This window comes from Helianthus annuus, chromosome 14 (assembly GCF_002127325.2).
Source record: "Helianthus annuus cultivar XRQ/B chromosome 14, HanXRQr2.0-SUNRISE, whole genome shotgun sequence".
NCBI classification, from domain to species: Eukaryota; Viridiplantae; Streptophyta; class Magnoliopsida; order Asterales; family Asteraceae; genus Helianthus; species Helianthus annuus.
This window is the reverse complement of record NC_035446.2, coordinates 31,405,834-31,477,922: the sequence shown is the minus strand read 5'-3', so window position 1 is coordinate 31,477,922 and position 72,089 is coordinate 31,405,834. Positions and strand designations below refer to the sequence as shown.

General features: G+C 37.0%; 3 protein-coding genes and 2 long non-coding RNA genes across 12 annotated transcripts; 2 read left to right on the top strand and 3 right to left on the bottom strand.

Moving 5' to 3' along the window:
* Positions 1-17,947: 17,947 nt before the first annotated feature.
* On the top strand, positions 17,948-23,933 carry LOC110943456. Of its 7 annotated transcripts, XR_002594914.2 has the most exons (11): positions 17,949-18,254; positions 18,340-18,469; positions 18,783-18,869; positions 19,257-19,355; positions 19,466-19,705; positions 20,524-20,596; positions 20,664-20,748; positions 21,336-21,569; positions 22,564-22,668; positions 23,005-23,065; positions 23,657-23,933. It is a non-coding gene; the product is annotated as an uncharacterized LOC110943456 (long non-coding RNA). The 7 variants fall into 7 exon arrangements; XR_002594913.2 differs by having other exon boundaries at positions 17,948-18,254; positions 20,524-20,748; XR_002594917.2 differs by lacking the exon at positions 23,657-23,933 and adding an exon at positions 23,148-23,614 and having other exon boundaries at positions 17,948-18,254; positions 20,524-20,748.
* An 8,021-nt stretch (positions 23,934-31,954) lies between these two features.
* On the bottom strand, positions 31,955-46,771 carry LOC110943476 (nuclear exosome regulator NRDE2). Its single transcript, XM_022185226.2, has 10 exons — positions 46,179-46,771; positions 44,402-45,158; positions 43,144-43,741; positions 42,148-42,316; positions 40,997-41,357; positions 40,582-40,692; positions 40,154-40,496; positions 33,170-33,395; positions 32,872-33,093; positions 31,955-32,280 (listed from the first exon to the last, which is right to left on the bottom strand). The coding sequence occupies exons 1-10, from the start codon at positions 46,691-46,693 to the stop codon at positions 32,121-32,123; spliced, it is 3,462 nt and encodes a 1,153-aa protein (XP_022040918.1). The 5' UTR covers positions 46,694-46,771; the 3' UTR covers positions 31,955-32,120.
* A 769-nt stretch (positions 46,772-47,540) lies between these two features.
* Positions 47,541-50,486, bottom strand: LOC110922575. Its single transcript, XM_022167076.2, has 4 exons — positions 50,362-50,486; positions 48,698-49,803; positions 48,130-48,596; positions 47,541-48,060 (listed from the first exon to the last, which is right to left on the bottom strand). Exons 1-4 carry the CDS (start codon positions 50,423-50,425, stop codon positions 47,541-47,543), a joined length of 2,157 nt encoding a protein of 718 aa, XP_022022768.1. The 5' UTR covers positions 50,426-50,486.
* An 8,873-nt stretch (positions 50,487-59,359) lies between these two features.
* LOC118486439 lies at positions 59,360-60,590 on the bottom strand. The gene is made up of 3 exons (XR_004879116.1): positions 60,029-60,590; positions 59,786-59,845; positions 59,360-59,441 (listed from the first exon to the last, which is right to left on the bottom strand). It is a non-coding gene; the product is annotated as an uncharacterized LOC118486439 (long non-coding RNA).
* A 546-nt stretch (positions 60,591-61,136) lies between these two features.
* On the top strand, positions 61,137-71,581 carry LOC110943484 (glutamate decarboxylase). 2 transcript variants are annotated; one of them, XM_022185233.2, is made up of 6 exons: positions 61,137-61,402; positions 68,731-68,935; positions 69,084-69,284; positions 69,473-69,941; positions 70,173-70,225; positions 70,950-71,581. In XM_022185233.2, the coding sequence occupies exons 1-6, from the start codon at positions 61,317-61,319 to the stop codon at positions 71,436-71,438; spliced, it is 1,503 nt and encodes a 500-aa protein (XP_022040925.1). In that variant the 5' UTR covers positions 61,137-61,316; the 3' UTR covers positions 71,439-71,581. The 2 variants fall into 2 exon arrangements, with proteins under 2 accessions (XP_022040925.1, XP_022040929.1); XM_022185237.2 differs by lacking the exon at positions 61,137-61,402 and adding an exon at positions 68,391-68,649.
* The last annotated feature ends 508 nt before the right edge of the window (positions 71,582-72,089 follow it).

Here is a 72,089-nt window from a genome sequence, read left to right as displayed (position 1 = left end):
ACTTGAATTTTTGCTTGTCCTCAAGCAAAACTCTTTAATACGTGGCTTACACTCCCAAATGGAATGGGTAGAAGAGAAGGTTTTGGCTTGTCATAGAGTGTCGGGAATCCAAGATCTTTTTGGTTTTAGTTTTATTTATTTACAATCCTATTCATTATGATTTATTTAGAACGTTTCATAGGATAAATTAAATATTTTTAGGCATAGCATGCCTTTTTAAAATTCCATTTATATACAAGTTCACATACCTCACGGGAGAAATCACTCACACTCGGCCGAAGGTGTATTTTTAGTGAATCACTCGAGAGCGGCGTGGAACTTAGCCCTACCATAAGCTTGCCAAGCAATCAATCCTCCTCCTTTTTAACTTGTTACCTTTGTAAATATCAAGAGGACTTTTTGGGTAAAGGCTTGGGCTAAAGGTGGGTAGTTGGGTTAGTGGTTAGTAGAAAAGGGCGAAAAGCGTAAAAAGCGTCGGTTTTCGTAAAACATTTTGTTTTTGTGACTTTTTATTCTTTAATGAAGTATTTCTTCAAACAAGCTTTTGTTTTAAGAGCTTTGTTTGTTTATTTCTAACTTCATCATATATATATATATTTTTTCAGTCACACGAAAACCGAGCTTGTTACTAAAATATAGGGTAAAAATAAAAAGGGTTTTGGTGGGTAAAAGGGTTTTAGGGTAAAGAAATGAAAGGTTTAGGCTCAAAAGGGGTTAACTAGGGGGAGTTTTTGGGTAGGTGAAAAGAAAAATAAAAATAATGGTTTTGAAAGAAAAAGGGTTAGTCCTAATGCCTCCATCATTTACTTACTTGGGTTTAAGTTGGTAAGGACCGGGAATGAATCGTCGTGGCAAGTTCTAGAGTCGTAAGAACCAAGCGGCTATTCACACAAGAAACAAAAAATGAGCATTTAGTCTAAAGATGTGTATTTGTATGCTCAATAAAGGCTCAAAACTCACTTTTTGTGGGAATGGGTTTTTCTATGTGATCAAGTATATATAATCGAATTTTAACTAAGCTTGTCATGCCGTTTCATAATTTTCTTATGTTAGTTCTTTTTATCACGACGCTATCGGTTGTAAACTTGCAAAAATATAACCTTATTAATCTTAGAATTCCCAACTTAAACTTTAGACAAGTAAAAAAAAAATTTTTGAAAAAAAATTGGGGTGATTAGCGGTTCCAATAGAGTTTTGTGTAAGGCTTGTTATTAGGACTTGCAAAATTTCAAGGTTTTAGCATCCCCCCCACACTTAAATTACACATTGTCCTCAATGTGTCCCAAAAATAAATTTTTAGGTTGATTGAATGTGTAACATGGTGTTTAAAAGCAAAAATTTATGTTACTGGCAGTCTGGACACGGCCCCGTGTCCGTTGGACACGACCCCGTGGTGAACTGCCAGTAATGAAAACTTACAGAAGATGGACACGGGGGCGTGGTGTGGCTAGGCACGGCCCCGTGTCTGGCAAAAATCTGCAGGACAGTAACCAAACAGCAGGTCTGGGAGGTGAGCACGGGGGCGTGTCGGCTGGACACGTCCCCGTGTGGACAGTTTGTAAGCCTGAAAAATAGGTTCCTTCCTCCGGTTTTTTCCATCCTGGCTTTATGAGTGCTAAGGCTTAGCACTCTAAGCCTCGGTTGTACCTGTTTCATCACTAAATTCCACACCAAGCAACACAAACATCCTACATTACCATAGTTAATTGTTCCAAGCATAAAGTAAAAGAAAAATAAAGCGGAAAATAAAAGTAGTCAAGGAAAGTAAATTGTTCAACACTTGGCACGCAGGCCATAAACTGTTCGATAGATAAAGGGACTTTAACCTGTGGGCTCGCCATCAACTCGCTCCTGCTCCGTCAACCCCCTAGTCCATGTCCTCGTCGTTGTCATCACCTCCATCCCCCTGACCCGCCATATACTCCCGGATGCTACCGATATCGTCTTGTATATCGTTGATGTTTCGTTCGATAGCTCCGACCTGGTAGTATGTATTGTTGGCGAGGTTGTAGGCGTTCCTGGTACACATGAGGTTTTCCTGCAAAAGATCATGTAAGCTTTGAAAGTTAGGAAAACTGCCTCCTTGTGAGGAGGATTGACCCGGATCACCATGGGGTTGATACTGGTAGTGAGGAGGTGGTGCGTGAAGAACTAGGGCCTCCTGTGGGTTCCATGCATAGCCTTCCGTCCTTTGGAAGCTCACTGACCCGTCTTCCGCCTCATAAAGCAAGTTCATGGCTCGGCAAATGTGATAGTCAACTCGTCCCGACCATGGGCTTCTCTCGAAGGATCTAGGGATTCGCGTGAAGTGCTTGAAGAGGCGGTACACCCATCCTCCAAAGAAGATAGGTGTTGGAGCACGAGCAAGGCGGTTGAGATGCATGTTTCGTAACAGGAGATATGGAACATCGAGAGGCTTCCGGTTGTGGATACAGTGAAGGACAACCAAATCTTTCAACCCTACAACGCCACTACTGTCGTGACGTTGGTTAAGAGAGTAGGCGAGGAGCCTGTGAATGTAGCGGTACAGTGGGTCCCTCAGCTTGGTACTCTTGGTGCTGCTAGGGTTGTAGATTCCTTCACCGATTTGGGCCCATGCGGCTTGACGTTCATTTTCATCCAAATCTCGTAATCCCCTGGTATTTTCCTCATTTCCCGGTTCCTCTTCTCCGTATAGTCCCACTATAGCTCCAAACTGTGCCATAGAGATCGAGTACCTTGTCCCGCCACACCGAAATGCAACCCTTTCATTGTCGAACGGGTCACACCTTGAAGTGAAGGTAAAAGTACTATAGAACTCCATGGTGCATTGATGCACGACCGAATCCGAGTGTTTAATGCAACTGCTAGTGGTCCCGTAACGATGTTGTTGAATCGGTCCAGCTGGTTTACCAAGGTTAACAGGTCTGTGCATGCTCGTCTGTGGTACTCCTCGGGCCTTGTTTGAAGTAACTCGTATCTTGCCCTAGCATCGAGCTCACTTGCATTGAACCTTGTGAACTTTGCCATCTGAAAGAATACACCAAAAGTTAGCACGAAACAATGAGATTCTGAAAGAAACTGCAAACAGTGGGCTGGACACGGCCCCGTGTTCAGCGGGCACGACCCCGTGTCCAGACGTCTGTAACCCAAAAACCTCATTTTTCGTCCCGGTCCCGGAAATCTGAAAATTTTTGGCTAAGTAGGTGCGGTTTCCCCCGAAAATGAAACCCTAAGTGTCGTTTTTCCCAAAACAACCTGTTTACCCTTCCAATTTTATCTTTTTCGGTTCAAAAACAAGGGTTTGAGGTTTTAGTGAGAAATCGGGCAAATCTATCAACAATACAAGTGTATTTACTTCCCATTACATTAATCTAAACTAATACTAACATATTACATCAAAAATTTTGAAGTTCGATCCGGATGAACTTGAAGAACCCTAGATTTTTCCCCAAATTTTTGATGTTTAACTACATGCAAGTAACTAATCTAACTACTAATGATGATAGAATCATACCTTGATATTGTTAAACGTGGAAGTAACGTCGGAAATCTGCGGAAAATCGCCTTGAACCAGAGCGTTTTCGGGAAAACGGGGCGTGTGGAATGAGGTAACTGTTATGAAATGAGGGTTTTATCCCGACAGTTGCGTCGACACGGCCCCGTGTCCAGCGGACACGGCCTCGTGCCGAGCAAAAATATTATTTTTTATTTTTTTTATTTTTTTTATTTTTTTTTGTGTGTGCTCGTGTGCATGCCCATTTTTCCGAAAACATGGTTAGAAGACTTACCGGTTTCGATGTATACTCGCTTGTTTGTAACATATCGGGTATGATGTTTTTCATTCGTTGACCGTTTGAAGCGAGATCTCATCTTCTTCATCCTCAATGGATCTTCGGTAGAGTTTTAGCCGTTGGCCATTGACTTTAAATGGAATACCATTTCGAGCTTTAATTTCGACTGCACCGTGAGGAAAAACATGGGTGACGGAAAAAGGTCTTGACCACCTAGATTTTAGTTTACCAGGAAATAATCGAAGTCGTGAATTAAACAACAGAACTTGGTCTCCTACTCGAAATTCATTAGGCTTAATATATTTATCGTGTAAATTTTTCATTCTTTCCTTATAAATTTCGGAGTTAGAGTATGCATAATTCCTTAATTCATCTAATTCATTCATTTGACAGAATCGATTTTTACCTGTACTTTCTAAGTCTAAGTTTACGCTTTTTATTGCCCAGTAGGCCCTGTGAGCTATTTCTACTGGCAAATGACAACTTTTTCCATAGACAAGCTTATATGGGGTTGTGCCTATAGTGGTTTTATAAGTTGTTCGAAAAGCCCATAAAGCATCATCTAATTTATCAGCCCATTCCTTTTTATTTAACCCTACGGTTTTTTCAAGTATTCGTTTTAAACCTCGGTTAGTCACTTTGGCTTGTCCATTTGTTTGAGGGTGATATGCTGTTGAGACCCGGTGATAGTCCCCATACCTTGTTAAGATTCTTTTGAGTTGATGATTGCAAAAATGGGTACCCCTATCACTTATCAAAGCTTTTGGTGTTCCAAAACGAGAGAATAATTTTTTCAGAAATTTTACCACTACTCTTCCATCGTTTGTTGGAAGAGCTTCGGCCTCTGCCCATTTAGACAAGTAATCGACTACCACAAGTATATATTTGTTTCCTTTTGATGGTGGGAAGGGTCCCATGAAATCGAGTCCCCACACATCAAAAATTTCACAAACGAGAATGCCATTTTGAGGCATTTCGTCTTTGGAAGAAATATTACCTGATCTTTGGCAAGCATCACATGTCTTTACAAGATCCTGTGCATCTTTGTAAATGGTTGGCCAATAAAATCCTGAATCAAATACCTTTCGTGCGGTACTAGCGGCACCATGATGCCCTCCGTATGGACCTTCATGACAATGACGGAGAATTCTTCGTGCTTTATTACCATGGACACACCTTCGGATGAGTTGGTCGGCACACATTTTGAAAAGATAAGGGTCTTCCCAAAAGTAGTGCTTTACATCAGCAAAGAATTTCTTTCTTTGATGATGCGGCCATCCTTTGGTGACTATACCGCTAGCTAAATAATTAGCATAGTCGGCATACCATGGTTCTTGTCTGCTTTCCATCATTTCCAAGGATTCTGTGGGAAATTTTTCGTTGATCTGCTCGTCCCTGGTTGCCTCCAAAGCTGGGTCTTCTAGGCGTGAAAGATGATCTGCAGCAGTGTTTTCTGCTCCTCTTTTGTCTTTGATTTCAATGTCGAACTCTTGGAGGAGTAGAATCCATCTGATCAAACGGGGTTTTGCGTCTTGTTTCTTGAAGAGGTATCGGATAGCTGCATGATCCGTATAGACTACAGTTTTAGAAAGAACAAGATAAGAACGGAATTTATCAAAAGCAAATACCACAGCTAGTAACTCTTTTTCTGTAGTTGTGTAATTTTCTTGTGCATCGTTAAGCGTTTTACTAGCGTAATAAATTGGGTGGAAATGCTTCTCTTTTCGTTGTCCCAAGACTGCTCCAACAGTAAAGTCACTTGCATCACACATGATTTCGAAAGGAAATTTCCAATCAGGCGCTATCATGATAGGTGCATTGACTAGCATTTCCTTGAGGGTTAGAAATGCTTGATTGCATTCCTTGTCAAAGATGAAAGGTGCATCTTTTTCAAGTAATTTTGTTAGAGGTCTTGAAATTTTTGAAAAGTCCTTGATAAACATTCTATAAAATCCGGCATGCCCTAGGAAACTTCTGATTGCTCTAACGGAGGATGGTGGAGGTAATCGAGAAATAGTTTCTATTTTTGCTCGATCAACTTCCATACCTTTGCTGGAGATTTTGTGACCGAGTACTATTCCCTCTGTTACCATGAAATGGCATTTTTCCCAGTTAAGGGCGAGGTTAGTTTCCTCACATCGGGATAGCATTCGTTCAAGGTTATCGAGGCATTGGTCATATGAGTCTCCAAAGATAGAAAAGTCGTCCATGAAGACTTCCATTGTCTTTTCTATCATGTCATGGAAAATGGCTACCATACAATGTTGGAATGTTGCAGGTGCATTACATAGACCGAATGGCATGCGTCGATAGGTGAAAGTTCCGTAGGGGCATGTGAAAGTTGTCTTTTCTTGGTCTTCAGGTGCTATTGGGATTTGAAAGTAACCTGAAAAGCCATCCAAGAAACAGTAAAATTTATGACCGAATAGTCGTTCTAACATTTGATCAATGAAGGGCAAAGGAAAGTGGTCTTTCCTTGTCGCTTCATTTAATCGTCTATAGTCTATACAAACTCTCCATCTTGTGACGGTTCTTGTCGGTATTAATTCATTTTTTTCATTAGTTATTACCGTCATACCCCCTTTCTTTGGGACTACTTGGACGGGACTTACCCATGGACTATCGGAGATAGGATAGATTAGTCTGGCGTCAAGTAGCTTGATGACTTCATTTTTAACCACTTCTTGCACATTGGGATTTACTCTTCGTTGTGGTTGAATTACTGTTTTGTTGTCATCATTCATTAGACTTTTGTGCGTGCACATGGAAGGACTTATTCCTTTTATATCTACAAGCTTCCAAGCAATCGCATTTTTGTGTTTCTTAAGAAGATTAACTAATTTTTCTTTTTCTACGCTCTTTAATTTAGATGAAATAATTACAGGTAAATTACCATCTTTGTCTAGAAAAGCATATTCCAAACCTTTAGGAAGTTCTTTGAGCTCAATGGGTGGGTCTTTAGGAGACACCTTATTTTGTGACTCATCTAGATCAAGAACCTTAAAAGTTTGTTCTATGGCGACCTCTTCTTCAACAAAGTGGTCATCTTCTTCAGTTGTATCGGGTGGCTCATCTTCATCTTCAATTAGGGGGTCATTATTGCCAAAAGGATATTTCATTAAACGCTCAATATCTATGCTCCTTTTAAATACCCCTAATTGAAGATGTAAATTGTTAAATTTCCGGTTTTTCAAAGCTTCATGAGTTCTCACAAAAGGTTTTCCTAAGACTAGAGGAGCGTCATCGAGGATGACAAAGTCGGTTGGAATAACCATTTGATTTGTTTGAACCAAGACATCCTCAACTACACCGATTGATTTTATTACCTTCCGATCGGATAGAAAAATGGGTATTTGAAGTGGAGAAAAATCACTAATACTTAATTTTCCGAAAATGTAGTTAGGCATTATGTTAACACAAAGATCTTTATCAATGGTGATATTACTAATAAAGGAATTTTGAAAGAAACATGGAACCGGTGTAATGTTAATTTCAAAAGGATCTTCTTTTATTAGCGAGGTTTGATCATTAGTTAACTTAACACTTATCATTTCTTCAATTTTAGTATTAGTGTTTAGCTCTTTTAAAAACTTAGCATGAGGGGTTACTAAACAATGATTTTCAAAAGAAGGTGACAAGAGATTAATTTCTTCAAAATTAGACTCTTCTTGTAATTTAACGTTATCGACCTCACCCCTTTCGTTGTTTAACTCATGTGTCAGTTTTTCACTTATTTGTTCTTCCATTTTTACATTTTCAACTATCTCTACGTTATTATTACAATTTAATTCTTCTCTTGCGCGGGACTCCTCTTCCCTTGCGCGAGATTCTTTTATGCAACGTTCGATAGTTTTAATGTGTTCTAATATCCTATTGGTCACTTCGGTGATAGAGAAAGGATTGGGATCCTTAAAGCTTGAATCCAGTTGTTCGATCCTTGGTTCCTCATAGTACTCATATGAAGTAGATGGTTCACACCATTGTTCTTCATTGTAAGCATGTGATGGATAAGGGTCGTAATTTTGTTCTTCATAGTACTCATACGAGGTGGGTTGTTCACGCCATGGTTCCTCATAATAAGTGTATGAAGGTGGTGGCTCATATCTTGACTCTTCAAAGTATGAGTATGAAGGCTCATACCTTGGTTCATCAAAATATGAGTATGAGGGAGGAGGTTCATACCTTTGGTCTTCATAGGAAGTGTATGAAGTTGATGGCTCGTACCTGGGCTCCTCATAATGGTTGTATGAAGTGGATGGTTGAAACAAGTTACAATATTGTACCGAGTGCGGGTTTCCACAATTAGTGCAATAGTCTCTCATATAATCATCCCCCTCATAGGTGTAGTTGTAACCTTCTGAGTATTGATCCATAAGAATCACTCAGCAGACCACAACTGAGTCTCGGGACCAGAAAACAAAAATAAAGACGGAAACAGAAGCTGGACACGGCCCCGTGTTGGGTGAACACGGTCCCGTGTTCAAAATCTGTATCTGGGCGTTTTAATTAAAGTTACTGGTCACGTTGGACACGGGGGCGTGTTCAGTGAGCACGGTCCCGTGTTCAGACTCTGTATCTGGGTATCTAACTAAAAAATATGCAGCACGGGAGCGTGTTCAGTTAGCACGGCCCCGTGTTCAGGCTACTGTAAATGCAAACTAAACTAAAATGCAGAAAAATGTGCGCGCGTTTTAAAAAGGTTTTGAAAAACTGATTAGGCCATCGATTTTAAGCTTTCTTAAAATCCTTGTGTCCCCGGCAACGGCGCCAAAAACTTGATGCGTGTGTAGTGTAATATATTTTTGATGTATATTTAAGCCCTTTTTACACTTTTAGCCAAGTTTTAAATTTATAAAACACGATATTTACTAACACTAAACACACATATGGGCAAGTGCACCCATCGTGGACGTAGTATAGTGTTGGTAAGATACCGAGGTCGTCCAAGGACACAAGAGCTTTTAGTACCGGTTTATCCTCAACGTCTAACCAAATCAAAGTGTTAGAAAAGATTTTTAAACTAAGAAAAATAAAAACTAACTAAATGCTGAAAATAAAATAAAAATAAAAACAGATAGACAAGATGAATCACTTGGATCCGATTCGTGTATTAGTATAACCTTTGATTATTTTCGCACTTTTGCACTTGTTTAAGAGATTATCTTAGTTATTGTAGTAGGCCCCTCTTTTGAAGGCGACGTTACCCTCAACCCAGTAGTTTGAGTCAGCAAGGATACAATCCTAAAGGGTCGGATTATTGAAATATAATGAATTAAGTTATTAATGCAAATTATGGTAGGCCCCTCTTTTGGAGGTGACGTTACCCTCGACTAAGTAGTCTGAGTCAGCAGGGATACAGTCCTAAATAGCCGGGTTATAGTATTAATAGTAGTTAACTTATGAGGGGGTCAAAGAGTTTGGATCCCCGCCATCCAATACCTATGGGCATTGAAGGAGATCCTACTAAATTTGACCCAGGTTCCTTGCAGGACCTCTAAACGCTGAACAAGGGCAAGACCCTTACCAAACCGTTCCCTTAACCCCCGACCAGGTAGCCAACATACCTCCATATAGACCGTGGAGATATGAATGGTGAAAATCTTTTATTTTATATAGACAGTAAAATACTGCCAAGACACCACGGACAAACGATAAGGAAAGATCACCTTCAACATAAGCAACTAGTTATTAAAGTCATTAATACAAAACCAAATAAAAAGTGCAAAAGATTGAAAATAAAAAGTATTATACTAAACACTTGTCTTCACCAAGTGATGTAAGAGACTTAGGCAAACATGGCCTTGATTGTCAAGAACTCTTACGATCAATCTTGGATCCCGAGACGACTCACACACTCTATGATGGACAATGGATGATGGTGGTGGATGATGGTGTTGTGATGGTGGTGGGTGGTGGATGAAGTGTGAGAGAGGTGGTGTGCCAAGGGATGAGTTGCAATGAAACCAAGCACTCCTATTTATAGGCTGAACAGAAGGCTGGGCACGGCCCCGTGTCCGCTGGACACGGCCCCGTGCCTGTCTGACACTCTCTCTCTTCATTAATTGTAATTCGCAATTACAATGAATGCGCCTGCTGTACTTTCGCCACTCCCCCGTGTTAACTGGGCACGGCCTCGTGGTGGGCAATAGAAGCTTCAATAGGTTTGTCTTTTCTGCTGCTTCTTGGGCACGGCCCCGTGCTGGTTGAGCACGGGGCGTGTCCAGTCTTCCGCCTTCTCTATTTTGCTTGAGAAGATGCTGTTGAGGAGTCGGGCAATCCACTTATGTTCCTTTTCTTGTATTTATGTTAGATTTAACTGTCTTTTTGCTTCTTTTGTGAATTTGAGCTCATTTAATCCTGAAAATACAAAAGGAAGAGAAAAACACTCTTTTTCCAACATTAGTACTTAAAAAGGGTTAGTTTTATGTCTCATTTGATGTAATTTATATGTTGCATTTTACACACATCAATCAGACAGGTGCTTGGATCGGACAGGTTGTCCGATCGGCCAGGGTCAAAAAGTCAACCTTTTTAATGAATTGTAATGAATCGGTTAGCCTAGCGGATCGGTCGGCTTGGCCGATCGATTGGCATTCAACAACTTGACAACAACAGTAACCATATTCATATACTTTTCGAACCAAAAATCTTCAATTTCTCCCAAACGGTTAAGAATTAAGATCTGAAAATTTGTAGGCTTGTAGATCAAGTATTTTCGCACATCATATCCAAAAATCACCAATTTTTAACCGTGAAAAGTCGTTTAATTTTGTGATTTTAAGATAAAAACGTGAAGAAGATGAAGAATGAAGAAATTTTGACAAATCTGAGTGAAATCGACTCTGAATCTGATGAATTTCTGTGTGAATTTGTGCGTTTGATCCGTGCAATCGAGCTCCTGCTCTGATACCACTTGTTAGGGCCGGTTTGACTCCGAAACGATTGCGTATGACACGTTCGACGTGCGGAATCCGTGAACGTGAGTGACCGAACACACGAGACGTACTCAATCTGTGATTCTGTAGATATATCTGAAAACGTACAAGTAACGTGAATCACCTTTTGCCTTTCTCTCTCTACTTTCTCTCTCTAGCTTCTCTCTCTAACCTCTAAGCTCCAAATCTCCAAAATGGCAAAAGTTCTCAACTCTAATCCTAAGGCTTCTATTTATAGGCCAAGGAGCTTAATGAGATTTCTAATTAATTACATAAATGCCACCTTGCCATTCTAACCAATATTACAAAGTAAAGCCTAGAATTCTTTGGTTTTTGCTACGAACGAACTTGACGGAGGCGATAGACATAAATGCACTAACAAAAGGTGACAATACTGGCTACACCGCAAGGTTTAAACAACTTAGTCTAATCTGCCCAAGTCAAGTCAACACTTCAGAAAAAGCCATCACGAAGTACATTCGCAGCTTGCCTGAATGTGTGGGCTATTTTGTCGAAGCTGCAAGACCTGCTACCGTCGAAGAAACCTACCACTTGGCCGCAGAAATCAACGACAAACAAGTCTTGGACGGATTCTTCTCCAAGAATCCTGTCAAACAAGCGCATCAAGCAATCGTCATCGATTCATCCGACGATTCTTCCAACAATTCTACCGACGATTCTTCTGAAGATTTCCCCGATGATATCTCCAGCGAATCATCAGACGAATCCGCCGACGATACTGCATCATTTCAATAAGTGGTGAGCACGTGGTACCATGAACTTTTTATGATGGACATACTTACATCCGATGTAGTAAGGACAAGGTAAATGGGACAAACTAAAAGTACCCAAATGAATCAAATGAGCAAAATATTTGATAATAATGTAAACGCACATCTGAGTGACGGAAGCGTATTACATTAGGATAATGAGCCCGAGTGAAGGACAAAGATTAATGTAAAATGACTAAGATATGCATTGGGAGGGGGTGTACTTACACTCGAACCCGGAAAATGCAAATATGTAAAACGATTAAGATATGCATTGGGAGGGGTGTGCTTACGCTCGAACCCGGAGAATACAAACATATAAAATGACAAAGATATGCATTTGGGAGGGGTGTGCTTACGCTCGAACCCGGAGAATGCAAATATGAATCTTGACGAGCCGTTTTTTTTTTTGTAAAACGCCAAACTCAAGGACAAAGTCGGAATATAAAAGCGAAACGAAGTCTTAATGCATACCGGATGGGTTGCAATAATAACGACTTCGGTAAAACACCCGGTTGATGGGTAAGGAGTTAAACACATGAGTAGACCAAGAAACGGAACTCGGATGGAAAGTTAAAAGACTCGGGTTTTGAGTCATGACTAAAAGACGACAAGATGATGTAAATAGAAATTTTGATAAATTATGTTCAACTATTTTAAAGTTGAACGGGTCGAACAAAGAGTGAAGTTTGACATCCATAATTGATGAAATTTCACATGAATAAGTCAAACGGGTTTGAATATAATATAATGTCGGATGGCATGAGTAAGCGCAAGGGGGATAACGGTAACATTAAAAGCAAAAGAATAATGAGCCCGGTAATGGGACATAATCAAATACGAATATATGTAAACTGGATAATAGTGAGCATAAGATGAACCGACACATAAATGACGTGAGAAGTCATAAAGTCGGAAAATTTGTTCGAAAGAAAACAAATATAGCTTTAGACTACGGTCAAGGTCAAAGGAAATACAAAAGCGAAAATAAATAACTTTGAACATAAAAAGGGTGCCTTAACGCCATATACATATATAAATGTATATACCTTTGAATAAAGACTTGAATAAAAGATGATCTACGGGATTATCATAATCTATGAGATTATAAAATGATGCTAAGGTCTACGGGACCAAAAAGACCTTCGGGTCTCAAATAGAAAGAAACGAATTGTTGGGGTCTCACCTTAATAAGGTCAAAAAGGTGAAAATCTAAAGTAATAGCCTACGAGGCTAAGTGAAAGAACCTACGGGTCAATTGTATAAAACAAGGAAAATGATTGTAACTTCCCGCGTAAAACAATATCGGGAGATAAAGTTTGTATAAAAGCGATGGGTTTCGCCAAGTTAATTAAATGGGTTAAAAGCGAAAAGATTGTAAAAGGTCTAGTTGACAAAAGTGAAGAATTTCACTAAAACATTTAAACGGGCAAAAATGACAAAAGAATTCACAATTACTTAAATTGTGTTACGTCACAAAAGTGGATGAAGTCATTACCGAAGTGACAATGGAAGGGGATGAATCCTTGGACGTAATTCCTTGAAATTGACATGAGTTCAAGAGAAAAGCATTAAACTAAAATTCAGTATTAGTGAGAAACAACGCTTTAACAAATACGAATATTATGAAACGAATTCGGAAAATGATTAATATCAAGGAATATGGATCTTAACACCGGTAGGTGCAAGGCGATACAATCGAAGGAAAGATTTTCGATAATAAAAGTCGACATAAACCTAAACAAAACGTGATGTATTCATGGTCACAAAAAGTGATATAGAATACAATCAAGTCGTAACGCGAGTTACGAGATATGAAAATCAGAAAAACATGCAAAAGGTCGGGTTGGCAATAAGATATACCCGCATGACGGGGCATAATGTGACGACGACTAATCAGTCTAGCCGGTAAAACCTTTCAAAGCCAGATTAGTGTTACGACTTATACAAAGCACTTGTTGATATAAGATTAGCTTGAAGTAACCATGTTGAAAATAAATATAACCGAGTGATCAGATGACAACTCGGTCAAATAAGTGACCAGAATAAGAAATACAAGCTGAAAGTAACTGCCTTACACGTGAAAGGCGCATACGCCTTAAAACCAAGAACACATTACCATACTTTTCTGGTAAGATTGTTAATTACGAGCAATGCTCAAGTAGTGGCCGAAACTAAGTCTGTAGAGTTAAACCTAAAGAACTACGTAAGAAAGGTTTCAGAGACGAAACCTCTTTAAGGGGGGGTAGACTTGTAACACCCCGAAAACGGGTTTGGAAATCAAACCCCATTAATACTAAAAGACGGGTAAAGTACCGTTAGTGGTAAGAGTAACCTGATAAATATTAGGATTTAAACAAATAATCCTAATATTAAATACAACGTGAATAAAAGCTTGTAAGGAAATAAGTTTATAAGAGGCCCGAATTAACGGGACTTAAAATAAACTAAATCATAACTTTCCCGGATTCACCAAGTAGCTAGGAATATTAACCTAGTTAAAAAGGTGTCTTAAAACAATGAAGAAAACATGGGTAATAACCCTTTTTATGAAAGATAAAACACAAGGGACTAATGTTCTCAAGTGGGCAAACTAGTTTTAATAGAAATAAAAAAATAAAACACAACACACACACACACACTTAGTGTGTGTGTGTACGTGGATCGACCAGAGGAAAGGGAAAAGGGGAGTAAACCCTAGTTCAAGTTTAAACCCCAACTTGAAGCTCAGATCAAACCCAAATCGTCTGCATGATTACAAATTCGTGATCACCTAGTTGTGGGGATCACAAGGTATGTCAAATTTCATCTTCTAGTTACATCTTGAAATTTTGATGAACATATGAGATTCGAAATTTGTGTTGCATGAATGTTGTTTGGATGAAATTAGAATGAAACAGTGTCTAGGGATAAACCCTAGTCATTAGATTGTTGAAATTATGCTCAATGCTTGAGAATTCCATAATCACCATTGAAGGTGTTAAGTGGGTGATGTAGAAGTATGAAAACACTAGGATTATGATTGTTGTACTAGTGTAATTTGAATTCTATAAAGCAATTTCAGGTTTGTTGTATTTTAAAATTGATGTGAAATTGCCAAATTGATGTTAATCTTGGTAAAAATAACTAGTTAGTAAATATGTAAAATTATATACACTAGGTGTTTGTTAAAATGCCTAAATGAAAACTAAAGTGCTGAAATTTAGAGTGAAAACACGTATTTGAATGATACGGCAATTATGCGTAACATGAAGTGATAAGGGTTCTAAATATCATGTTGATTTAGACTCAATTGTGTAAACCATGCGATTGAACATAGTTAACTTTGATAAACCAAGTTAACTAATCATGAAATCGAATAGTAGCTTCGGCATAGAAAATAAGTGAGGTGGAATAGTCGTGATTTTTTATGACTAATTTAACCGCCCTGTAAATGATTGACAATAGTTTGACGCCTAACGAGCTAGGTGGAGGCTTGGGAAAGAAGCGGTCAAACGAATCAAGCACGAGAAGAAAAGCGTATTCGGAATGCGAGGTAAGTAAAGCTTACACCTTTTTATGTAATACCTAATGGTTTTATAGGTCATCAAAAATATAAAGTCTTGTTTGAATTATGATGTTCCGACACGACAAGTGCGGTTCAGAACAAAAGAAAATGTTTATAAACCATGTTTAATGGTTAAAAAGGAGCTAATGCGGTTATTTAGTCATGAAATGACTAAAAGATAATGAGTTTTTAATGATTACCTTATAATGTAAACCAATGCAAATAATAAGGGTAAAACGGTATTTTGGTCACTTGTTGACAATAACCGTTAGTTTGTGAAAGACACTTTATAGCGTAATTTATAATGGGTCAAAAGAATCAATAAACGATCTATAAATAAACGACTATACGGTGTAAACCGGAGCGAGTCAAATAGATAAGATGGTAATAAATATCATCTCATAAAGATTCATGGTCATTTAGACCAAACGGGTCAAAAGGTGAAATTATCACCCTTTGATAATATTGACTAATGGTTTGTCGAGTTGTATGATTTTAGGAATAAATAGCGCATGGATGTTTACATTGCTATTACTTAGCGGCCACTAAGGCAAGGTATCGAAACGGGTCAATATATTGATCCGAGCCAGGTTTGTATAATGATTTAATTCATCATATAGAACTTGAGATTCTATAAGAGTTAGACAAGGATAAAATATAGATATTCGGTTATCTTTGAGCGTAAACGGGTTTATAATGTAAGAAATCCGTGATTTGAGATTAATATGATAGGACATATTGAAATTATGAATTTCATGAGTTTAAAGATCAAATAAACATGTTTGTTTGATAAAATCACAAACGGGTCAAAATTTGGTAAAAAGGGTAATAAGCCGAAGACTTAAAAGTCTGAAATTTTGTTAATTCGGATGTTGGATTTTAACTCCATAAGATGGAGAATTAAATTACGGACGCGTAGGAAAAAGAATCGCGTAAAACGGATGTGTAGATTGAAAGTTATGCACATTTTCGTAAAAAGAATCGGAGCTGGGAAATTGCAGCATCAGCTGCAAAACCTTCTGCCCATTGAGCTACCGTAAGTTATGGTGGCTACCGTAACTTACGGTAGCAACTGAAGTTGTTACGTTGGAATTGTACAGCCTTACGGCAGCCCCTGTATGCCCAGTGGCTACCGTAGCTTACGGCAGCTACCGTAAGCTACGGTAGTGCCCAGTATTTTTGTTGAAGTTTTGCATGTTTTAGTTAATCGGATTCGTTTAAAAGCATAGTCCCGATTATGCTAATTCCTAAGGATCTTAATACACCTTTTATTATTGGGTGGTTTTGTTGATATTTGGCGTAGCGAAATTGTTTATGTGTGTCATATAACTATCATAAATAATGTTTATGGTGGTCGATTATTGAAGACAATGAAGATGTCTATTACGCCCAGTGAGGGGCTTATTATCTGGCAAAATAAAACTGTTTATCTTGTTTCGTTCATGTGTTCAAACTTGATTAAACACTTATAGACTGCGTGTGACTAACTCATTTCATGTCTATTGAAATGTAGGTATACCTTAGGGCGTCGGATGATGATCAAGCTCAACGAAGAACCAAACACACGAGATCAAAGCTTCCGCGAATAGTTTTTGTCGTCACGTTTTAAACGGCGAATTAAATTACAAAATGTTGGAATGTTTTATTTAGTAAAATGTTTTAACAAACTCGCATTTTTTGTAAGTGTATGTTTAATCTTAATACACTATTAGAATCGAAATTTATTGGTTAATTGATTAAATTTTTTGAAGACGAAGGAAAGGCGATATGCCAGAATTATGTGCCAGACGTCGTTCAAGAGGAGCATCAACAGGCGCCAATGGAAGAAAGAGTGAATAATGCGCGAGAGTTGCGTTACGAACCGTACCATTCCGCGTTAACGGTTGATTTGGTACAACACGCATGGTCGGTTCGGTATGTACCACCTGAGGGTGAAAAAGAAACGGAGGACGAGGAAGTCGAAGTTGGTGAGGGTGAAGAAAGCGAAGACGAAAACTAATGTATCTTTTTTTTAATTTAGTCGGATTTTTTTTATTTCTAGTATTGTATTTTTTTTTAATTTAATGAAGTATTTTAAGTTTTTAATTAAAAAAATTGTTTAATGATTGGAAGGGGCGTTATTGGGCATTATTCCCACTACGCCACTTTTGCAATAACGCCCAATAATGCCCACATGCTGACTGGACTGCCACGTGGCGCCAAACGCCCAAGGGTGGGCGCATTATTGCTCAAACCACTACGCATTGTCTTAGCAAAATTGAATGGAAATCAAGTGTAAACCAATAATGATAATCTGCACGGGATAGTCTTGACAACAAAAATGAAAGTTAAAAGTAGCAGTTAAATTGCCAAGATGAATTAATGGCCAACATGTTATAGTTTGAATTATTAAAATCCACAATGCAATATAAACGTAAACTAATTGTTTAAGGGTGGTGGGAATGGTCTCGGAGATAAACCCTTTTAGAAAAGAAATTTTGAAGTTCCCACATTGAAAGAGCGGTGTTCCCGACCCACTTCCCGCACTCTTATAGTGGCATAGTGCATTGGTTCTCCCGAGTAGTACCTCGTGCATTCCTTCCCTTCTTCCTATGCTTCTTCACTTTAGTCTAACGTAAACCTCTTACCCAATTGAGATTTCAAAGTGGACTCTGTCCAGAATAATGTCTTAATAATCTTTCTTTCTCGTGTTATGAATTTAGTCTAACTCTTTTACAAAAATTGCCCTTATTATCTATACTATATTATAATGCATGAGGGAGAGGCATTTTAAGATACCCAAAAAATAAGAACTTTTTCCCTCTTAATCTATTATATATAATAAATGTGTTAAATTTTGCTGATGTGTCAACATGATATTGCTCCTCAATTTGGTTTTGGCGCACTTTGCTTCGGGTCATTATTTTCATTACTGGATATCCTGACCCGATCCAATTAACCCTTCTCTCATACGCTACCCTGAAACCCTAGATTCACATCTACATCTTCCTCTTCACCTTCACGCTTCTTTTTCCTCCAATCCCGTGCTTCTCTCTACACAAACCTTAATCAAAAAATTCCATCCTCTCTTACAATCAAAGCTTCGAAGTTTAAGATCTTCCACCATGTGAAGTTCATTGCTTCTCAATTTTTAGTCTTCTACTTTTTGTTCCACGCTCATTCCCTTCTTCATACTCTGAAACCCTAGACCCTTCTCCCTCACGTTTCCTTAACGACTCCGAATTGTTAGGTAAAACCATTGGTTTTTGAATCTCTAGTGGTTACGATTTATCATTTGGACTCGGATTTTGTTTTCGATCACATGTCTGTTTCAGGTGGATTCTGGCCAGGTGGGTATGAAGGGAAGTGGCAAATGTCCAGTGACTGTTGGCGGTGGTGATGGCTGCCGGCACTGCCGGATGGTGGTGGCAGATGGTAGTAACAACAACAACCTGGACAAATGTAGTGAGTGTTCAGACATATTTTTGTTTCTTAACTATGATATGATTTATGACAGTTTTTTGGTTTATACTTCATGATGAATCCGTCGGAATTTTGTTTAATAGGATGATTATTCTGTGAAAATTTGAGAATTAGGGTTTCAAAACTTATCAAAATAATTTTTAGGCTTATTTATTGCTTAGTGAGGACAATTCCGATGAAGCCCAGGTGCAGAGGACAGTAGTATCTATTCTGGTTCTCTCTGATCTTATGTATACAACAATTTTTATGGTTATCTTATTCACAGAGATAATTGATTTACTTATGTATTGCTTAGTGAGGACAATTTTGATGAAGCCCAGGTGCAGAGGACCTTAAAAAGAGGCATTAATGAAGGAAACGACTCAGTGGAAGAGTTGAACAAGTATTACTTTTTCTACCTTTTAGACTTATGTTTAAATGGACGTGGAAAAATAGCAGCTCGGGTTGGTTGGGTATTATGTCAAAAAAAAAGGTCGACTCAAGTTAGTTTAGACCTGAAATATATTTTGTCCAACGTTTTTGAACTTTTTATATTAAATTAGTGTCGGTTATGAACTATGATTCTAAATTTTTTTGTTTCAGAAATAATATCTATTTTTTAATAAAATGATTTAGGATGTTTTATACAATATTTTTTTTAGATGTTTTACATAACCAAAACAGACCCATTCATGATTTATGAGTATACGGGTTGGTTATGCCACATTTACTTTTAGATATTGGTTTTGTTCTTTGCATACTTGATTATGCTATTTTATTTTTCCTGCAGTGAACATCCTGTTCAGAAAAATCATGAGAGGGCACGTAAAAGATTGAAGCCATTAGTTCTCGATGATGCCGAACAGAAACTGAAGGACCTTTATGAGAAGTAAGTATTTATAGCGTCCAACCTTTTTTTTGATGAACTAAACATAAATAAATCTTAACATTTGTGCATTTGCTGAACTGTTGTTCTGCTACATGAAATGGCTGTTATAGATATAAGGAGTTTCCAGATTGCAGTCAACGCATAGTAGGAGAACTTAATATGGAAGTTTCACCCGCTCAGGTTTCCAGTAAGCTTAAAAAGATGGGGTTCAAATGACCGTCAAAGAGAAGAGTGGGTGACACAAATGTCTCAAGTGTTAATGGTGAAGCAGTGGAGGCATCAGCACAATGAAAAAGAGGACGTCTATTTAGTGAAGAGCAAGAGATCAAGATTAAAACCTTATTTGAGCAGTGAGTTCCTGACCTTTTTTTTAGACAAGTACACACTGGTTAATTTAGTAAGGATAAGATATAGATTTTACTAATGGCATGTATACATCTGAAATTGTTTATTTTGGAAAAGGTTCAAAGATAAGAAAAAGTGTTGTCAAATGATTGCGTGTGCACTAGACGGTGATGTTACATTCACAGCAGCACAAGTATCATTTAAGCATGTGTATCTTATTAATTGTATTGGGATTAAGGTTGCTCTTAAATGGCTCAATCTCCTTTTTACCACTTAAATCATATAGGATTAAACTAATAATGTGAGGTTCATTGGGGAACATTAAAAAAGTGGGGAACTGGAGAACAGTGCATTTAACATATTATAACACTTGATTCTTGTATATTTTTTGTAGAGATTTAATTATAATATATATGTTCATAGTTTTATTTTAAATATGGGCGTATACAACGTATTAAAGAGCAACATTTTCTGGCATGTTGAAATAGTTTGGGTGTAGGGACATGGGTGGCAAATTGGGCAACTGGGTAACCTGTTAAAATCGGCAAAATGTTGAAATAGTTCAGGTTCATCAAAACATATTTTTTATTCAAACTTTTAAACAAATAATCTTTTTCTTTATAATTCAAAGGAAAAAAATATTCGTGGTTATAGATTCATCCACTCATTTATCAATGATCATATCCTTCTTATTATCAAGGCAGATATTAACATGTTATATTTCAGTATAAAAGCATATCATTATTTGGACTCAACCATATTAAAGCGAGGTAGTAATATTATTGCACATTGGTATAATATGAACAAATGAATTTTGTTTTAGGTTTAAGCGCTTAACAAAGATGTGGCAACTGGGGTACTTTATGGTGTACTGAAGGCATTTGGAATCGTCACAGGTTCTATTACTAACTCGAAACCTACCAAAAAGTCAAAAACTTGATATATCTTGATGAAATTTTACAGACGAAGTTTGTGATGTGAGTGAAGTGGTTGGGAGAAACGTGATATCCACAACCTGAACTATCACAACGGACTTTGTTTCACACAAGTAAACCTTTCTCATTTTATTAGAAGATTTATTATGTTTACGTGGTTTTTATATATAAAAGAAGAACCAAGCAAAAGTAATATACTTTATATATAACAAACATGAAAGATATGGGCTGACGTGTCAGCTTGTGGTGCAATCTCACAACTTTTTGGGTGGGAAAACGAATGGGTAATGTTATTTATATATGGATACCGCGTGTTGATCCATACCCGTTTTTTGACCCGCCAATATAAACCTTCTAAAACCTAAATCACTCATTCGATAATCCTGGATTCAATTCTAAACCCTAGCCTCCCACCCCTTCATTGCAAACCCTCTGGTTCATCATCCTCGTGGTCTCTATTTCTTTTTTTCTTTATCAAAGATTGAAGATAATCAAATCACAGGTTAGGGTTCCATAATCAATATGCATTCTTTAGTATATTTTTTGTTTAATGGTTCAAGTGAAAACCATTCTTTTCCCTTTTGTTTGCGGTGTTACAATTTTGGAAAATGGATCAATCGCTATTTCAAAGTGATTTATGTTTTATATTTTCATTTTTTTGCTATGAACAAAGAAATTCCTTTCTTTTCCATATTTTCAGGTTAAAGAATACAAGTTTTTGTCTTCGCTAAATCATCTACAATCCAGAGGATGTTCTTTATCTTCAAGTTATTTAACCTTGAATCATCTACGTTCCAACCATGTTCTCTGTCTCGATTTCAAGGGCGTCACTGATTTGTGTTTTGTTTGTTCTTCGATACACGAATCGCTTAATTTTGGGATTAGGGTCCAGTGACGACGATTTTTTTTCTGGCTTTCTCTGCGTTGGATCTAGGTGAAATCTCCTTTCTATCTTAGTTTTTTTTCTAGATCTATGAATAAGTAATTTTGAGATCTTGCTTTATAGTTTAACTTAATTAGTATATATTTACGGTGACATTACAGTCTGGTTTAGAAGTTTTACATTAGTGTTTCTTATATGATCTGGCATGAATGCAATTACTAACCCGATCCTGTTGATGGACCGGGTCATATCCGTTTAATTGTTTCATCCTTAATTAATTTCTTTCCAGTTATTGTGTAAAATTTAATTTAGTAGTTTGGATTTGAAATTTGAATTGGACCTTATTTTTGAAGTCAAAGATCGTGATTGACTTAGAATTGATGAGATTGTTTTTAATTAGAGTTTGTTTTTTTTTTATTGAAGTGATTCGGGTAGATAATTTAACCTGTATGGATTAACCATTAGGATTAATCGTCATAACCCAGGTCCCATGTATGGAGGTACAGATAATATGTCAGATCGTTCAGCCGGAAAAAAATTGCTCATTCTTTCGGGAAAATCACACCTCCGCTTCCATTTATATATTTCATCTGTGTGTTTGATGTTGAATCTAAAATATGGTTTTAGGGTTTGGATTTAATTTGAATTGTATGATAAATAATGTTAGAACAACTTACTAATGTTGAGAGTCCATGTCTACTAATCAGCTTTAGCATTGAGTTCTCCAGTAATGTTACATAAACTGCATTTTTTAAGTGTGAGTTATAAATTCTGAACTTATACTTCACATGTCATTTTAGCTCATGTTGTGGTTACCCCACAGCAACAACTCAAACAATTGCACGACCAAGTGACTTTGCTTTTAATAAATATATTCATAATAAGTTAACTCCATGAATCTTTACTCAGACTTGATAATGTTGGGTTTTTTTTTTTTTGTAGCATGATGGTTATTAAAGTTGATTGTTGATCATAGTTTCAATAGTTAAGTTTTTAACTCTTAACCTCTTAACCACCTCAATTTGGTTTTCTATAATCTAACTAGGTGAGGTGATTATGGCTGAAGGTGGATTTCAACACATGAAGGCCAATAGTGTTACATCGGAAACCTCTGGCGTTTCAGATGATATTTGATCTTCTACTAGATGAGGTAAACATATGTAACTTTTAACCTTTGTAGTTTTTTCTATTTATTCACTTGCAATAGACTGGATGCTAATGTAAGATCTAGAGGTGGAAAAAATGTTCCTTTCATGTGGCGGGTCAAAACTGGTAATTAAGATAAGATTACTCAAAAAATGAGTTTGTATATTAGTATTTTCATATGAATTGGGGATTTGTAGATAATAACTTTTATAATTGTTTTGACCTTTCAGTTTGAATTTGTCTTGGAAACTTTATAGTCTGTGTAAAGTTTTAGTTTCAAGTGTAGAATTTAGTTTTAATTGCTAATATTTTGCTTTTTGTCCAATCTTGATTTGTCCAGGTTGATGAGACGTTCAAACCGTCGTGGCTCTCATGCTAATTCCTTTGATAAGCTTGATAAGGTAAAATTAAACCTCATAATCTCATTAGTTATTCATGTATATAGGAACAAAGTTTTTAAAATTTTTATTGTTGGGTTAGCAGATTAGGCAAGGGACGCATAGCAAATAATGATAAGGAACTGCTTAATTTGTCTCATTTTATGTATAATGTGTCTACAAATTAATGTTGTTTAATTGTTTTTCCATTTGTACATGCTATTAGAGATTTAAAGAAAAAAGTACCAGAGATGGGACCCTGGTTAACTACTTGAGTCTGCTTTTTATTGGATATGGAAAATTGGGTGGATGACCTATTTTGGTAAAGCGGGTTCAAGTCAAAATGAGTATTTATATTGAAAGTCCAAATAGAACCATGTTTGGTTGCCACCCAGTGTAGTCCGTATCCCTCTTTTCTTATTTTCAGACATGCCTAGCTAGGTTGATTGAAATTAACATATTGCCCAATCCATCCCATAGCCTTTTATTAAAAGTCCAAATATACCCATTTAAGTGTATGCATAAAAATTGGCATGTATAATTTTTTTTATAAAAATTAATAACTTTTACAACTTTAACTCATAATTTCCCTTCTGTTTTCACTAATACATGCAGAACGCTGCTAATGAAGCTATCAAACATTTTGTTCCAACTTACTTCACAAAAATGGATGATAAAGGAACTTTTGATATTAGTCTCAAGTACTTAGAGCAGTTGAATAATGGGATGAACCGGCGATGTTCGAGAAATATATGGTAATTTGAATATTGTTTTTTCATGAGCACAACGCATATTATATTGTTCATTACATTGACTTTTCATACTATATTGAGTGAGTGAGATTAACTGATAATTTTCAAGTTTAAATTGAATAAATGAAATTTGAACTTCTTAATGATTGGGTTTTGTACTTTCTTTTTATTATACTTACAAATCTTATGGTATGGAATTTGATAATGTATTCGAATATATACATATTATACTAGGTTAGAATCTCGTGTATTACACGAGTTGAATAAATGTAATTTTATATATTAAATAATAAAAAAAGTTATATCTTTTAGAACCCCGTGTATTATACAGGTTGAGTAAATTTAATTTTATATATTAAATAATGAAAAAAGTTACATTTTAAAAACCTCGTGTGTTATACGGGTTGACCACATGTAATTTTATACACCAAACAATAAAAAGTTATATCTTTATAAACCCTATGTATTATATGGATTGAATAAATTTAATTTATATACTAATAAAAAGTTATATTTATTAAAAACCCCGTGTAGTAATATCTTAAAAAAACTAATGGATATACACAATATACGATGGATGAGGTGATTGCGGTGATAGTTCTTATAAATGTCACGTAAATATAGTGATTACCGTATTTAAGTTGAGAATTGAACACGGAAATAAAAGTATAGAACCAATAAACATTGACTAATATTTTTGTTTACCCCTTATAAACATTTTTGAAATAGGTTCTATCCTTAACTACATTAGTTTAATAAAATAAATAAATCATTTAAATTATATTAATTTATATCAAAAGGATTAGTTCAAGCTTTATATGATGTGTTAACCATATGAAAACGCACGTTTTGACGTATCCAATTGAACTCAATATATCCTATAGTTGCATTGCGATTGGATCAAAACGTAACATAAATCGAATTTATATCGTACAATCATAACTTATTATACGCGACCCGACTAACTCGAATTTATATCGTCAAGGCAAAACTCTTGAGGGGGTCAAAGTGGCATTTACAAAGTTTATAAAAAGTTAAGTGGTTAAAAATTGCATTTCCTGAACTTAAGGGCTAAAAAAGGGTAAAGATAAAATTTGATAAAGTTTAGGGGTAAGAAGGAAACTATAACAAAGTTATAAATATGTTATCTAGAAAGTGGGTAGTAAAACGTAAAGTAGGTAATTGAATGGGTATGGTTGGTTGCGTAATGGATTAAATGGGTAACTTTTAGTACGGATACAAATGGGTCGAGTTGGGTGACCTGTCGAGAATATGTGTTAGTTTTTATTGTTTTATAAATAAAGTATATTGATTGCTAAAATTGTTATTTGCTAGCTCTTAGTGTTCTAGATACCACATTACATGGGTAAGATATTCTTTTGGTACTTTTATATTTCATTTTTATTCATAATGTGTTGTTGTATTTGATTCTTATTCATTAACTTAGCGAAAACAGAGTTTTAAGTTGCCTCATTTCAATCTACTATGTAATTTGAATAATTATAGTTTGGTTTTCAAGATCTCAACTTACGTATTTAAAATATTAAAATCATGTTTATAAATTCTAGAAGTCATATTTACATGAGATTCTATTATGTATAGGACGAGGATTTTCAAGGCTATAAGTTACTAAAGAATTATAGACGCATAAATTTTGATTAATTTGTATAATATGTTTTAACTTCGAAAGTTTGAATGTCATTCTAAAAACTAAAATTTTAATTCAACTTATTTTTTTAAGTTTGCAAATTTGAAGGTTGTTTCTATAACTTTTAAAAGATTCAAGACTTTTACGGTCAATATAATTAATGAGTTTCAATTATCCAATCAATAAATACATACATATTCAATTGTTTTGTAAAATGTTTCAATCTACTTAAATAAGAAAACAATAATGATAGTAATTTTGATTAGTTTTCAATTTTCCCTTTTTAAAAATACACGTTAATGAACTATAATTTTCATATTAAGTTTAGAAATTTCGGTACTTTTTGTAATTATAGTTATTTTTTATAAACTATTACCAAAAAATAAATTAAGAAATATAATTTACTTTCCATAACATGGTAACAATATTAGGTAATGATTTTGAGACCCTTTGTCACTCCATGAGGAACTCTAGAGTTGTGTTTTCCTGCCAAAACTACCATTCTTACTTTTGATAAGGTACCGTATTTATGATATTGTGCATTTGGAAATTGAAAATTGAAATTGCATTTTGGTTAGTGTTTTATTGAATATTGCTGCATGTCTAACAATTTTTGAAGGTTTGTTGCAAAAAAAAATTTTCATAACTTGCATGAAGAAGTGATGACGACTGCTGGCTGCTCATGGCCATGGTCTATTAATAGGCGTTCAACAACTTAAGTCAGAAATCCCTTTAATTGAAATTTGAAAGGGCATTTCTATCCAAAACATCCCATTCAGCCTTAAATGAGTTGATCAATGTCATTTCTTAGTTAGTGGAGCTTTTCTTAAGATAAACTATATCATTAATTTAATATACTTTTATGTACGATTAACATTGAATTATTGAATATATATCCTTACAAATTTTATAAAAAAAGTTGTTTTAATAAAATTAATAAAATATTAATATCCTTAAAAATAGAGCGACCCGTGGGTACCACGGGTTATAACCTAGTTTATAAATATACCCCTAAAATGAGGGTAAATTGGTCTTTTAAATAATAATTATATTTTAGCCCCCCATCTTATTCCAATTAAATTCTTAAGTTTTACACATTTACGGGTAATTAGTTACACTTTTCTCCCTTCACATCAAACTTATAATTCTTTTCGTATTCTTGTCATATCTTATAAACTATAATATTTTAAAAGAAATAAAAAAAAATTATCGTGACAACCTACTCATTTTTTACTACGTTTCGATAGTTGTCTTGGTCAGTATTGATGTGTGGATTAAAAGATACAAGTAGATGATGCCTTAGTGTACAAGTGATTAAAGCCCAACGTACTTAGTCATTATCCCAGAATGTATTTTTTTTAAATTACACCATATACACGTGTATTTAATTCTCTTTAATTTGAGTAAGGTATTCCTATAGTTATTTTTTAATTAAAAAATGATATGTTACGTGATTAGCAGTGTCTAAGGGTGAGTAATAACTTACTGGTTAACCGAAACCGAACCGAAATCAACCAAAAATTGAGTTACTGAAAACTGATTAACCAAAACCTAATTAACCAAAAACGATTATCAATTTTTTGTACCCTCATTTAACCAAAAATAATTGAATTGAGTCATTCATATTTTCATATATTTATAGCTTTTATATCTCCAGTTGATGTATTTCATATTTATACCGTCATTTTACTTATTTATACCTCCATTTCATGTATTATACCTAAATTTCATTTATTTATGATCAAAAGTTTTAGCCCTAGTTTGGTTTTAGCTATTAACCAAAATTAGATGAATCAAACAAAAAATCGTCAATATATCTGAATAAACCAAACCAATTATCTGAAAACGGATTGGTTAATAACATAGACTAATCGATGACCTTGATTTCGGTTGAGAATAATAATCTAACCATCCAAACAATGCACACTGTGGCAATGTTTGTGTTTCCGCCGCACCGCGTGCATCTATCGATTATTAACCAAACCGGTTATCGGTGACCAATAACTAAGTCGTTAACCTAAACCAAACCGAAAATAGACGAAACCGAACCGAAATCAACCATAGACCGAATTAACTAAAAACTGAAAACTGAATTAACCAAAAACCGGTTATCAATTTTTTGTACTATTTAACCAAAATTAGCTGAACCGAACCGAATCAATTATATGTTCATATATTTCTTACTTTTGTATACATCTAGTTCATATATTTCGTATTTTATATCTCCATTCCATATATTTATACTTTCATTTAATATATTTATATCTCAATTTCATATATTTTTAAGCAAAAGTTTTAGCCAAAGTTTGATTTTTGCAATTAATTAAAATTCAATGAACCAAACTGAAAAATGTCAATCTAACCGAATAAACCAAAGTGATTAACCGAAAACCGATTGGTTAATAAAATAGATTAACCGATGACTTTGGTTTCAGCTTCGATTGAGAATAATAACTGAACCGACCGAACCATGCACAACACAATGAAATGGATTGCCCGGTTACTTTGCTTTTGATGTATATCTACCACAATAATACTACAATATCGCAATGTGATATGTCGCTCCTGCCGCATCGTGCGAACATCCTCCTAGTTTTTAATAATACCCGAGTTTCAATTATTTTTTATTAAACTAATAATTAAAGCCTTTTACTAATTTTACATCACCGTTACACACTACATCTTAGTGTTTTTGTTGCTTAAACATCTTAGTTGTTATTTAAAAAAAACTTATTCCCTTGTATAAATAAGTGTAATATTCATATATATATATATAGAGAGAGAGAGAGAAAGTGTACTGTACAATTGGCCTTAACGTACGAGCGTATGTGATGAGTATTCCGCATGTTATAAAACCTCAAAATCATAAATCCGCATGTTGGAATTTGTCCGAGTTTGTGAACCGCATGTTGGAAGTGTCCGAGTTTGTGAAACCGCATGTTGGAAGCTTTCCGAGTTTGTGAACCGCATGTTGGAATCTTCCGAGGTTGTGGAGTCCACATGTTGGAATCGTCCGGTTTTGTGAAGTCCGCATGGTGAATCTTCCTGGTTTGTGAGTCTTCCGAGTTTGTACGTTAATATCCTCATGTAATAACCTCAAATCCGCATGTTATATGTTTATCGCGTACGCATCGTACGTTAAGGCCAATTGTACGCTAACTTCGGCTACAAAGTCCATTTATCCTACAAAGTGATAAAAAAAACACAATTTCAACCATAAAACACACTGAAAACCCACAAATAACAGAGTGAAATCACTAAAACACAATATCCAAACCCTAACAGTCCATAAAAATATCAAACACATCATCGTAGAACTATGAATATAAACACAACATGATAATTCAAGATGTATTATCCCGAATCACACATGCACATGTGTCAGAGGGACCATACCACTCCAAGCTGTCAACCTTGCCACACGAAAGCATCCAGAAGATTCTAGAAGATTATGGAAGGAAACACCTGGCGACAAGAAGATGCTCCTAGCAGACAAAAAGGACGACATGTGGCACCAATGATAGCGCGCCAACACGGATTGTAAGATTTCATGGGCAGGCCGGCAACCAGTACAAAAGGACGTTGAGCTGAAGCGAATAACGCCGCGTCACATCACCTCCAGGCCTGGTAATGACATAGGGGACAGAAGGGATATTTCTCATGGTCAGACAATTGTCAAACAATGGCTAGCTGGCAATCTCATCCCTTCACAATTCTCCGGCTATAAATAAAAGGCTTAACCTCCAGGATTAGGGATTGGATTTCTTGCTCTCTTACTTTATACACACACTTGTCCTCAAAGCGATTACTTATTCTCACGTCGGATGGTGGTTACAAGGAGAACCCCATCTTCTCCTCCTTGTAGCGAGTCACCGGTGTTGTTCGTTTTGCAGGATATCTTTGTAGAATCAGTTATTTGGCGAGTGAAGAACTGAGGTTGAACCTTACTACACGAGACGACCTGCTGTGATAGTCCAGTATTACCCAGTGTTTCATCAATAATCAACATAAAACACACTAATGTTAGTCATTCGATAATCAAAGCCTTATCATCCAAAACACAATATATCCACTTTTATTGTAGACTATATATAATAACATCATTTGATTGTGACATTAAACAACTGACAGTGGAAAGTCTTTTATTAGTCCTAAGTTTTCTTTGGTTGCAACTTATGTTCATTAGAACACTCAGCCCAAAGAATCGATAATCAGTGGGAACATCAATAAACTTAACTAGCCTTTGTAACTTTCATCAGTCGCAAGTTACATTAGTTTTAACCCAACATATTAACTTTTATATACATGATAAGTCACATTTGCGGCATCACCATCATTTGGAACTTCATCATATCAGTGGCAATTACCAAACAGATATAGAAGTAAGAATCTGCTCCTCAAGTGATGATACCAAAAACTTATGTAGCTTCCTTATCGTTAGATATCTTCTTGTAGTTTTTATAAAATCTTTTTTTCTCTGTCATTTGTTGGGTCGACTGATAGGGGAACTTTTACCAATTCTCTTATGTCTTCGATTCGCAGTCTTCTAACTTCATGAAACTTATATTAAGTCATCACTCGTGTTTCTATTCGTTTAGTCAAATGATCACCCGTAGTTGCGTCTAATAATTGGTAAAATGGGAGTTGCTAACAAGTGTACTATTGTCCCAGAAGTCAGAAGTTTGTGCAGGTGATGCTGTGGTAGTACTCAAGTTTCATTTTACCTTGTTTCTAACATGTGCACGAATCAACCCCATGCATAAGTCATGATACGTCTTGTTTGCACTGAGATGAATAGAATATCTCAACTTATGAGCTTCATCGAGAAGTAACCCCCTTACCATCACATGTGATTGGATCCCATATTCAACCAAAACGAGTCTTTTACTCGAGTATCATTTTTTTCTTTTACTCGAGTCAAAAAAAAAAAAAAAAACCCTCGAGTATCATTTTCATCAAAGTACTTTACCCCAACCCACGCTTCTCTTCCGTTTTAAGTTCTCTTCTTTGTGCAACTGTTCCTTTTGGAACAAATCAGTTGTTAGCATTATCTTAAAAATATTCAATTGAAATGGGGATGCTCGCTTTTTCGACTGAGAGTGTCCGCAACAAATTTGCTTTTAAGAGATGTTATAGGATTTCACAGTTATAACTCCAACAAATTTGATCGATGATGTGACTTTAATGATCGATATAGATAGTACATTTCACACCATATAAGTAATGTATTCAGATCGTTAAAGCAAATAGGGCAGCCGCTGCATGTGTTGAATAAACAGATTTGTGGGGTTTCAAATGTTGAGAAGCGTAGACAATAACCTTGCACCTATGCATAAGCACACACCCAAACCTAAATATGAGGGATCATAATAGACCACTAAATAGGGCTGTAAACGAACCGAACGAACACGAACAAGGCTATGTTCGTGTTCGTTCGTTAAGGAAATTTGGATGTTCGTGAACTGTTCGCGAACACATGACGAACAGAAGTTTGTGTTCGTGTTCGTTCGTTAAGGAATTTTGGTTGTTCGCGAACAGTTCGTGAACACTAACCACGAATGCAAACAAACACAAACGGACACAAATGAACATTCATTTTGAAAATTAAAAAAAAGGCACCGTTAAGGCCACATGGGTTATTAGTTTTTACTAATTTTTTAATAAAATTTGTGTACTGAAGTGTAGGAATTAGGCGGGAAAGTAAAAAAAGGTGGGAAAGGTAAACAAAAAGAGAGGGAAATAATACTTATGGTGGAAAGTAAAAATTTAATAAAACATTAAAAACTTTTAGAAAAATAAACATAAAAAACCGAACACGAACGAACACGAATGGACATAAACGAACGAACATATTACCGAACGTTCACGAACGCAGTCGAACGAACTAGACCTTTGTTCGTGTTCGTTCGTTAAGCTTATCAAACGAAATTTTTTGTTCGTGTTCGTTCGCTAAGCTTATCGAACGAACATAAACGAACTTCCCGCCGAACAATTCACGAATTGTTCGCTGAACGTTCGGTTCGTTTACAGCCCTACCACTAAATCTTCTGAATAAAATGCCAATAATACAAACTAAACCCTAGAAACTTTGAACTTCCATAGCCAAATTGCCAATTATAGAAAATTTTTAACTCTATGATGTTAAATACAAGTTAAATGCTATTTCAAGACACCTATATGTTTATAAAAATATGCCTCCCATTTGTGGAAACTAAGATGAAATGCAACAATAGCAAGAGCATGGATTGCCTAACGGCTTGACCATGGATTGTCGTATGCAAAAGAGGCCTCATAGTCAAGTTGTCGATCGATTGTATGTGATCTTGGCGTCTTTTTAAAGACTCATTTTGGTGGCTACAGGCAAGATTGCTGTAACACCATTCACTAGTACCTATATGTTTATTATTATTTTTTTATTTTTAGCACATCTTAACCAGAACCCATCCACCCTAACCCATCCTAACCTTTTTATTCTAATATACCCATCTTGAGTCTTGACCCAACAACCAACCCAATCCAACCTACCCATTTTGTCACCTCTATTCAAAAGCATTGTACACTATGTAATGGATGACGCATGATCTGTACAAGTAACAATGACGTACAATAATTGGAGTCGAGATAGTAGAAAACTACAGAAGGCGGATCCCATGAGCACGTAATTCTGTTTTGCTTCAAGTTACGAGGATAAATCCATCTCGTCTTGCAAAAGGATCTCATACACATCAGTCCTCACATTGATTTCTTTGTCTCGCATAACTTCCAACAGATCCGAAAGCTCTTTTGTGGTTAACACAGAGTTTAGTTTGGTGAACCCATCCAGCCATAGTTTTTTTGACCTAGAAAATGTAATCAGATCAAACTTATGGTTAGTTTAACAACATAAATATTAAAGAAACAAGTATATTCAAGGTCTATCCATCTATATCAATATATACACACACATACATACATACATACATATACAACCTGCTTATAAATTAGCAATTTGTTTGTGGCCCAACTAACTCGTTTACAACTTTATAAAACCTATTTACAACCAACCAACCCGTTATGACTTGCCAACCCATTTGACTTGGTTAGCTAAACGGGTCATGTTCAGGTTACATGGTTTTAAGTTTGTAGGTCAGGGTTGACGCCGTTAATACGAATTAATATATGGGTCATGTCTAGGTTTATCAATTTCAACCGTCAGCCGAACACAATTGTCACCCCTAAATATAATAGAGGTGCGACAAGTTTGACCCATTTATTTATGATTGGGTTTATTCAAGTTATTATTCTCTCTCATGGGTTATACAGGTATAAAAACCGCATATAAATGAACGGGTCAAATGGGCCGAACATGTATTTTCAGTAACGGGAAGAACATTATACATCCAATAAAACTGAATCAAAATTACTGAAAATATAAATTATGAGAATCTCACCATGGACATGTGTGGATGGCACGGAAGTAAACTCGTCTAGCCGCAGACAAGTCACACGCCACATGAATATCATAATCGATGTACAGTCGCCACAACAGTACAGAATCCCGCAACACGTTGTCAGCCAACGCCTTTTCAAAGATTCTATGTATTCTATGACATGAACTTCCCTTACTAATCTCATATGATAAAGCAAAGAGACAAAGCGTCACTGATGGTTTCCTGCAAGCGGTTAACAAGTGTAAGAACACGTCACAAATATACCGTTAAACGAAGAAACAGCGTATGTTTAACTTACTTATGTAAGAAGTCATCAATGATCCACCTTAGTTTATTAGGTGAAGTATGAAGATGTCCGATTTGAACAACTGCATTGTAGAGTTTAGGGCTGAATGGATATATCTGCAACCCTTGTAAAACGAACTTCCAAACGTTTGCTAATTCTGATTGCGAGTGATGTTTCCAAAGTAGGTTCATGTGGAAATTGAATAATAATTCAAGTTGATGACTTTGGCTTCTTCTTTCTGCAATTACGGATATAAGGTTTACACAAGTGATTTATTTGTCAAGAAGTAAAAGCGACAACTTCGAGTTAAACATTAGAGGTGACAATTTCGACCCATTTTTTTAAAACCAAGAACAGGTCATGCAAGTCTTTTTATGAATACAAATATCGCTTCATTCAAAAAAACTAGATTAGTATTGAAATAATATATTTTTTGTAACCATCAAATGTTATTAGACAAATATATATTTAGTTTATATTAGAGGGTTTATTATGTAAATGTTTACTCTATTTATATCTCTTGTATTCTCCTTGATTACACACAATATTCAATACAATACAATTACGTATTTACCAAGTTTAACTTGGTATCAGAGCCTTGACTCTGGAACCCTAATTCTGCCGCCACCATAATTACTCTATTTTCCGATCAGCCTATCAGTCGATCAGCCTTCATCTCCGATGGCACTCCTTCAATCCTTTTCTGATGCCGCCAAAACCACTCACAATTCCCACAAGTTTGCATTCAAACTGTCTCCCACGAATTATGGCTACTGGAAAGCCATTCTACACCCCTTTTTGGTTACAAACAACCTTTATGGATATGTGGATGGATCAATCCCCTGTCCAGCAGCCACCATCCCAGCAGCCTCCCCTTCCACCGAACAGCCTGCCCCCAAACCTCAAGATAATCCGAACCATGCAACTTGGCTGTCCAATGATGCGCATATTCGCATGCTTCTCTTGTCAACAATATCTGAATCTGCTTTTGGTCATGTTCAACACACCACAACATCACGTGACCTGTGGTTAGCCCTTGAACGAGCGTATGCCCCAAACACTATCTCACGTGAGTTTACACTCAAACAGCAACTATTGAAGATTGCCATGCAAAGTGACGAGTCACCATCGTCCTATCTTGAACGAGCACAAGAATATGCTGATGCACTTGCCAATATTGGTGAACCTGTCAAAGACAAAGATTTGGTTATGCTTGCTGTTGCTGGACTACGGGAAGAATATCGTGGTCTCAAAGGTAATATAGTTGCTCGACAATCTCCTCCAGCGTTCAGTGACTTATATGCACTCTTATCTGACCATGATTTTCTGGTTAGAAAACCTGAATCCATCCCCCCTACCCAAGCCTTCACAGCCGTGACCAACAGCCGTGACCAACAGCCCGCCTCTGACCCTCAACCTAATCCAACTCTTCAGGCCTTGCAACAACTTTTGACCCACCTTAACTTACCACCCACACCTACACAGCCACCATCTCAAGCCTTTTACACCAACAGGTCTGGTTACAACCGGGGTCGGGGCCAAAACAATCACAATAATCGTCGTGGTAGAGGCTCCTACAACAATTCCAACAACAACAGCCGTAACCCACCAAACAATGGTAATAACCGTAACCCGTTTCCATGGGCTTCTACCCAAACCACCGTGTATGGTACCTGTAACCGATGTGGCATCGGCCACATCCCGTCTCAATGTCCCAACAGGGACCCAACTACTATTCGGGGACGGTCACCATCTGCAAACTACTCGGATGTTCACTCTCAATCTTCCACACCTTGGCGTCCGGACACAGGTGCCACTAATCATGTTGCTCCTGATCTTTCTACTTTTGACTATTCCGAGCCATATTTCGGTGGGGACAATCTTCGTGTTGGTGATGGTAAGCCTCTCCCTATCCTTCATATTGGTTCTACTCGTTACTACTCACCCAACAAAACCTTTTCACTTAAAAATATTCTTCATGTTCCCCAAATCAAACAAAACCTACTTTCTGTTCAACAATTCTGTCATGATAATAATGTGTTTTTTGAGTTTCACTCTACTTTCTTTTCTGTGAAGGACAAGTCTACACGCACTACCCTCCTCACGGGTCCCAGCAATGATGGTCTATATACATTTTGTCTTCCTCGGATTCAAGATGTTCCCAAAGTTGCTTTCTCTACTGCTCGTGCCTCCTCCAAGACTTGGCATCAAAGACTTGGACATCCCCATCATCAACTTTTGAAGTCTATGTTTTCCAAATTTTGTTTACCTGTTTCTGACAAACATTCTAGTTTTGCTTGTGACTCTTGTTGCGTGGGAAAATCTTCCAAACTATCTTTACCTTTATCTGATTATCATAGTTCACATGTTTTGGATTTGGTTATTTGTGATGTATGGGGACCTGCATCTGTTACCTCATTTGATGGTCACAATTACTTTCTTTTGTGTGTGGATCATTACTCTAAATTTATGTGGTTCTTCCCATTAAAACTTAAGTCAGATGTCTTCGAAACATTTAAACAATTCATCACCATGGCTGAACGTCAATTTCAAACAAAATTAAAATCGGTTCAAACAGACTGGGGGGGCGAGTTCCGCAGGTTATCACCTCTCTTTTTGGAACGTGGCATCATCCATCGACTCTCTTGTCCACATACAAGCGAGCAAAATGGTGTTGTCGAGAGACGTCACCGCCATGTTGTCGAAACCGGGCTTACTTTACTGGCCCAATCACATGTTCCACAGCGGTTTTGGGATTTTGCTTTTGGCACCGCTGTTTATCTCATTAATCGAATGCCCTCTCGCTCGAACTCACGAGTCTCCCCATTCGAGCAACTTTTTCGATATCAACCCGATTTCTCCTTTCTCCGGGTATTTGGGTGTCAATGTTACCCACATCTTCGTGCATACAACTCCCACAAATTAGATTTTCGGTCTATCCCGTGTGTGTTTCTCGGGTACAGTACCCTCCATCACGGGTATCGGTGCTTTGATCCCAAAACCAATCGTCTCTATGTAGCCCGTCATGTTCGGTTTCATGAACATGTTTTCCCCTTTCAACCCTCACCTCGTGCCTCTCAACCCAGTCCTATACCCACATCTCCTTACTACTCCTCCTATCCCACTTCACATACCGTACCCTCGGCTCCATCCAACTCACCTACATCCTTTCCATTACCCGAGTCACCCACCAAGAGCCCCTCCCCAAACCAGCCTACCACCCCTACTGGCCCAACATCAGCCCCTGATTCCACCTCTTCTACATCCCCAAACCAACCCATATCAGCCCCTTCAGCCTCACCGATTCCTACCCCTCCACCACCACCACCTATCCGCACCCGTCCACCAAATCTACGACCTAATCCAAAGAAAACCAACCGTTATAATCCTTCCGCAAATACCTCCTATATCTCCCCACCTACCGAACCTACCTCCTTTAGCGTTGCCAACAAAGATCCTCACTGGCGACAGGCCATGGCTGATGAATATTCAGCTCTAGTTCGGAATGGCACATGGTCATTGGTTCCACGTAGTCCGAACACTAATGTTGTGGATTGTAAATGGGTGTACAAAATGAAACAAGACCAAACTGGGGCTATCACGCGTTACAAAGCGCGTTTGGTTGCTAAGGGTTTTCGACAACAACCGGGTGTTGACTATCATGACACTTTTAGCCCAGTCATTAAGGCTACTACTATCCGTACGGTCCTTTCTATTGCTGTTACAAAAGGTTGGCCCCTCCGCCAATTAGACGTTCAAAATGCATTTTTACATGGGGATCTCAAGGAAACCGTTTACCTACAACAACCGCCAGGGTTTGTTGATCCCATGAGACCGGATCACGTGTGCCTCCTTCACAAGTCTCTCTATGGCCTCAAACAAGCACCCCGGGCATGGTTTCATCGACTCTCTTCTGTCCTACGCAGCCTCGGTTTTAGGGGCTCTAAAACGGATCCTTCCTTGTTTATCTACTCGTCAGGTAAAACGCTGCTATACATGTTGGTTTATGTCGATGATATCATACTCACGGGAAATGACTCGGCTGCTATTGACACTATCGTACGTCGTCTAAGTCATACCTTTGCTCTACAAGATTTGGGAAAATTGTCCTACTTTTTGGGTATTGAGATTGTTTACCGTGACAGGGATATTGTTTTGTCTTAGAAGAAATATATACTAGACTTGCTTCACCGGGCCAACATGTCTCTTGCTAAACCGGTTCCATCTCCCATGACCACTTCGTCTAATCTGTCTCTCAGTGACAGTCCTCCCCATGACAACCCAGTTCAATATCGCCAAATGGTTGGGGCACTACAGTATGTTACATTGTCTAGACCCGACCTTGCCTTTGCAGTCAACAAAGTCTGCCAATTCATGCAGGCTCCTACAACTAATCATTGGTCAGCGGTTAAACGAATATTACGGTATCTTCAGGGCACAATCAATCATGGTCTTCTCCTTCGTCATGATTCGGGTTCGTTACTTCATGCTTATACGGATGCTCAACTCACTGCCTTCTCTGACGCAGATTGGGCTGGTTGCCCGGATGACCGTCGATCCACCGGCGGATTTGCTATATATCTAGGCAGGAATCTTGTCTCTTGGGCTGCCCGTAAACAGAAAACTGTCTCTCGGTCATCTACAGAATCCGAATACAAAGCTCTTGCAGACACTGTTGCTGAACTGACTTGGCTTGAGACGCTTTTGAGAGAATTATGTTTTCCTGTTAAGATTGCTCCAACATTGTGGTGTGATAACTTGGGGGCTACCTACTTGTCGGCTAATCCGGTCTTCCATGCAAGAACGAAACATGTTGAAGTTGACTTTCATTTTGTTCGGGAAAAGGTGGCTCAACGAAAATTGCATGTCCAATTTATCTCCACACATGATCAGATCGCTGATGTGTTTACTAAGGCCTTACCGTCACAACGATTTCTTCTTTTGAGATCCAAGCTACAGGTCGAACCTCGGCCTTAGCTTGCGGGGGAATATTAGACAAATATATATTTAGTTTATATTAGAGGGTTTATTATGTAAATGTTTACTCTATTTATATCTCTTGTATTCTCCTTGATTACACACAATATTCAATACAATACAATACAATTACGTATTTACCAAGTTTAACTAATGTAATTTAATTTGTAATGAACATGTGGGAGAAGTGTCTCGGATCCTCTAATCCTTTTGAACGCATACTAGGGGTGTTCAACAAATCAAATAACAATATTTCGAATCGAACTTTTCGAATTATTATTCTTTTTACCTGAATTCGTATTCAAATACAATTAACATATGATTTATTCAATTCGTATTTTCTGTCCAATTCAAAATTTGATTCTATTCGTGTTGAGTAAAATGCACGGATAGTCCCTGTGGTTTGGTAAAATAACATCTATAGTCCCTAACTTTTGGAAATTACACAGGTGGTCCCTGTGGTTTGACAGTTTGTTACTCGAATAGTCCCTGGAGTGGATGTCCGTTAATTTTTACCATTAACTCCATGTAAAATGACCAAAATACCCTTAATATATTAAATTAAAACACTAAAAAATGACTGGACGGCATATCCGTACAAGTCAGCATACTATAATCATCAACATGTATTATAAGCAGCTCCAGAACAATCTACACCCTTCATTTACAAGTCAACCAATCCACCATTTCCACCTTCATGTTCACCACCACTTCTCCACCATGATCAACCACCACCACCTCCTCCTCCTCCTATCCCCACTGTCCTCCGCCGTCGACTTCCTCTTCAACTCCTTCAACTCCACCTCCATCTCCCTCTACGGCAACGCCACCATCCAATCCACCACTCTTACCCTCACCACCTCCACCGGCATCAACATCTCCGCCACTGTAACTCCCTCCTCCATCCCAGAAAAGGTCGATCAGAGAGAGAGAGAGAGAGACACACAGAAATGGTCCCAGAAAAGGTCACTGACCACCACTTGACTCCGCCACTGCAATTCCTCCATCTCCGCCACTGTAACTCACTCACCACCACTGCAACTCCGCCACTGCAACTCCCTCCTCCATCAACATCAGTCGATTAAGGTACATATCGCCTCTTAGGGTTTTGAGTTTTGAGTTGAATTTGTAGATTTAGAACCGATTTAGGGTTTTATTTGTTGGGTTTTGATGATGGTTATTGATGAAGGTGGTGGCAACGATAGGTGCGTTGACGGCGGAGAAAGATGATGATGGTGGTTCAGATGGTGGATGTGGTGACTGTGGTGGTTCCGATGGTAGCTGTTGGTGGTTGTTGGCTGGTTTGGTCAATTGATTTATTTGTTTTGTTATTTAAAAATAGTCTTTTAATGTGTTTTAATTTAATGCCGAGGGCATTTTGGTCATTTTACAAGGTGTTAACAGTGAAAACTAACTGACATCCATTCCAGAGACTATCCGAGTAACAAACTATCAAACCACAGGGACCACCGGTGTAATTTCTAAAAGTTGGGGACTATAGGTGTTATTTTACCAAACCACAGGGACTATCCGTGCATTTTACTCATTCGTGTTAGAAACTCGAATTCGAATAAATTCGATTTAGTTCAAATTCAAATTGTTTTACTTTTATTTTTTTACACTACTACAAACTAATTATAAGTGCTTTTAGAGTTAGACCCAAATTTAGAAGGTTTTCTCCATATGTGTGTATATATAATATTCATGTATATATAAATATAAAAAGATATATATGTATACTTTTAATTAGAATTTCGAATCGAATCAAATTAAAAAGCATAAATTCGAATTTGAATCGAATTGAACTCGAACATTTTAAAACCGAATTCGAAGCTTGATAATTGAATTCGAATTGAGTCGAATATCGAATTTTTCGAATCCGAATCGAAAACTGAACACCCCTAACGCATACCAAAAAATTGCCCCTTTGACCGACGCCACTATCTACCTCCGCCACCCAACTAAGATAAAGACTGAAACATTTTGTCACCGCTACTAAACATGTAAAAGATGGATCACCTGGAAGAACAGTAGAAAGAGCTTGATTTAGAACATCTATAGCAGCTTCCCATCCGGTAGTCAACTCTTCAAATAAAGCAGCAGAACAAACAGAAGCAACAGAATTGTCATCTATGGTCCCACGTATCCACGTTGCCTGAATCATCCTTACTTGTTCCTTAAATCCTTGGCGGGCCCTCAACAACTGCAGACTTGATGGTTGACTTTTAAACGGAGTATATTTTATCCCGCATCCCAAACAACAAAGAATGTGCAATGCACGTGGTAATGATTCTGACGAGTTACCGTTAAGCTCCACCTCCGCGTACCAAAAAAACAAAAGGGCGGCCTTTGATTTAGCATCCTGCGTCATAGACACAATGAAAGGGTATTTTAGACATTTGGCTAACTTTCATATGTATTGAAGATGTGTTGTGAAGTTAACTTACCCATGGGAGGCCTTCAATTGATAACAATGCCATGTCAAACGCCTTTCGTGCGTATTCTATATTTCCGAATGCAGCCTCCCTTTTCGCGTAAACACCGCATAGATGTACATCCTGTAAATGCATTATATAAGCGACATGTCCTCGAAAAATATGTTATAAATAACAATTTTGCCATGTAGAGTCCACCTCCATTTAGTGTTTGATTGGGCCTTGCCTTCTACTAGAGGTGGCAATTTTCACTCATTTAGGTTTCATCTTTAACGAGTTAAAATTAAAAAAAAAAAAAAAAAGTTAAAATATGAAACACATCAAACGGATCAAAAGAAACTTTCTAAAATGCTTTATTAAAAAAACATTAGGACTATTCATAAAAGTTTTATAATAATCTTCCATACTGAGTATAATTATGGCATACCTGGCGGTTGCTTTTTAACAGACTCTTTGCCAATGGGCGACATGGAGTGACTGCAACACAACATGAATTCATCCTTGTTTTCGAAAGCTCTTCGGCAACAAGTGCACCTTCTTTTAAAACGTGGTCATGCGAAAATACATTTAAACATTGTAAAGTAACATTCCGAACAAATTTCATAATCTCACTTCTCATATGTATGTTATCGAAGCCATTCAAAACATGTTCTAAACTGTAACCGCTCTCACAGCTTTCAGATTTTCTCAAAATCCCCTCGGCTTTCCTCAAGTCATCCAACATTGAATCTGGCGGTGACTCCATCATTAGGATTCTCTCGGCCCAACTCGAGCTATTAGTTGAAGACCTAAAAGAATAACAACTAGTTTCTTTAGGTTTTCTACTTGGGCAAATAAGTGATATTGATAAGAGAAAAACTCCCGGATAGTCCCTGTGGTTTGCCCGTATTTCACCTTTAGTCCCCAACTTTCTAAAATTACATGTAGGCATAGTTGTCGATAGCGAATAGCGACAAGGCATGGCTAGGCTACGTAGCAAATAGCGACGGCTATTTTATAAATAGCGATTACACTAGAAAAAGAATTTTGAAAATTTTTATATGTATATTACATCAAAATACCCTTGTATATATGCTATTTTACATGTATATTTAACAAAAACCTATAAATCTTGCTATTTTATAGCTATAACCCTTTATAACATTAAAAAAATTAAAAAAATTAAAAAAAAATAATAATAACTGTCGCTAAATTCGATAGTCGTCGCTATGAACCAAATAGCGACAGTACGTCGCGTCGCTATAAATCGCGCTATAGCGACCGCTATGGTCGCAATTAACAACTATGCATGTAGGTTCCCTATGGTTTGCTCGGATAGTCCCCCGAATGGATGGAGGTTAGTTAGTTCAGTTAAGACTTAAGTGCATGAGAAACGACAATTCTACCCTTACTATTCATATTATGGATCCAAAAACAGAAGCAATGATTGTATATGGAAGAAAGGGTACAAATAGAAACAAGCAAACAAACATATTTTTTTTTTAAAAAGTTATCAAATGAAATAGTTATAAGATATCATCTTATGGTGGAATAGTGAATTATGTGTGATCATAAAAGTAAGAAATTTACGAAACTGACCACTGTGAAATTCTCCCTCCAAAGAAATCAATGAACTGGTACACGAGTGACAAACGAACTTCCTCTGTAGTTATTGAAAACAAGTACTCACTCACATCCTCAAATAATACCGATCTCAGAAGTTGGTCATCACCTTCCTTGTCTACGAGCTCATCCTTAACTGAACTCCCTGCTTATTACAACTGCAATTCATTAGAACTTTTTATATGCAATATGTGAACTGCATTGTAGAACTTAAGCATAGTTGTTATTTGTTAATAGCGAATAGCGGACGATAGCGACAAGCAACCTACACCCTATGTAGCAATAGCGATGATATAGCGGGCACTTATTTATGTTTAGCGATACACTAGAATTTTTTTTTTACAAATATTTATATGTATATTATATCCAAATACGCTGTTATATAAAATTCAGCTATTATGTACGTATATTTTATCGCTATTTATATGAAAACCAAAAAAAAAACCTGAAATCCCGCTATTTACTCTCTATGGAGGCGCCAAAATCAGATAGCGATGAATGAGCGCTTCGCTACGGTATTCGCTATAGCGCTCGCTATAAGCGCTATTAACAACTAGTAAATTAAGCAAAGTCAAACAAAATGAATAAAACTACGCTCCTCTAACCCCCATAAAAGGCATACAACAAAGATCATATCTCAGACTAGAGGTGGCAATTTCGACCCATTTACTTATGAACGGGTCGATTTGGGTTGTGATTCATTCAACGGTTCAAATAAAAACTTCAAGCTAAAAAAGGAACAGATCAAGCAGGTTGAAAGTCGAGTTTTATTTTGAATGCATACAACCTCTTAAACCATTATATTCAAAGATTTGTAATTGTGTTGATTTTGTAAACACAAGTAACACATTGGACAAAAAAAAATTGTTTGTAGGTCCCCTTTCGACTCATACTCAACCTGTCCATCTTGCCAGCTCTATGGCTATCACAAATTATAATAAAAAAATGAAAACAAGCGAATAGAAAAGGCACCAGATTCCGCGCGAACAGGCATCCATTGATTAAAGTCTCTCGACAACTCTTCCTCTGACCATTTAACCCACGTCGATACATCTTGCACCTCACCATTAGCTTCAATTTCACCCTTGATCCCAAGCAACTTCATTAAAGCCTCCGTATCATCTTTTTCTTCCATACCCACATCATCATCTTCACCACCGTCAACCATCCCAACATCAGCAACTGCCACGTCACCTTCGGTTTTAGGTTCTTGCCAACCCGTCCAGCCGCCTTCATCAACATTAGCAGATGACTCAGACTCTATCATCGCCTTTTGTCTCTGTTCTTCCTCTTTTTCGAGCCAATTTAACCACCCGTGGGCCCCGTCTTCTCCGATTCGTGCACCGGTACTATTCCAGAAGTACTCAAACAGTCTTTGTTTACCATGCTCGGATAGAAGTAAAGATGGACAGAATAAACTGTATTCTATTTCCGCCTGAAATAAAGCTGTAGCTAATTCTTGATAGCCCGAATTCCACTCGAACCGGCATAAACTCACGAATGTATTGACCAGTCCAAGTTCTTGTTGAACAAGAAGTGGGTCCGCTGATGATTTATCGTTCTGTTGAGCCTGCATCAATACATAGCGAAACATGAAAACCAAAAATAAAAGGGCTATCTTATTTTTTCTGAATATTATCAGTGTTGTAAATATTGGGGATTAATCGGTAATCGGCAGTTCACCGATTAAAGTTTACCTAGTCGGACAAAAAAAGTCATTTTCCATTATAATTACCCTTATAAAAAGTCATTTTATCTATTAATTTATTTTATAATCGAAACACTCAAATACTTATTATTTGAATATTACCAACGTTGTAAATATAGAGATAAATCATCGGCAGTTCACCAATTAAATTTTACCAAGTCGGACAAAAAAATCGGTAACCGGTCAAAGTCAGTCATATTATTGTATTATTTGGAAAATTATACTTAATCCAATCCAATTAATAAGTTAGAAAAATTACATAAAAAATTCTAATCCGATTAATCACGATTAATCGCTAATTAGTACCCCAATGCTTGACTAGCGCCTAGCGATTTTTACAACCATACATATAACTTAAAACACTAAAATGACATTTAAAGACCATCAAAAAGCCTGTTTTATCAAATTTACTTATCTGATTTTAATTACTTTACATCATATAGTCACTTTTCAAAGAACACGTTCATACACATGTAGAAATATGTGAATACGTCATAAAAATAAACATCTATAATCATGCACCTGCCTATGATGCTTGCTGCATGCAGCCGACAGAGCCTGTATCGCATTCGCAAACATTTTCCGCACTTCTGAAACCTTAAATCTCGAAAAATCCCCTTGAACAAATCTCAAAAACTCCCTCCAAAGCTTGTAACTCCCCGAATGGCGCGTCAACAACTTCTCCCATCTACCAATCAACACATCATTATTATCTCGTCTTTGATACGCGTTCATAAGCGCAAGAAGTAGTTCCTCGTTATCAGGATTAAGCTCGACCGCCTTCTCCAATATGCTAATCTTCTTCTCCAACGTCTGTAAACGCGCACCCCGTTGCGGCTGTCTGCTTTCAACTTTATCTTGAAATTCCGCAAATTCTAACCAAATTTTGTCGTTATACGGTTGCTCTCTCGTCATTTTGTTGAAATGTTTTGTTTTCCGTAACACCTCATCTTCCCATGATTCTTCGACTATTGAGGAATTTGTCGGTTGACCGTCGATTGAAGCTGTCTCATCTGAAAGTGGTATGAAATCAGTAGCGGTTTGTTGGGATGAGTCTTTAGGAGCGACGATTCGAAAGCGTTTAAAGTTCCTATGGTGCTCTAATGCAGCGTACTTAGCGGACCAGTAACGTCCTTCGGATTTGAGTTTAGTGTCTAATGAATTCGCATCGTTATCTCTATCGAAGTCGGAATACTTTGTGTTCGACGGACCGAATGCATTGTAGTTAAACGAAGAAGACTTGGTTCCATGAAATAGTTTATATCTAGCAATGTCCATTCTGCGTTGTAGCAAGAAAGATATAAAGTTGCTGTTAGAAAATTTTGATTAACGATAACTTATTACAAGTCACATTTTCCATAACCAAGCACAACCTAACACCTAAAAGCGTTGTGCTAAACGTACCCACCCTTTTCATTTTTACTTACAGTACCCCCATCAAGTTGCCAAATCACGAATATTCCCAATTTTACACTAAGAGACAAAAATCCCTTTGATTTGACCTTTTTGAGGGGAGTAAGATAAAAATTTTATGGGTGGGGTACGCTTTGCCAACACCTAGTGATGCCAAAGAGACACCACCCACAAATCTATGCACAAGTGTGACTGTCATATCAAACCGGCTACATGACGTCATATGGACGGGGCAAAAATGATCACGCATGCCTATGTTCTCAAATGCGCGCGAGGCGCACTAAATGCACTGCGACTGGTGAGGCACGCCTTTAGGTGCAATTTCAGGCTAAAAGTCACCTGAAACCCCTAAAACATCCTAAATGAGCCATAAACAAGTCCAAAACAACCCTAAAACATTTGAAGTAGCCCTAAACAAGCCTAAAACATCTCTAAACCCCCTAAAAAGGTATTTTCTACTATGCACCTTATATATAAAAGCCCTCGTCTTTTAAGCGCCTAGGCTCCGGGTTCGGCCTATGCGCCTTGTCATAGATACATGCCATATGACTTTGTCATCAGCGGTCACATTAGTCATTTCTATGTCAATCAAACAAATCATACAATTTAGTGAACACCACCTCGTATGACCCATATGACTATTTTTCGCTTGTCATACAACCCGTATAACCACCTCATTATCCAAACCCTTTATAAAACAACAACGGGTTGTCTAAACATACCCCATGTATGCTAAACAAGCTACATTCGGGTGCATTATTTTTAACACAATCCTAACTAAACAACACCAATTCCGATTTTCAAAAACACCCATCACTTGAAACAATCTAAACTCCTAACTAATAATACTACAATCATTTCCCTAAATTAGCAGTAAAACATTTACCTGTAAAGAGAACCAAAAGCCAAATTATCAAGATCCCCACGCGAATCAAAGTAATACTCTTTATTACTCCCAGTAGCATCAGTCGCCCATGACTGAATCTTGTGCTTCCTAGACAAAGACCCATATTCATAATCCCTCTGCTTCCTCTTCCTCCGTTTCCGTTTCTCCTTTTTCCTACTGCTTCTGCCATCAACATCAACATCCTCATCCTGATCCGATGCGGACGAGTCAACCAAATCGTAACGACGTCGTTCATCTGTTTGTTGTTCTTCTGCAGTTTGTTCGGGTTCGGTGTGGTGGTGGTGAAGGGAGGATACGACGTCGTTGATGGTTGATATGTCGGCGGTGAAGCTGGTGTTAGTGAGCCAAGTGGGGGTGGGGGTGGGGGTGGTGGAATTGGAGACTTGTAGAGGGTTAATTGGGGCAGATGGGGTTTGTTTGGATACAGGGAAGAGTGTTGTGGATGGTGGGCGGAGAGGTTCTTGTTCTTCTACTGCTGGTGATTCATCCGCCATTGTTGTTCGATAATGTTGTTTTCCTGTGAGGGTTTCTCTTGTAGTTTGAATATGTTCATACACCTGGGTGAGACTCGCTCGTGAGTTAATTGTGACCCGACCCGAAAACTCCAAACATTCCACATGACATGACTACTTATCGGGTACTTGTTTCGGGTTGAAACCAGTCACGGATATCACGGTTAGAGTAATCTGCAATTTTAACCACATGTGGTTTACATAAATTTCCATGTTAAGCCCCTAGCTTTATTATTATTATTATTATTATTATTATTATTATTATTATTAGGGGTAACTTCGTAGAAATGTAACCAACTTTAAGAAGTGTTCCAATTAAGTCACTAAGTCACTGAAACTTTTTTTGTCTCTATAAAATAACTCAACTTTCATTTGATGTTCTAATAGTATGTAATTATCAGGTTACCAGGTCAGTAACGATGATGTGTCAGGTTTTATTATTTTTTTTAATTTTTAATATGATGTGGAAAATAAAATTAATGACATGGATTTTTCTCTTAAAAAATTGAAAAATCATTTTTATTCTAAAATTAATAAAATATAAAGTGTTACGTTTTTAAAGCAAAAAAAAATTACTTTTGAGTGAGTAACAAAAATTGTTACGATTGAGGTTTTTTTTTATTTTAAAAATAGTATTGGTTTTTTTTTATTTATACTAAACTAATAAGACTATAAAATATTATTATGAATGAAAAATAAATGATAAACCGAAACTTTCAATACCATCGTATCTATTCGTCACAAAAAGATAAACAAAAAACGTAGGCAACATCGTCCAAAATTCATGTCTCAAAAAGATAACTCACAAAAAAAAAAACACGAAATCATGTTAGACTTTCATCGTTGCAGCACGCTTTTTAGGTCTACCTTTTGGCCTTTTCACCTTTGTTGGGGGGTCTTTTTTCTCGTTTTTGCAAGACCTAACATTATGCCCCGTTCCGTAACAATTTTGACAAGATATTTTTCTTCCAATTCCAACCTTCGGGTTCTTTTTCTCTTTTTCATCAGCGCTTCTTTTCCTCTTTATTGCTGGTCTACCCGGCATCCGTCTCTCTTTTGGAGGTAAAGGTTTTATATCATCAGTTTTGGGCCAAAATGTACTTCCTCTCAGTGGTTTGATTGGATATTTGTATGCTTCTCTGAACAAGTCCTTTTTAAGCCAAGAACTAACAAAAGTTTCTGCGTCCTTGTTAACGAAGGACAACGTTGCCACTGTATGAACACAAGGTATGCCTGACAACTGCCATAATCTACAACTACAAGTTTTTTCATCAAGGTTCACCACGCACGCATATTTTTCACTTCTCACTTCAAATACGGTCTTATCACTTGGAACTACCTTCCAATACCTACCGAAAAGTTTAAAAAATTAATAAAAAATACCAAAAATGTAAAAGTAATAATTACTTTTGTCGTACCTTTGATTTTCTTTGATTTTTTCTAACTTTTTTCTAATTTTCGGACAGACATCACGTTTTAATCTTCCAGCTTTTTTTGCCATTAAAAATATTCTTTCCATCACAAATGTTCTGATTTCTTCTAGCATAGTAATTATAGGTTTCCGTCGTGCTGATAGAATGCGTGAGTTGAAGCTTTCGCTCATGCCATTTTCGTACGCATCACATGCCTTATTAAGCTCGAAAAAAGCCTTTGACCAAGTAACCGGATTCCTTTCCATTAGATGGGTATACGCCCCTTTGTTAATGTTTTTCAATTCTTCCATTTTCTTCTCAAAATATTCCTCAGTTGTTGCATTTGCAGCTTTCCAAAATAAATTTTTAAATTGTTCTCCGCGATATTTTTTCTTGTAGTTAGCATAAATATGCCTTACACATTGTCTATGCTCAGCATAAGGAAACACGTCCTTCACGGCTTCTATGATTCCCTAATGAAAACAATAACAATATAAAATAGTTTGATTATAATATCCCTTGTTAAACAAAAAAGTAAAACTAACTAAACTGCATATGAATAGTAATCACATACCTTGTGTTGATCTGAAATGAGAGTTAGTCCAAGTCCACTTTCCATTTCAATGTCATCCCTCACTAGACTAAGAAACCATTTCCAGTTTTCCTTATTCTCAACAGACACAACAGCCCATGCCAAAGGAAAAATATGGTTATTGGCATCTCTTCCCATAGCCGTTAGTAGTTGACCACTGTTTTTTAGAAAGCACCCATCTAAACCAAGAACTTTTCTACACCCATTTATCCATCCATCTTTGACACCCTTAAAACAAATATAATAACTACTAAAGTAAACTTCTCCATTCTCCACTTGATTCACAGCCATCATGACAGTACTCCCTGGATTAGTTTCTAATATCTCGGCTTTATAATCTGAAAGTCTAGCATAATGTTCTTTTAAACCACCTTCATAATCATCCAAAACCTTTTGTTTTGCTCTACTACATTGACCAATACTCACTTTGCATTCAAATTTTCTCATGATATCGGTCTGCATTTGCCTTAAACTAATCTCCGGATTTTCAACTATTTGTTTGAAATATCGTTTTGCAATCCAAGAATATGTAACAAGAGAGCCCAAACAATACTTTCTTGTGCATGTGTGTTTCTCGTTTAGTGTTTTTATTTGGAATGAATCCTCACCTGTAAGCCTTGAGGCCCAAAGCCTAAATGGACACGTCCTGACTTTCTTCTTTTTTCCTGAATGATCCTCTTCATCTTCGGTTTTTTCTTCCCCACATACCACCAGCAACCTACGATAGTCGTTGACTGTAAACTCTAATTTATAACCATTTGATACTCCGTAGTCAATTAAACTCTCCTTTAGTTGTGTAGGACTCTCAAATTTCATTCCTAGAATAGGTTTGGTCAATCTCCAATTAATTGTTGGATCGTAGCTCGGATATACAACATCACGCTCGATATTTTCAACACCATCACTGTCATAATCCTTTTCATTTGCACTCCAATCTTCAGCGGAACTGGCCTCGTCATCTTTTTCAACACGATCATCCTTTTCGCTATCACTGTCATAACAAAGTAGACTCAAAAAAGGGTCCTTTTCGATTTGATCATCTTCATGTTGTAATGTTGTTTGAGACCCAACTTCCGTACTGTTTATTACTGAATATAAATAGCAAAAAAATACAAATTAGTAAATCAATAGTGATCACCCAACATCACATCAAAACCAATTTCTTTGATCTTTAAGTGAATCAATTCTGTGAACAATCTATTATTTGATCAAAACAATATATTATTGCTGTGAACAATCTATTATTGCTGTGAACAATATACTTTGATATTTAAGTGAGAATTCTTTCAACATGTATCCATGACCATCGATAAATGAAACCCATCATTTTCTTCATTAAATGCTTTCATATGACCAAGTTTAAAGTCCATAACCAATTTCTTCATTAAATATTATCATTACACGTGCAAGTCTACATATGTATTCTCCTCGTTATATATTATGTGATAATCTGTATATATATTATTCTACTCATTAGGCATATTTGATCGAAACAAGGTATTCTTGCTATGAACAATATATTATTGCTATGAAACAAAACGAAAGAAGCTATGAAACAAAAACGAATCGATACAGGTTGTCTCCGAGTCTTCGTCGAAACAATATATATCATTGCTATGAAACAAAAACGATAGAAGCAATCGTACCTGACGAATCACGAATCTGATCATCAAAGATTGAAGGTCCGTCGTCGTCGTTGCCGTTGTTCATGTCGTCTAGGGTTTTGGGAGGAATGAACCAGTCGTAGGTTTTAATGTGTTTTTATTTTATAAATTCCACCTAATATAAATAATATCCACATAAGCATTAAAAAGAAAATAAAAAATAAAAGAAAAACATGGTAACCTGATGACCTGATAATTACACCGTATTAGAACACAAAATTAAAGTTTAATGACTTTAGAGAGACAAAAAAAGTTTGGATGACTTAATTGAGACACTTGACAAACTTAGTTACATTTTAATGGCATTTTCCCTTATTATTATTATTATTATTATTATTATTTATTTTTTTTTTGGTAATATGAGTTCTCGTCGTTTACACTTTCTTGCACCGTGAGGCGCGAGTCTTTGGACTAATTTTCTTTCTTTTTTTTAGCGCTAGTTGGCTGTGAAAACATCTAAAATGCTTCACATAGGGACTTTTGTTGTTGTTCTTAATATAGTTGTTATTATATTACATATTCACCTGCAACCTAACGCCAAAACCCACCACCACACCACACCAGTCCACCACCACCACACTAGTCCCCTTTCACCAAAGTTAAACTGGGTTCGTATCACCGAAAAACGAACGAAGACACAAACTAAGAGTAGTCATTGAACTGATACCTAAAACTTTAAAATTCTATAATTCATATACATAATCGAACATGTATAACAATATAATTCGGGTTCAGGTTAAGCCTAAACCACAGTGAAGTCCAAGAAAAATAACTAGTCGGACGTTTTGCTTCCAAAATAAAATGCACACTATCTTTGGTTTCGTATCTCTTAAACACTGTAATTCTTCATATCTTTGTAAACCCCAGAGTTCTTCATGCTCAAAATCGAAATGTTAAACCAATCATTGAACATGCTTCCTGTCAAAGCGTTTATTCAATTATGATATGTATGCAAATCATGGAAGTCTTTGATTGAGAGCTCAAATTTCATTACACATTACAACAGCCAATAACAACACTTACTTGTAAGTTATAAGGAGTTTGATGATTTTAAGCAAAACTATGTTTCAATTGTTGATGGTGATGATAAAGTTTAGGGAAGACAAGTAAGTGGGTTTTTTTTTTCTTTTTAGGGACTACCATGTGGTTAATAACGAATGATTTGGGGTTACGACAAACGTACACCAGTGGTTCACAAAGGTGGTTCATGGCGGTGTTGAGTCACCGGTGGTGGAGATAGATTTTGGGATAAATGATTAGGCGGATAGTTGAATTATGGTTTTTTGTGTTAGGCAGATAGAGTTTGGGGAAGACAAGAGAGTGGGTTGTTTTTTTTCTGTCACAGCCTCCGACCACACCCTGGGCGGGAGTCGTGATCCAGTTACAGGTGGTACCGGTGTTTATTAAATTTGCAGCGGAAAATATCATCAGGATCGTAGTTAGGAAAATTTCAGAGTTTGTGTAGGATCGTTTGCACGACCAAATGAGTCGTTCAGAAGAGTTCTTGTCAATACGAGAGGCGGAAACTAACGTATCGACTTCGAAACAGCTTGATATACACTCTAATTGTCTTGTTTATTGATATAACAGCGTTTTACAGGCAGTTGACAGTTCAACAGCACTTCGGCTTGGAATCGGAAAGTTTTTTATATGAAATGACAGGACAGATATATATAGGCTAGCCATTTCGTGTGGAATAGGCAAGACCCATTTCGTGCGAAATGGACAATGTCCATTTCGTGCGAAATGGTCACAACCTACATATTTCTTGATTTTCTCGAATTATGTGCCCTGACCTTTCTAATCTATTACAAGACTCGATACAAGACGAAGTCGACAGACATATGCACCAACAGACTCCCCCTTGGATGTTGACGAAGTCTTCAGTGTCGAGTCTTCGGTATGCCACATCTTCAGTCTTGAACAGTCTTCGTGCTCTTCCAAAGTATCTGACAGTGTAAAACATCCTCAATCTTTTCTCTTCTAGAATCTCATCCTGACTCCATCTTCTCTTGATCAGATCTCTTGATTCCTTAAGTTCTTCAGCATCAGCAGCTTGCATGGACATTAGGATTCAAATATGGCTTTCTAACATTCAAACTCCCCCTTGAATGTTGATCCATAATCTGTAACTGATTCAGACTCCCCCTTTCAATAAGCTGGTCTGTCTTAGCTATTGTTCTAGGATCATGTCCTGGCTCTCACTCTGCTCAGGCTTTATGCGGAAAGTCTTTAGAAATCGAAACCTGCCTGCTTCTGCCTGCACAAACTCTACCTCACAATAAATTTCACAAATTTAACAATTTTGACAAATTTATATATCATTTGCAGGTATCTTTCAGAATGATTTAACATTTAAAATTTTGATGACCACTTGTAAAAATTACATTTTAAATTTGACATTTTCATTTCGAAATCTTTTCTCATTTCAAACAAACTCCCCTTCACCTGTTGTTCATCATGTTTTGTACTCGGAATTTTGAAAATCAGCTCTTCAACATCAGTTGTCGAAAATCTTTTTGTATTTTCTAAATTTTATGCTAAAATCACAATATTTTTGGATTTTTGTTTTTAATGAAATGCAGTAAAGAAATATTTACAAACAATATTTTTGTGAGATTGCGTCAGAGGATCATATCAGTTTTTGAGACAAATCACTAACACCGTTAAGCTTTAGACATTTTAAGTTCTAAACGATTCACATAGATTGTCAGTATACTGATCCACTTAAATTTTCACACAAAGTTCAATGGTTTCGAGATACGAGATTAATGTTTTAAGCACTTAAACTTATTCGCGTGTACCACCTCAGAATATACTCTCGTATCCAGACTTCTATATTCAGTCTTACAGGTGAATGTACACTAATGATATCTGTAAACAGGTAATGCGAGACCATGAGAGCTCAGGCTAGAACTTCTGTTCAATCAGAGAGATGATGGCTCGACTTTAGGTGTGTCCCATTTGGGGATCTTTTCTTCAAGAGCACATGATTTAGCATTTTCAAATGTTTCATCATTTTTTATGCTGAGGGCTGGCTTTATGATTAAAGCTTTGCAAAGTATTATACGAGGACTAGGCTATTGCTCCCGCAAAATCAGAAGTCCTGGTATAATACCCCAGATATCATCACGCACAAAGACCTAGTATGTCAGAAATAGAAAATCTTTCAAACAAGATTTCGGGGGTTACCCATATATCCGAGAGATGTTCCCCGCGAAATAAGTAAGTATTCGGTATCTTAGGCTTATATCTCGAAAACAATATACTAAATGAGTAAAAACCTACTGACACATCATCAGTGAAACCGTTTATCACTTTTGACTTTCCAAATCTTTAGCATGTTGTGATAGTCTACTGATGTACTATTATTTCCTCTTTTTCACAACAAAACTCATTTTTGAATTTTCTCATGTTTTTGGCTTTTTAGATTTTATCGTGTTTTTGGATTTTTCAAATTTTAGAAATTTCTAAAAAAAAATTACTCCCCCCTAAAACCAAAAATATGTTTCAATTTTTGATTTTCTTGGGAAAATGTGAAAACAAACTGTACACAAACGTGACAAACTGATTTTCAAGCTTCAATTCGCCATCCATTTTGCATAAACAATCAGAACTCCCCCTGACAACAAATAATTTTCCCATTATGATTTCAAAACACTTAAGTTTGTTTTAATCAGAATGGTTTTTCCGGAAAATAAGTTTTGTTGATTTTACCACTTGTAGAATTGGGGATTAATTCATCACACTGTTTTTCAAAACACTTGAATGAAAATTAAATCAAGTTCAACTTAATGACCTTGATTAACTACTTTGTCGGTGAAAACCTCTTTTTCAACCACTTTTAGGTTTGCTTTTCAACCATACCACTTGAAAAATATGATAATTTTCAAGAATACTATCACATGTAGGTTGAAATGGCACATTTGTAAATTTCTCAAGAAAGATGCCGATTCCTACTCCCCTCTTACCAACCTTGGAGTTCCGGCAAGTCAACCATTTGTAGAATTTTATCAATTTTAGATTTTTCACAAAAATATTTTTTTCAAGAATGATGCCGATTCCTGCTCCACGATTACCAATTTGGGAGCTCCGGCAAGTTAGGATTTTTACATATGAAATACTGACATCCAAGCCTGACCAGCCTTGGATGTGACCGTTTCAATTTCACTTGGGGTTTCAACATTTCTTTTTTATTCATAAAAATCTTTTACCCCTTTAGCCTTTCCCTCGACCATTTTCCCAAAAATATGTTTCGCTTTCCCATTAAAAATCTTTTCGTCACCAAATTCTTTCTTTTCAGAATAGAATTGATTCGAAATCTCAACTTTTCCGACTTTTGATTTTAATTTTTCATCCCGCAATGGTGGAAAATTGACATCATCCATTGGCGGTACTGAATTTTCTCTTTTTACCTCAACATGTGGCTCCTCTTACTTTGACGAGTCAGATTCATCACCAGATTTCACATCTGATTTCTTAACAACCCATGTTTGGTTGTTAAGATTCACCCTTCTTTTGTAAAACCTTTTTGAACATTCACCAACTTATATTTTGAATTTTTTAACACTTTGAACTTTTCAGTTGGTGGTTCGGTTTTATCAACAATCTTTTCTTTGAGTTTAGAAACAACTTCCTGTTTGATGTTGGTTGCCTTTGGACAATTCCAGACGATGTGACCAACTTCTTGACATTGGTAACAGGTTCTTGTTTCCCTTTTTCTGATTAGCTCCATTCTTCTCATGTTTCTGTTTTTCTGCAAGAAACATTTTGTTTGATTGCTTCCAAAATGAGCTCTTTGCTTCTTCTTCCGAACTTGCTCCTGAAAAAAATACAGTTTTTGGTTTATAAAGTTTCTCATTTCTATGATTTTCTGGTGAAATAAAACCCAATCTCTTCTTTTTGAAATTACCGTCATGGTTTGGTTTCTTTCGATAATCTGAACCAAAATTGTAACCCTTTATCTTGTTCAATCTTTGTTGAACTCTTGACGTGTACTTTTTAGGTTTTTCATTAAGATTTACATCTTTTATTTCAGAAATATTAATTTCTGTTAGTTTAAAAACCTTTTTGGTCTTTTCAAGTTGAACACTTCTTATTGAAAATTCCTCATCAGAATATTATTTGTCTGAATCATTCAAAGTATATGCCACTTTGATTGGTTCGTCATTCAAATTAGATTTTGATAACAGGAATTTTTTATTATAAACCCGCTTGACCGATGATTTTGGACTTTCAACTGATGATGAACACGAACTCTCGGATTCGGATTTTGACTCTGACTCCTCATCTTTATCCAACACTTGATTGACCACCTTTTTTATTAACTCAGACTTATGATCGGTGTCAGACTATGTGAACGTGACGTCAATTTTTTCTGGTAACTCATCAGTTGTTTCAGACTTCAATTTTATATTGACTGCCTTTTTGACTTGTTCCTCATTTGGTTTTCTGGGAGAATAACCTTCCCAGATCGGAGGCGGACACTTGTTATAACTGACACTTTGTTTCTTACCAGTATCATTCTCTTCGGTCTTCTTTTCTTGAAATGCTTCAAAACCTGCAACAGTTGGATAAATTCTATCAACCAAATAATCAGAACTAGAATAACTTTGCAACAATCGTCTGATTCTTTCATTCTCTATATTTTCAGTCTCCAACTCTTGCTTCAATTTTGCACATTCTTCAATATAGTGATTGATGACCTTCTGCTTAGACATCATCACTGCATTCATCATGGTTAAAGCATCTTCTCTTTCTGAGTTTGTCTTTTGCAAACTATTCACTGTTCTGTACAACACATCATACGATTCTTTCACATATTTGACATCGAACAACAATTTTTCTTTCATCTTGTCCAACTCACTATACTTCTCATCCTTTTCTTCACACTGTTTGCATGGTTCCAAACATTTTAGACACGGTTTGGTGACTTCAACAATCTTTTCAACTTCAACTAATTTTTCAGCTTCAACCACTTTCTCTGCTTCAATCACCTTCTCAGCAACTTTAACTTCTTCACTCAGTCCAGACTTCTCTTCCTGAGCAACATTCTTGCAATTTACCTTTTTTTGATCTTTTGCTGCTCGTTTCTCCTTTAGTTTCTCCAGTCTATCTGCAAAATAGAATTTAAAACTTTCAGGAGATAATTGAGTTTTTCCAATGTTTATTTGTATTTCTTCTTCATCATCACTGCTATCAGTTGACGATTGATCAAACACTTGGGTCTTTTCTGTACTATCATCTGAAGAAATAAACTCTCCATCTTGACTTTTCTCATTATTAGCAATTACATCCATCCATTCCTTCATCAAATCTGGTTCTTGAACTATTTGTGCAATGAATGCTCCAAGATTTGAATCAACCGGAATGTATTTGTCCCAGCTAAAGCCTTCTGCCATTTTTTTCATCATCTTGATTAACCAGAAAAGCTTTCTTCTTTCCATCTTCAATAGCATTGGATGATGACAGTTGTTGAGCAACCTGTTGATATATAGCTTTCCGATGGTAATCATTGTCTCCGAACGGATTCTGAGCTCCTCCTGCTTCTCGATTGGTACATTCCCTCTTGAAATGTCCTTTTTCCTTGCGTCGAAAACAAGTAACTTTAGATTTATCAAAACCTAAAGTAGAAACATTAGCATCACGGAAGTCATCTCTTCCAGTAAACATCTTAAATTTCTCAGCTTTTCTCAACACACTCGCTAAACACCACTTAATATCCATAAGCTCCATTTCTTCAGCATCAATTTGATCGTAATCCTCTTTTGTCAACATAGGATTTCCGATCCTTCCTGCAACCAAACCCTCATATGATTCTAACATTGTAGCTAGTAATGCCATATGACCTTTAGCGACTTCTTCAGAGAAATTTTGACCATTCTGAAGATGCAACGCGGTGTTGCAATGTAACACATGACCATTACTGTTGTTTGAGCTTTGGAACTGATGACTTGAGGTTGAAACATTCGGATTAACACTTGAGTATGAACAAAAACCACTATTACTCATTGGACTTTGATTAACTGATCCGGATGAATTTTCTGCATTGAAAGCAGTTTGGACCTTCGGACTTGCTTCAACATTCTGAACACTCCCTTTGTAATACATCTTAATGTCTTGTTGACCACTTGGATTGTTCATTCTAGCAATCTTTTGTTGTTCAAGATCTTGTCCTTCAATTTTTTCAATGAACTGAGAAATTGTCAATTTATCATATTCTCCAGTGTTCTTTAAGATCATCAGATATGTACCCCATTCTTTCTGAGGTAATGCATCAGCTAATTTGTCAACCCATTCTTCTCGATCTTTGTTGATCTCTAACAGTGACATTGCTTGTACCAAATGACAATATCTTTCAGTGAGCTTCTTTGTAGATTCACCCTGCAAACTAGTAAACAAATCAAATTCTTTCTTTAACAATGATTTCTTACTCCTGATCATAGTACTTCCCTCAAACTTAATTCGAAGTGCTTCCCAAATCGAACGTGAAGTATTATCATGTTAAAGTAATATGAAGATGTCTTCTTTCACAGCTTGCTGAAGTAGACTAATCATCATTTTTTCTGCTTTGTACATGTCTCTCTCTTTGTCTGACAATTCAGAAATAGTTTTGATTACTCCCACATCTGTACGAGGTTTAACATACTTTTTCTCAATACACTCCCAAGACCTCAAATGGTTTGCTTGAACCCAATTTTCGAACCGGTCTTTCCAACCATAGTATTCTTCAATGCCCATCAATTTTGGAGGTTTCTGTAACGTTCCTGTTTCATTTTCCATGTTCACGCTCTGAGCAATGGTAACAGGAGTACTCGGGGCAGTAGCAAACGCGTTGTAAAATTCTTCTTCCATGTTTCGGTTTCAAAAATTTCACAAACTCAGACACTTTCAATCTAAATAAACCTCTAAAACGAAATGGAAATCTCAAGCGAAATGACTTTGGTACGAAATGGATGATTTCGTATGAAATAGCACACTTTCAAACGAAATGAACCCTTCACACGGAATGAACTCTTCACACGAAATGAACCCTTCACCCGAAATGGATTCTTCAAACGAAATGGACTCCTGATGCGAAATGAATCACTTTCAAATGAAATGGATCCCTTTAATCTTAAACGAAATGCCACTTTCAAGCGAAATGACCCTCTGGTGCGAAATGGAGTCCAAACTTGTCAATTCGTGCGAAATGATCCTAAAACTTTCCAATCCATGCGAAATGGACTGTCTCATTCAAACGAAATGAACCATTTCGTGCGAAATGGAAAATGACGTCACACAATCGGCTGGATTTTTGTCCAATTAATCAATTTTTAGGTTGATTTTAGGTCTAATTCTTTCAAGGATTGATTAAAACAATGTTACGCGTATAATGTGAGAAAATCAAGTCATTTTAACCATGAAATCTTGATTAATTTTGAAAAGAATGAGTAGAAGTTAGAATTTTGATGAAATCAAGCTGAATTTGGTAAGAACTCTTCCTCCTGAGCTCTGATACCACTTGTAGGATCGTTTGCACGACCAAATGAGTCGTTTAGAAGAGTTCTTGTCAATACGAGAGGCGGAAACTAACGTATCGACTTCGAAACAACTTGATATACACTCTAATTGTCTTGTTTATTGATATAACAACGTTTTACAGGCAGTAGACACTTCAGCAGCACTTCGGCTCTGGAATCGGAAAGTTTTTTATGCGAAATGACAGGACAGATATATATAGGTTAGCCATTTCGTGTGGAATAGGCAAGACCCATTTCGTGCGAAATGGTCACAACCTACACATTTCTTGATTTTCTCGAATTACGTGCCCTGATCTTTCTAATCTATTACAAGACTCGATACAAGACGAAGTCGACAGACATATGCGCCAACAGTTTGCAAAACAGCAAAGTTTAATATTGAACAAATGGGATAAAATCCATATTATATTCAAATGTTTTTATCGGGATAAACCCTAATTGATAAACATAAATTTCTTCTTTTATTTAGGTAATCATAGCCAATTTATTTAAGGCTCCAGTGCTTCATAGCAGGCTTCTATTACCTTCACAGTAAGTTACCTGAAACACGTTTGAAAACATTTTATCATCGAAAAATATTGGTGAGTTCATTCAATTTTATAAAAAGACACATTATTATATTTTACAGTATCAATGGTGATTACATTGTTTATATCTATCAAATACTTAATCAGTATTTGTCACATAGTGGCAGTTCTGATGTGACGGTGGTAATATCACTCATTGGCTAACTTTCGTCCAATAGTGAAAAATTATCAAGTAGTGTATACAAAACCCCACATACCGGCAGTAATTTCATATTACAACAACTTAATCACTGTAAGTATAACTGAAAAACATTTAGGGTTTTGCAATGCATTTGGTAAAAAGAAAGAATGACTCACTTTGTAGTTTTAGGGTTTTAACTTAAAGCTTCCTGGTGCTAATCCTGAGTTCCTAATAAACTAAAATGCAACACGTGTCAGTATAACAACCCAACTCAAACTTTAACGATACATCACATGATCAAAACCCCAACGTAGTTAACAAAGTATAGCCTTATTAAGGCAGCACTTTGGCATCCGCTGTCGGGTTTCGGATCGATCGGACAAGGTATCAAATCAGTGATCAGGGGTTAAAACACTTACAACGAGACAGAGTTTCGCATGTTTAGGGGTATACTGCAAGAAATAACGGAGAACGATAGAGAGATTTCGTCAAAATTTGATCGAAATGGTACACAGACTTCTGTAAGCTTCAACATTTTTAAGGCCACCCTGGACCCACCCGCGCGTCGCGACAGGGGGAGGGGACACCTCCGCGTGTCGCCGGGCAGACCCAGTAGCCCTAGACTAGCTTCGTCACACGTGTATCGAAATGGTACATAAACTCCTTCTTGGCTGCAATAATGAACAAACTGATGTTGACGGTTGTGTCTGAAGCACATGTTCAAAACGATTTTCTTAAAACAGATTTTATGCCTCTACTAAAGACGTTGCATCTGTTTCCCAGTGTACAACAGCCGAATCAGTTTGTACAGCCGGAAATAGCCATGCACCCTAGGTTACACCGGATAAAATTCTAATGTTAGAACTTGTAGAAAAATAAGGATACGGAGGCGATGAGTAGAGAAACTTATCTCTCTTAGTACTCTTCGTGAATATAGCTATGTAATTTTTCATGTAGTTTTTCTTTATCTCCAATGAGACACATAGCCTACAAAATTTACAAGAGTTAATAATGAGTGAAAAGTCTCACTTAAAAAAAATTAGAGTATAATTGAGACATAAAGACTCAAATTAAAGGCATAAAACTCTAATTAATTTGAAACACAAAACTATTATTAAAAGACATAAAAACTCTACTCAAGAATTTAATTTCAAAATCATCATATGATGCGTTTCATTAATATTTATAATTTCATTAAATTATAAATATAAATTTACTAAATATTCATTCACCAAATTTCAAACTAAAAAACAAATATCGAAAGTGAACGACCGGTTTTAAAATTTAAATACTCCGTAGAACAAATCACACAGAAAACTAACCGTACATCCATTTATTTCGACTTTAAAAATATTTACCTCAGTAACTTTTACACTTATAAATTTACTAATTTTGTTTGTGTATTTGATAAAACACATCGGTCAAACCACAAATGAATGTTCAACTATATGATTTACGAAGTTCTCAAGTTCATCCAGGTGTATGTCACTAGCTACACGTGGCAACATGCAAAGACCTCAACTCGCGTACCAGTAACACGTAACTATTAAAAAGACTTTAAACAAAACTAAAATCATTATTAACAACACATCTTTGATTATTTTAACATACTACCATTATTTTAACATACTACCATTAAAAAGCTGCTAAATAAGTGCATGAAGCGAGTCAGTTCCTAGTCTTTCCGGCAAGCAATCACTTGGAGAAATGGTGATCAGCAGTACGACCGACGATTACGATCAGAATTTGCACTGTACTTTCGCTTCCAGATATGTCCGTACGTCTCTTCCAAGGTATGCACCCGCTTACTTTACATCGATTTTATTTTAATCCATTTATAGACCATCTCCAACCCGACACCAATAACATTATCTTATATCCATACTCATATATGATCTCTCTAATGATATAAATATTTTAAGAAGCTTTTTTTTTAATCATATTTCTTTGTAAGAACACGTTGTTTACCATTTTCGTCATTCTAATAACATGATATAACGCTGTTGTGTTTAAATATTTTCTCATAACATTCCAATATAAATTTTCTTAAAAATGTTCAATCTGAGCGTACGCGAATACGTTAGGATCCATCTCTTATAAGTTGAAGCTCGGTTGGGGTTGCGTGGTGTTCGGCTGATATGCGTTGGGGTAGAAGGCACACCGAAGGTAGGTCGAAGGGATTCATGATTGTGGGTGAAAAGTGGAGAAGTTTTAAACAAAATGAAGAGTATAGGTGAAAAGTTTATAAAAATGAATGAAGAGTGGGATTTATATAGGGTTAAATGTTGAATTAAAAAAAAATAAATTTTAAATGTGTTGTTACCGTTTCTCAATGGTAAACTTTTGAAATTCGAGCCGGGGGCACAAGCGTTGTTTTTAAAACGCCTTTCAAAAAAATCCAAAAAAACACCCAGGGGGCCGATGGAGCGGCGTTGTTTGGCATTTTGGGCAAAAAAACGCCCACTTCCTAGACGACTATGCATAGTCTTATAAGCCTCACTCCGATAGAACAACTACCTTCGAAAAGATAGATCTAAAGTTTCATTTCCAATAAGATCCCACTGAAAGACAAAAAAAAAAAAAAAAAGAATTGTATAATATGCTCAAACAGGTTTGAGCTATATTGATTTTATAGGGTATATTATAGGATAAGTTAACTTTTAAGGTTCGAGATAAGGTACTAGTATGAATTTGGAGCATTAATATGATTTACATTACATCACCAAATTTTCTTGAATTAATGGAGTAACCAAGATGAATTTGGACTTCAGAAAAAAACTGTTATCTTAATAATCCTACAATGACTTGAAAAGACATGTTATTTATCATTTTATAGTACATATATGACTATTATTACCGAGCTTATCATTTTATACAAATTGAAAAATGTCAACCGTTTCTTGCAAAAGTAAGGCAAAAAGAAAATAATTTACTACTTTCAATAGAAAAAATATATATTATAGAAGGGCTATTGGATTAAGGGTAGTCCTACAATGGTTGAAAGGTGCTCTCGAATAACAATTTAAAACTTATGATATGTCCAGCCTTTCATACCACCAAATTGCCCGCTTTGCCTCAGATGGCCTTTCCTGGAATTCACGGAATTTTTTGTTGCCTTTGTGGAGACTTTCTAGGAGGTATCTTAGTACTTCTGAGTTGTATCTGTTTCACAACCAATGTGCCCAAAACGGGTTGGTGATATTTGACTCGGGGATATCTTATGAACCAAGAATCTCCTCTGGCTATAGATGATATGAGATTTGCTTAGGGTGTTACAATGCACCATGTTAATATTTTTATGTATCATTACAATCACTCCATTAGGGACTCATTGTCCTGTATGAGGTTTGCCATGCCATCCCGAATGACACAGTAGTGGCTCTGATACCATTTGTAGCATCCGACCTCTCGTACCACCAGAATTTGTCTGCTTTGCCAATGATGGGTTACCCATCCATGAACTTACAAATTTGTTTTTAGTTTCCTTGGTTGAGATTTTCCAGGAGGTCACCCAACCTAATACTACTTTTACCTAGGCGCGCTTAACTGCATGGCCGGCCCTGGGGGTGGGCGGGAGGACGTTTAGTGAGCCCAATACCTAATTTCGTTAAGGCCTAAGTGCACATTTTTCGAGCTCCAACAGGGTACACAAATTCTCAGGGCCGGCCCTGCTTAACTGCATAGTTTTTGAAAGAAAATTGGTATAGAACTGGCGAACAAGAAACTTGAATCAAAGCACGTTCTCTGTTTTATTAAGTATCGAACAATCCATCTGGTTACATAAATTCCTTTTTATAAACCTAAACAAAGAAACCTATTTTGACTCAAATTAGGATTAAAAAAACTTTCTCAAAAAAAACCCCTAAGTTTGTGACTCGGTCACTTTTTACCCGAGCTTTGTAAGTCGGTCACTTTTTACCCGAACTTACACAAGATTAGACTAACAATCACCCCCCTAATCTTGTGACACCAATGAGTCCTCTCATCTCGATGAACTTCAACCGTGCCAAGACTTTAGTGAGGATGTCGGCCCGTTGTAAATCCCCGCTCACGTGTTCCACTTCAATTTGCTCCCGTTCAACGCATTCCCGTATAAAGTGGTAACGCGTATGTATATGCTTACTCCTTCTGTGAAATACCGGATTTTTCATCAAAGCAATAGCCGATAAATTATCCACCCTTAGTGTCACCACCTTCTCCGTTTCACCGGTTATCTCCGATAGCAATCCTCGAAGCCACAACGCTTGACACGCGGCTGAGGTAGCTGCCATGAACTCCGCCTCGCAAGATGATAATGCAACAATGCTTTGTTTTTGAGAACTCCACGTAATAGGTGCATCACCATAATAAAAGACTATTCCTGTTGTGCTTCGCCCATCGTCGTCATCCACTGAGTGACTACTATCACTAAACCCATGTAACGTCTTGGTTCCACCATTTAGATAGAAAATACCGAGGTCGATACTCCCCTTTAAGTACCTCAAGATTTGCTTCACGGCTTGAGCATGAGTCTGTGTTGGCTCTTGCATAAAACGACTAACATAACTGACCGAATAACACAAGTCCGGTCGTGTGTGGGTTAAGTAGCGTAGGCATCCAACAACCTTCCGATACTCGGTTGGATCAGTCTTCTTGGCTTCATCCTTTTTCGTCAGCTTTAATCCAGGATCAAGTGGGAACTGGGTCGAGTTACTTTCCCATAAACCGAACTGTTTTAGAACTTTAGTTGCATACCCGGATTGCTTGATGCTAATTCCCCGAACACCTTGATTAACTTCGATCCCGAGATAATAATGGAGTAAACCAAGATCACTCATTTCAAAGAGAGCTTCCATTTGTTTCTTGAAATCAGCTATGTCTTGACTTGTTGCTCCGATCACAATTAAGTCATCAACATAGGTACAAACTAACAGCAAACGTTGGTTCCTTTCCCGTCTATAAATCGCCTGCTCGTGTTTGCACCTAGTAAAACCGAGTTCCTTTAACGCCGAGTCGAGTCGTGTATTCCATGCTCTCGGTGCTTGACGAAGCCCATACAAAGCCTTTATCAACTTATAAACTTGGCGTTCTTGACCCCGTTTCACATAGCCCTCTGGTTGATGAACATAAACATCCTCCTTTAGCTCACCGTGAAGGAAGGCCGACTTAACATCTAAGTGGTGTACTTCCCAACCCCGGTTAGCCGCCAAAGCAAGCATAAGCCTTACGGTTTCGATACGTGCCACCGGTGCAAAAACCTCCTCATAATCAATCCCAAACCTTTGGACATATCCCTTAGCCACAAGTCGTGCCTTATACTTTATTATCGACCCTTTTGCATCCTTTTTTACTTTGTACACCCACTTCACCCCGATGGGTTTTACATTTGGTGGAGGGTTAACCAACTTCCAAGTTTTATTTTTTTCAATTGAAGCTATCTCGCAATCCATCGCCTTTTTCCAATGATCTTCTTTTATTGCTTCCTGAAAGTTCATTGGTTCGTCATCAATTGAAAGTAACAAATTTCCTTCTTCTAAACTTGAACTTTGACTTGAAGAACCTGGTAACCCTTCTACGATAAAATCATCGGAACCTTTTAGGCACTACGGTCTGTCTCATCGACCTTCGCAACTCATTTGAATCATTTGCTGCATTTGGAACCTGTTCTGGACTGTTCTGGACCTGATACGAGCCTTCTGAACCTGTCGATGTGCTGAAAAACTGGTTTGTCACAGACTGGTCGCTAAAAGTCTGATCTGTCGCTGACTGGTCAGATTGTGTCGCTAACTGATCAGACTGGTCGCTAAAAGTCTGATCTGTCGCTAACTGATCAGACTGGTCGCTAAGTGTTGTTGCTGACTGATCTGTTTGGTCGCTATTTTCAGCATGAATAATAAATTCTTTCCATCCCGGTTTACTTGTATCAAAGCCCTTTAAGTACTTTTCCCACTTGTAACTCTTTGTTTCATCAAACTTTATATCTCCACTTCTAGCTACATGTACTCGTCCTTTAATCGGGTCGAACATACGATACTTCTTCCCCGGTTGAGAACCCAAATGCACCATTAACACACCTCTATCATCCAACTTTTTCAGCCCGGTAGTTAAGTCTTTCACGAAACCCAAACAACCAAATACCTTTAAGCAGGAGAGGTCTGGTTTTCTACCCTTCAATTTTTCATACGGAGTAATCGAGTTTTCTAAAGCCTTCGTCGGTGATCGGTTCAAAAGATAAATCGAGTGATGTACCGCCTCACCCCAAAAAATTTGTGGCAGCCCCTTCGCCTTCAACATACTTCGTGTGGTGCCCAAAATCGTCCGATTTCTCCTTTCGACCACCCCGTTTTGTTGCGGGGTGTAAGGAGCGGTAAACTGACGCGTAATTCCTTTATGTTTGCAAAAATCACCCAAGACATGTGACGTAAACTCACCCCCGTTGTCGGTTCGTAATGCTTTAACTTTCTTGCTAAAATCGTTCTCAATCCTTGTAATCAACTCGATTAGAACACCCGGCACTTGATCCTTTGTTTTTATCAATGTTACCCACATGTAGCGACTAAAATCATCGACTACAAGGAGTATGTATTGATTTCCCGCATTCGTCTTCGGTGTGATTGGACCACAAACATCCGCGTATAATAGTTGCAACGAGTCGGTCGCACGGTAAAGACTTTTCTTTTGGAAGGCGGCTCGTGTTTGCTTCCCCATTATGCAAGAATCACATATTTGCATGGGATGTGATATTGTAGGCAACCCGATTGCATGCTTGGATAAAGATTTGAGTGCTTCAAAGTTAAGGTGCCCAAGACCTCGACCACCTTGACTAGTTTCGGCTCCCGTTTTACCCCTCCCATAACCCTTTTCCTTTTTCTTCTTTGCCTCCCACTCTTCATAAGTAAGAAGTAATTGATCACCTTTAGTTGGTTGATCATTTTCTTCAAGTTTAACCCGTTCCTCGTAGGCTATAAGACGACCCACGACATCATCGAATCCAACTGTCTTAAGGTTAAGAGATTGCTCGAGAGAAGCAACCATATGAATAAACCTTTTCGGTAAGCCATGTAGAAACCTTTTAACCAGTTTCTCTTCTTCAATCACTGTTCCAAGAGAAGCAGATCTAGAAGCCATCCCTGAAATCTTTCCTGCGAAGTCAGCAACGGTGCTAGGTTCCTTCATCTTTAAGGCTTCAAACTCAGACATCAAGGTTTGAAGTCTCGCTTCTTTTACTCGATCAGCTCCTTGATTGCGGGACTTAATGGTTTCCCACATCTCTTTTGCTGAATCACTATTACCGATTTGCAAAGTTAGCTCTTCGGGTAACGCTTGGAATAGTAAGGCAGTTGCAATTGAGTCCTTGTTCTCATCTACTGTCGTTCCTGGATCATTAACCTCCCAAACCTTATAAACCTTGAAGATAGACTTCATCTTCATAGCCCAAACAGCATAATTCGTACTCGTAAGCATTGGACATGGAAGACTAGGCAGATGTTCCTTTGCGGGAGGAACCCGATTCACGTTATCACCCATCCTTCGGTTTCGTCTGTTGTAAGTAAGAGGGGTACTCGGACTTGAAGCAATTTTATATAAAAAAAAAACCTCTCCTAAATAGCTTCTGTTGTTTTCTTTTTTTTTAATGGCTTCAAGTAACACAAAAAAAAAAAAAAAAACAACAGCCTTGTATCTTTTTCTTTTGATTGCTTCAACAAACCAACATTCCTTTGAATTCTAATCACATAAAAGTCAACTCTCAAAGAAATTATCTGCAGGTAACACGTCCTTTTGTTCCCCACCTTTTTTTAGTTCACTACTTTAAAAAACAAAGATATCACCTGTGTATTTTGATATTGCGTCAAGTCTCAATAGTCGCCTTACGTGATCACCAGAAACCCCTAGCAAGTTTCTCTCAATCAGCGATCCTTCGTCAACTGAAGCTTCCTTGCTGGACTGCCGTGATCGTAGATCTTCCCTCTTGATCGTATTTATCGAGCTCTGATACCAATTGAAAGAAAATTGGTATAGAACTGGCGAACAAGAAACTTGAATCAAAAGCACGTTCTCTGTTTTATTAAGTATCGAACAATCCATCTGGTTACATAAATTCCTTTTTATAAACCTAAACAAAGAAACCTATTTTGACTCAAATTAGGATTAAAAAAACTTTCTCAAAAAAAACCCCTAAGTTTGTGACTCGGTCACTTTTTACCCGAGCTTTGTAAGTCGGTCACTTTTTACCCGAACTTACACAAGATTAGACTAACAGTTTTCACCTGTTTTGTTATTTGAGGCGGGGCGTGTCTTATAAGCCCAAAATTTCTTCACAGGCGATGATATGGGATTTGTCTAAGGTGATAAGATGGACCATGTTAATCTTCTTTGTATTGTTATGTAAAACCTCTCTAATCAAGATAACACCAGGCAAAAAGTTACCTGGTGGCTAGGATAAAATATATGGAAAGTAAGATAAAATTGTTGGAACGGGATTTATAAATCAAGTCCTTAAGCCCAAATACTGGATTAGCAAGTATAGAGAGGAAACAGAGAAATTTTTAAGGTAAAATTTTTCCAGCTCATTCCTCTAGAAAAGATAAGATGAGCACAGACTCAACAAAAGATAGTCTAAATTCTATTGGTTAGATTTTAGTCATGGATTAAAGTTGAAATCATGCAAACATCAAAAAGATTTTGTGAAAAAAGCTTAGAAAATAACTAACTATATTCTTTTAAAATGTAGAATCTGATTTTTAAAAGATATACAAAGACAAAATCAGTAGTCAAAAGTTATGAGAATTGGAATGATGAATGTCAACTTTATTACTATGAGACAGAATGAAGAACATGAGAAATATCATGGGAGAGACTTCTAATTTCTTCTTCCTCCTTTATCTTTTATAAGTCTTTTAAACTTCAACCTCCTTCTTTTCTCCCTTGCTTCAACCTCCTTTTTTGTCTCCCTTGCTTTATGTTTCTTTCTACTTTCATATTTCTATATTGTCATCCTCTTTCCATGCGAGTATCAATTTCCAAGGTTGACTTAAGGACTCAGACACTTTTATGCTACATGGTACCAAACATAACTCGGTTTTAAGAAACTGAATTTAACAGGGCAAGCTGTATGTGTATAAGTTAATGAATATAATTGCAGGTTTAAGATGCCTGATAAACCTATACCGAAGGACGCCGCATATCAAATTATAAACGACGAGTTAATGCTCGACGGTAATCCGAGACTGAATTTGGCATCATTCGTGACCACATGGATGGAGCCCGAGTGTGATAAGCTTATTATGTCATCACTTAACAAGAACTATGTTGACATGGACGAGTACCCAGTCACCACTGAACTTCAGGTCTATTAATAATTCTTGTAAATACTTTCATTTCATTTTGTGCATAGATGAGTTTGGACACAAATTGTGACCCAACATGCCTGTTTTTCCATCGCTAGAATTAACTCAAGTCATGAAAACTGATATCTAATATTTTTTAACATTGCAGAATCGTTGCGTAAACATGATTGCCCGTTTGTTCCATGCTCCCATTGGGGAAGACGATACTGCTGTTGGTGTGGGAACGGTAGGATCATCAGAAGCGATAATGCTTGCAGGTCTTGCCTTTAAAAGGAAATGGCAAGAAAAGAGAAAATCCCAAGGAAAAACTTACCATAACCCCAATATTGTTACTGGATCTAACGTGCAGGTGCGTTTACAATGTATTCATCAAGTTTTCAGCTGTTAAAAAGGTGTAAATGTCAACCCATATACCATTGTTCGGTTCACATTAATTTAATATCGAACCGGTCAAATAGGTAGATTAACAGGTTTGTTGGGAGAAACTCTAGTTTTAACTTGAATAACCGATTCATTGGTCATGCTTGTGTTTAAAAGGTTTGTTGGGAGAAGTTCGCGAGGTACTTTGAGGTCGATTTGAAAGTGGTAAATCTGACAGAAGATTGTTATGTGATGGACCCTGTGAAAGCTGTTGAAATGGTGGACGAAAACACGATTTGTGTTGCTGCAATTCTCGGTTCTACAATGACAGGAGAGTTTGAGGACGTCAAGCTTCTTAACGAGCTTCTAACGAAAAAAAACAAAGAAACAGGATGGAACACCCCGATTCATGTTGATGCTGCAAGTGGAGGGTTTGTTGCACCTTTTTTGTACCCGGATCTTGAATGGGATTTTCGTTTGCCACTTGTGAGGAGCATAAATGTGAGTGGTCACAAGTATGGGCTAGTGTATGCTGGTGTCGGTTGGGTTGTGTGGAGGACGAAAGAGGACTTGCCTGATGATCTCGTGTTTCATATAAACTATTTGGGATCTGATCAACCTACTTTTACACTCAACTTCTCTAAAGGTAAAACTTTTATTTTATTAAATAACTGAACCTCTTAAATAAATCCATTTAGAATTATAAGAAATAACTTTTGTTCATTATTTTAATCCTTTTTGGACTGTTAGACATGTAACATAATCCTAATGCACTCATACATCATTTGAAATTGCTATCTTTATGCACAGAAGGTCCTCTTTCGACATATATAAGATACAAGAATTAACTTGTTTTTTCTTGTAAACATGGACACAGGGTCGAGCCAGATAATTGCACAATACTACCAGTTTATACGGCTTGGCTTCGAGGTAACCACCATACACGCTTGACCTTTTGTATCATGTTATCGTTTGTTCGGTGTGAGGTGTAGATGTCGCAAAATGCTCTGGGTCATAATGGATAATTTTTAGCAAGTGTTGAAAAGGTGTGTTACCAAGGTTTGGTAATTGATCAAACAAGTCGGGTAAGGGTGTCCCCCAACGCTTTCCTTGTCCATGTTTTGAATTTTTAAAGGGATTACTTAAATGTTGTTTTTTTTTTTGTTCCTCTAAATAATGAACGTATTATGTAAGATTATAAAGGGTGCTACCCCACTCCTCTCACATACTTAAGGGGGGGGGGGGGGGGTTACATTTAGATCAAACCTCCTCCCCTACTAGTTGTAGTGTACCCCCCTCACATACTCAAGGGGCCCACTTTTTCTCTCAAAGGGGGGGGGGGGGGTTGCATTTAGAAAAATCCTTATAAAATTGACAATGTTAGCATACAAATCGGAATTTTTTTAAGTTAGGTTGTTTTAAACATTTGAAACACTCAAGAGTGACTTTCAACATGTTTGACCAAATATAACTCGTTTCCTTTATAGGTATTAAGTGTTTATTTGTTTTTGTTCTCACTAGTTGGAGATACATTATAACCCAAATTAACGACTTCTATGTAAACTAATCAAACTTGTCACCACGATGCACATTTTTGGACCAGTGCGCTTTGCAACTCTGTGTTCTCATTTCTAGGTTTTGATTTAATTACTAGGGTTACAAGGATGTCATGAAGAACTGTAACGAAAATGTAATGGTGCTTAAAGAAGGACTAGAAAAGACGGGGCGGTTTAATATAATCTCCAAAGACATTGGGGTCCCTTTACTTGCGTTTTCTCTTAAAGACAGTTCAAGTTACACCGTGTTTCATATATCAGAGTCTCTACGGCGATTCGGGTGGGTCATTCCTGCATACACTATGCCGCCTGATGTGCAACATGTATCTGTTCTTCGAGTTGTGATACGTGAAGATTTCAGCCATAGTCTCGCAGATAGACTTATAGCGGATATCGTCAGAGTGGTTAACGAGATGGAAGCTGCACGTTCCACTGACAACACGAGAAATGCAAATATTAGTACTATCAAAACGAGAAACACGCACGAAGGAGAGGCTAGTGAACATAGCAAGAGGGAAATGCAACTAGGAATAAGCAAATTCTGGAGGAGGTTCGTGCATGGTAAGAAAAGTAGCAGTGTCTGCTAGTTAGTTTTTCACTTTTTTTGTTTCGTCGGATATGAAACTACCTTATTGTATAATCATCGTATACCATGTTTCCGTTGGTTTCCTTAATATCTGTGTATACGTCATAGCATATCAATGTCCCTACGGTTTGTGTTGCATGTCAACTAACAGATCAAGAAACACCCTGTAGCTTTTCATCCTATGAAAAGGTATGAAGCATGGTCCTGTTTATAGGCTATATAAGTATATATGAACTAAAAGTTTTATAGGTTAATAATCTTTTGTTTTTAGTGTTCATTTACAACAAATAGTTGTATGATTAGATCTTACTATTTTATATGAATTTAAAGAATGTAAAAGAAGTTACTTTTAAATTAAATAGTGGAATCACAATAATAGATATGAGAACTAAGGTTCTCAACAAGACTATGTTACAAAGTTTGGTCATAAGAACTTGATGCTGGTGTTGCACTGTTGTGGACAATGATCTACTGATCCACACATCCTACCACACTTCCAGCTTTTTAATATCAACTAATTTTCTTTAGTATGCTTAGGAGCACAATAGACAATTTGTTGAATATTTTGTGAAAACAAATTGGAAAAAACATGGTTTTCAGAAAATTATGATGAATTCGAATGGGTTTTTCTTCTTCAAGTTTGAAGATAGAC

Excerpts from the sequence above, each read along its gene's own strand:
- LOC110943476 (XM_022185226.2), bottom strand. The coding sequence starts at position 46,693 with ATGGCGGATGAATCACCAGCAGTAGAAGAACAAGAACCTCTCCGCCCA. Across the intron at positions 45,159-46,178 it reads GCTTTTGGTTCTCTTTACAG|AATGGACATTGCTAGATATA; the intron begins GTAAATGTTTTA and ends GCTACAACGCAG. Across the intron at positions 33,396-40,153 it reads TCTTTCTACTGTTCTTCCAG|AAAGAAGAAGCCAAAGTCAT; the intron begins GTGATCCATCTT and ends CCGTAATTGCAG.
- LOC110943484 (XM_022185233.2), top strand. The coding sequence starts at position 61,317 with ATGGTGATCAGCAGTACGACCGACGATTACGATCAGAATTTGCACTGT. Across the intron at positions 61,403-68,730 it reads GTCCGTACGTCTCTTCCAAG|GTTTAAGATGCCTGATAAAC; the intron begins GTATGCACCCGC and ends ATATAATTGCAG. Across the intron at positions 68,936-69,083 it reads CAGTCACCACTGAACTTCAG|AATCGTTGCGTAAACATGAT; the intron begins GTCTATTAATAA and ends TTAACATTGCAG.
- LOC110922575 (XM_022167076.2), bottom strand. The coding sequence starts at position 50,425 with ATGAACAACGGCAACGACGACGACGGACCTTCAATCTTTGATGATCAG. Across the intron at positions 49,804-50,361 it reads TCAGATTCGTGATTCGTCAG|TAATAAACAGTACGGAAGTT; the intron begins GTACGATTGCTT and ends ATTTATATTCAG. Across the intron at positions 48,597-48,697 it reads TCATTTCAGATCAACACAAG|GGAATCATAGAAGCCGTGAA; the intron begins GTATGTGATTAC and ends TGTTTTCATTAG.